Below are 71,595 nucleotides of genomic sequence, written 5' to 3'. Positions count from 1 at the left end.
GTAAACATACTTCATTGTTGTATTGTCTCGATCTCGTATCCATATATGATCACACGAAGTGTGAACCGATTAGTTGTATTGTCCCGAATCGGTCCATAGACAACCACTTTCGGAGAAAGGACTTATAGGTAGGAAAAGTTTTAGCTTGAGGTATATTTGGGTACCCTAGCCTTTTCAATTGGTATCAAAGCAGACAAACACACAAAAATCTAACAATCTGTGTTTGGTACGATCCAACCTATAAGAATTGAATCTAATGTCCGATTCAGTTAACATAAGACAAGATATGAGAGTAAGATCTCAAGGAAAACCAATGAAAATTGGTCTCGGAAGTCTTTTCGAAAATCAAAGAAAAAGTCTATGACTAATGATTTGATTACGAATCAGTTTACTGATCAAAAAGGGTTGAGTTTGAAACTCAAGAAACATGGTTTGGACTCATCTCCAATTCATTGTGAGAAATCTTCTGAAAAGAGATTTAATTCACTTGTTAGCCCGAGTTCTGAATTTGCTAAAATGATGGAAAGCTTTTTCAAACATATTGAAAAAAATTCAGAAAAAGGTAAATCCATTGACTGTCTAGATGATGTCCTAAAACTTATTGTTCAAATGAATGTAAGAATATGTGAAGGAAAGCGAGAAACACTTAGTCTTCAAAATAATCTGATAGATTATGAGGAAAAAATTGGCTTGATGCAATGAAGTTCATCAACAGACTACAGAGTGTGAAAATCTTACTCATTCGCTGGAATACTCACAGATAAGGAATAAGGCCTTTATTGAGAAACTTCTTACTGAAACATGTCAAGAGGTATATATGAACAAGCGTTTAAAAAAACATTTCCAACAAGGGATGAAAACCTTAAGAGAACATATAGAACGTCTTGAACAAGAGACATTAGCAAACTTTCGACTGGCAGATCTAGACAAAACGGGTTCAAGTTCAAGGAACATACCATCCTGGGCACAATATGTGATTAAGGATATTGTATCTCGCAATTCCCTTAACAAAAAGGATGGGTTCGGAACCCATGAAGAAGAACATGATTGTGTTCAAAAGGGAGAAAGATCTCTTCCTGAAGTGTATGATGAGGATTATCCTCATCCCGGTGCTTAACCGCATTGAAGTGTGCATCCTTACCTTGCCCAATCCTCGGATGTAAGGAAGCACACATACCCGGGAAACTGGTATCCAACTAATATCTCTTATTCAACATAGAGAGATTACACAATCTACCTTAAGGATTTGTTGTTCATATTTATGTGTAAAAAGGTTGTCTTACAACAACTTGTGTAAAAAGGATAAGCTAGTATCTATTTATACCGATTTTGGATATAATGGGTGTGGCTTAAAGCTACAACTGCAGGTAAGCTGAAGTTGTATTTGTAAATAAATTTTGAAGTTTATCTGAATTGAATTTGAGAATGTTTTTCTAGTTTATTTAAGAATGAATATATTGAAATTGAATTATATTTAAGGGTTTGGTGTTGCACAATGATTGTGCTTTAAATTTCTTTGGTCTGAGCAATGGCTCTGGCCTGTGCAGGAAATTTAGTCTAATAGTGTTAGAGCATTGCTCGGTTGAACCCACCAAGCGTTGGTATGTCAAGTTTGTTTGTCATATTTTAGTGAATAAAAAATCATGTTAAGAGTATCTTGATTATGTACTAGAGTCAACTTCGTATAGGTTAGCTTGAAAGTATTAGGATATGAGACATTACAAGTATTGCGAAGTCTTGAAGATGTGAAGAAGAAAAGAGCTAACAACGACAACAATCATCATTCCACTTGAGGTTAGTGATATTTGACTTGAACTGTTTCATTCCCTAACTATATTTCAAGTCGTGCATATTGAAAACATAACTGCGAAGCATATTTGAACTCTATATAGACATAGTATTAAGGAATACAATACGAGGTTTATTCCTTAACCATTAAACTTTGTAGATAAGACATCGCCATAATCATTTGAATGTTATTGTGATTATGTATGGGTATGAGGTGAGGATTTCATCCTAGGGAACAATGTTTACATGTGTTCTAAGGAAGTAAGTTCATAAACTTGTTTTTGGACCGAAAAGGAAATTGCCAGGTGTTATTGGTTTTTTTATTCATTGCATATATTCTGAACAACCAATATGTGTGATAGAGTATAACCGCTCACAACTTGTTGTGTTTTTGGTAGAACTATTCACAAAGGCCTGACTTATGTATTGGTATAACTTTTATTAGTAAAACCGATCTTAAGTAATCACCTGTGGTATGATCAGATTTTGTATGTCTGACCAATTAGAAGGAAAGGGGAACCGATCCTTGTAAGGGGTGCAGTACATCAAAGGTAACCGATCCTTGTATGGGGTGCAACAAGGTTAATAGCAGAAAGAGGAACCGATCCTATGGACATGCGCAACACGTTTTTAGGCAAAGGGGAACCGATCCTATGGACATGTGCAACACATATAAGTTAGATACCATATATATGTGGGGAACAGATCCTAGTACCTAGTCAACCGAATTTTTGAAAGCTAGTGTGACTATGCACAATACTCACATTGAGGCAGAACTGAAACTTGTTTTGGTAGAACCGTAAACCCATGATTGTGATTGAATGTTGGTTTGATAAATCACATAGTTCTTGTAAGTCATATGAACCAATTCTAAACTTGTTTGGAAGTGTGGCAAATCGGTTTCAAGGTTGTAAGTGTGAAAGAGAACTTACAAAGTTAATATGTCGACAAACTTTGAACACGTACTGTGAATGTTTATTTCTTTAATTGTTCAAAGATATTCCTTAACGGCTAAGGGAAGAGAATCCCAGGATCGAAACATAAGTAAGTTAAGAATATTTTAATTAAGTTTATTAATTTCATTTTGTAGGGAAATTACAGAATTAGTAATGTGCATTTACTAATTAGATTTTCCGAGAGATTTCGATCGTTATTTTTGGACAGAGCATTTCCAGGAATTATGAAAACTGAATCTGTGCTTTTATGAATATCTTGAGAATATTTTCGGTTTTTTAAATTCCTTGGTGTCCAAACTTCCTTGTCTATAAATACTCGAAGTTTGCCTTTCTATCAAACTAATCCTTCGTAACAACAGATTTACTCTTTTGTTGTTGTTACTGGTGTAGCCGCCTATTCGGAGAGGAGAGTAACCTAATTAGGAGAAATCTCTTACGGCCGCTCAGTTTAAAGTCTTTGTTGGGATTGAGAAGCTCTAGCGTGTACCGTTGGTGGGAAACTAGATAATTGCGATTTATCTTTTGTTTTCGATTGATTTGATTGACTAACGGTGGTTGAAATCTGATTGCACCTAGTTTGTTTATTCTTGAGAATCTTATCTTCTGATATAAGATTCACTCAAACTAGTTCAGAGTTTCGACAGGGATCTTTAGATTGTTGTTACTTCTAAAGATGATCTTGTGATAATCCATTGTTAACAAACTCCGTTCTGTGCTTGGTTGATCACAAGAGATTCTTGTGATTGTGTACAGGTTTTTATTGAAGATTTGAAGACAAAGAAGATATTGAAGATCTGACTTGGGTTTTATAATCTTTGATGTGCACAATAATTGTTTCGGTAAAAGATGATCAATTAATAATCAGTTTATCCTTGTGGTAGATTGGATTGATTAATTGAGTAGATCGGCATCAACACGATTCTTCGTATTAAAGGTGTTGTTGGCTTAATCTTAATCGATTACATTTAGGTGATTGAATATAAGATAGATCTAAGGACCTGACAATATGTTGAGATAAACGGAAGAGCCTTTGTCCGACTCATATCACTTGGTTAAATAGAGTTGATATCAAATAGATTTGTTGTTCCTTTAGTGTTTGGAATATGAACCAAAGGAATTTTTCCAAGTACATGACTTATTTATAAGTTGGAGGCGTGGGAATACAGAAGGAACTAGGTGAACTATAGGGTTAGTTACTTGGTTTCAACTATACAAAGTTAGTGTAATTTTGTGTAGCGGCTTAATCCTGAGAGTATTCAATTCTGGACTAGGTCCCGGGGTTTTTCTGCATTTGCGGTTTCCTCGTTAACAAAATCTTGTTGTGTCATTTAATTTTATATTACGCATTATAATTGTTTTATTATAATTAAAGTAAATTACACAAACGTTAATTCCTATTTACTTGATAAGCAATCTTATTGTGTTTGGTTAAATCTGAACCTTTGTATCAAGTAAACATACTTCATTGTTGTATTGTCTCGATCTCGTATCCATATATGATCACACGAAGTGTGAACCGATTAGTTGTATTGTCCCGAATCGGTCCATAGACAACCACTTTCGGAGAAAGGACTTATAGGTAGGAAAAGTTTTAGCTTGAGGTATATTTGGGTACCCTAGCCTTTTCAATTGGTATCAAAGCAGACAAACACACAAAAATCTAACAATCTGTGTTTGGTACGATCCAACCTATAAGAATTGAATCTAATGTCCGATTCAGTTAACATAAGACAAGATATGAGAGTAAGATCTCAAGGAAAACCAATGAAAATTGGTCTCGGAAGTCTTTTCGAAAATCAAAGAAAAAGTCTATGACTAATGATTTGATTACGAATCAGGTTACTGATCAAAAAGGGTTGAGTTTGAAACTCAAGAAACATGGTTTGGACTCATCTCCAATTCATTGTGAGAAATCTTCTGAAAAGAGATTTAATTCACTTGTTAGCCCGAGTTCTGAATTTGCTAAAATGATGGAAAGCTTTTTCAAACATATTGAAAAAAATTCAGAAAAAGGTAAATCCATTGACTGTCTAGATGATGTCCTAAAACTTATTGTTCAAATGAATGTAAGAATATGTGAAGGAAAGCGAGAAACACTTAGTCTTCAAAATAATCTGATAGATTATGAGGAAAAAATTGGCTTGATGCAATGAAGTTCATCAACAGACTACAGAGTGTGAAAATCTTACTCATTCGCTGGAATACTCACAGATAAGGAATAAGGCCTTTATTGAGAAACTTCTTACTGAAACATGTCAAGAGGTATATATGAACAAGCGTTTAAAAAAACATTTCCAACAAGGGATGAAAACCTTAAGAGAACATATAGAACGTCTTGAACAAGAGACATTAGCAAACTTTCGACTGGCAGATCTAGACAAAACGGGTTCAAGTTCAAGGAACATACCATCCTGGGCACAATATGTGATTAAGGATATTGTATCTCGCAATTCCCTTAACAAAAAGGATGGGTTCGGAACCCATGAAGAAGAACATGATTGTGTTCAAAAGGGAGAAAGATCTCTTCCTGAAGTGTATGATGAGGATTATCCTCATCCCGGTGCTTAACCGCATTGAAGTGTGCATCCTTACCTTGCCCAATCCTCGGATGTAAGGAAGCACACATACCCGGGAAACTGGTATCCAACTAATATCTCTTATTCAACATAGAGAGATTACACAATCTACCTTAAGGATTTGTTGTTCATATTTATGTGTAAAAAGGTTGTCTTACAACAACTTGTGTAAAAGGATAAGCTAGTATCTATTATACCGATTTTGGATATAATGGGTGTGGCTTAAAGCTACAACTGCAGGTAAGCTGAAGTTGTATTTGTAAATAAATTTTGAAGTTTATCTGAATTGAATTTGAGAATGTTTTTCTAGTTTATTTAAGAATGAATATATTGAAATTGAATTATATTTAAGGGTTTGGTGTTGCACAATGATTGTGCTTTAAATTTCTTTGGTCTGAGCAATGGCTCTGGCCTGTGCAGGAAATTTAGTCTAATAGTGTTAGAGCATTGCTCGGTTGAACCCACCAAGCGTTGGTATGTCAAGTTTGGTTGTCATATTTTAGTGAATCAAAACATGTTAAGAGTCGCTTGATTATGTACTAGAGTCAACTTCGTATAGGTTAGCTTGAAAGTATTAGGATATGAGACATTACAAGTATTGCGAAGTCTTGAAGATGTGAAGAAGAAGGAGCTACAACGACAACAATCATCCTTCCACTTGAGGTTAGTGATATTTGACTTGAACTGTTTCATTCCCTAACGTATCTTTCAAGTCGTGCATATTGAAAACATAACTGCGAAGCATATTGAACTCTAGATAGACATAGTATTAAGGAATACAATACGAGGTTTATTCTTAACCATTAAACTTTGTAGATAAGACATCGCCATAATCATTTGAATGCTATTGTGATTATGTATGGGTATGAGGTGAGGATTTCATCCTAGGGAACAATGTTTACATGTGTTCTAAGGAAGTAAGTTCATAAACTTGTTTTGGACCGAAAAGGAAATTTCCAGGTGTTATTGGTTTTTTATTCATTGCATATATTATGAACAACCAATAGTGTGATAGAGTATAACCGCTCACAACTTGTTGTGTTCTTGGTAGAACTATTCACAAAGGCCTGACTTATGTATTGGTATAACTTTTATTAGTAAAACCGATCTTAAGTAATCACCTGTGGTATGATCGGATTTTGTATGTCTGACCAATTAAAGGAAAGGGGAACCGATCCTTGTAAGGGTGCAGTACATCAAAGGGAACCGATCCTTGTATGGGGTGCAACAAGGTTTATAGCAGAAAGGAACCGATCCTATGGACATGTGCAACACGTTTTTAGGCAAAGGGGAACCGATCCTATGGACATGTGCAACACATATAAGTTAGATACCATATATATGTGGGGAACCGATCCTAGTACCTAGTCAACCGAATTTTTGGAAAGCTAGTGTGACTATGCACAATACTCACATGGAGGTAGAACCGAAACTTGTTTTGGTAGAACCGTAAACCCATGATTGTGATTGAATGTTGGTTTGATCAATCACATAGTTCTTGAAAGTCAGATGAACCAATTCTAAACTTGTTTGGAAGTGTGGCAAATCGGTTTCAAGGTTGTAAGTGTGAAAGAGAACTTACAAAGTTAAGATGTCGACAAACTTTGAACACGTGCTGTGAATGTTTATTTCTTTAATTGTTCAAAGATATTCCTTAACGGCTAAGGGAAGAGAATCCCAGGATCGAAACATAAGTAAGTTAAAAATCTTTTAATTAAGGTTATTAATTTCATTTTGTAGGGAAATTACAGAATTAGTAATGTGCATTTACTAATTAGATTTTCCGAGAGATTTCGATCGTTATTTTTGGACAGAGCATTTCCTGGAATTATGAAACCGAATCTGTGCTTTTATGAATATCTTGAGAATATTTTCGGTTTTGGAAATTTCTTGGTGTACAAAATTCCTTGTCTAAAAAAATTCGAAGTTTGCCTTTCTAGCAAACTAATCCGTCGTAACAACAAATTTACTCTTTTGTTGTTGTTACTGGTGTAGCCGCCTATTCGGAGAGGAGAGTAACCTAATTAGGAGAAATATCTTATGGCCGCTCAGTTTAAAGTCTTCTTTGGAATTGAGAAGCTCTAGTGTGTACCGTTGGTGGGAAATTAGATAATTGCGGTTTACCTTTTGTTTTCGATTGATTTGATTGACTAACGGTGGTTGAAATCTGATTGCACCTAGTTTGTTTATTCTTGGGAACTTCTATTATGATATAAGATTCACTCAAACTAGTTCAGAGTTCGACAGGGTTCTTTAGACTGTTGTTAATTCTAAAGACGATCTTGTGATAATCCATTGTTAACAGACTTCGTTCCGTGCGTGATTGATCACAAGAAATTCAAGTGATTGTGTGCAAGTTTTTATTGAAGATTTAAGAAGATTTGAAGACAAAGAAGATATTGAAGATCTGACTTGGGTTTTATAATCTTTGGTGTGCACAATACTTGTTTCGGTAAAAGAGGATCCAATTAATAATCGGTTTATCCTTGTGGTAGATTGGATTGATTAATTGAGTAGATCGGCATCAACACGATTCTTCGGATTAAAGGTGTTGTTGGCTTAATCTTAATCGATTACCTTTGGGTGATTGAATATAAGATAGATCTAAGGACCTGACGAAGGATTTTGAGATAAACGGAAGAGCCTTTGTCCGACTCATATCACTTGGTTGAATAGAGTTGATACCAAGATTTGTTGTTCCTTTACTGTTTGGAATACGAACCAAAGGAATTGTTCCAAGTACGTGACTTATTTATAAGTTGGAGGCGTGGGAATACAGAAGGAACTAGGTGAACTATAGGGTTAGTTACTTGGTCTCAACTATACGAAGTTAGTGTAATTTTGTGTAGCGGCTTAATCCTGAGAGTATTCAATTCTGGACTAGGTCCCGGGGTTTTTCTGCATTTGCGGTTTCCTCGTTAACAAAATCTTGTGTGTCATTTACTTTTATATTCCGCATTATAATTGTTTTATTATAATTAAAGTAAATTACACAAACGTTAATTCCTATTTACTTGATAAGCAATCCTATTGTGTTTGGTTAAGTCCGAACCTTTGTATCAAGTAAACATACTTCGTTGTTGTATTGTCTCGATCTCGTATCCATAGACGATCACACGAAGTGTGAACCGATTAGTTGTATTGTCTCGACTCGTCCATAGACAATCACTTTCGGAGAAAGGACTTATAGGTAGGAAAAGTTTTAGCTTGAGGTATATTTGGGTACCCTCGCCTTTTCAATTGGTATCAGAGCAACAAACACGAAAAATCTAACAATCTGTGTTTGGTGCGATCCAACCTATAAGAATGAATCTAATGATGATTCAGTTAACGTAAGACAAGATAATGAGAGTAAGATCTCAAGGAAAACCAATGGAAATTGGTCTCGAAAGTCTTTTCGAAAATCAAAGAAAAAGTCTATGACTAATATTTGATTACGAATCAGGTTGATCAAAAAGGGTGAGTTCGAAACTCAAGAAACATGGTTTGGACTCATCTCCAATTCATTGTGAGAAATCTTCTGAAAAGAGATTCAATTCACTTGTTAGCCCGAGTTCTGAATTTGCTAAAATGATGGAAAGCTTTTTCAAACATATTGAAAAAATTTCAGAAAAGGGTAAATCCATTGACAGTCTAGATGATGTCCTAGAACTTATTGTTCAAATGAATGTAAGAATATGTGAAGGAAAGCGAGAAACACTTAGTCTTCAAAATAATCTGATAGATTATGAGGAACAAAATTGGCTTTATGCAATGAAGTTCATCAACAGACTATAGAGTGTGAAAATCTTACTCATTCGCTGGAACACTCACAGATAAGGAATAAGGTCCTTATTGAGAAACTTCTTACTGAAACATGTCAAGAGGTATATCTGAACAAGCGTTTAGAAAAAACATTTCCAACAAGGGATGAAAACCTTAAGAGGACATATAGAACGTCTTGAACAAGAGACGTTAGCAAACTGTCGACTGGCAGATCTAGACAAAACGGGTTCAAGTTCAAGGAACATACCATCCTGGGCACAATGTGATTAAGGATATTGTATCTCGCAATTCCCTTAACAAAAAGGATGGGTTCAGAACCCACGAAGAAGAACATGATTGTGTTCAAAAGGGAGAAAGATCTCCTCCTGAAGTGTATGATGAGGATTATCCTCATCCCAGTGCTTAACCGCATTGAAGTGTGCATCCTTACCTTGCCCAATCCTCGGATGTAAGGAAGCACACATACCCGGGAAACTGGTATCCAACTAATATCTCTTATTCAACATAGAGAGATTACACAATCTACCTTAAGGATTTGTTGTTCATATTTATGTGTAAAAAGGTTGTCTTACAACAACTTGTGTAAAAAGGATAAGCTAGTATCTATTTATACCGATTTTGGATATAATCTCTTTGAAAAAATATTGTGTTCCTGTAACACATTAGATGCGAAAATATTTTTTCAAATCTTGTCAGAACTATTTATTTAAGGTTGATATCTATGTTTGGAATGTGTTAAAGGTATTCCTTGTGTTAGTACTCAAAGTTTCATAGAACTTATACAAAAGGATGTACTCTCAAACCAGATCTCAAACACATCTTATGAAAGCCTTGATTGGAATGACTTCTAATGAAAATTTACATCTTGATAATGCCTTCAACAAATCTGGTTGTGAAACATCGATAATGAAAAACATGATATGACTCATCTTCTTGTCCAAAACAGTTTGGATGCTAAGGTTGATATTATCAATCTTCGACAAGTCCTCCTCAGTACAATCAAAACTCATCATAGACATGCAGCATTACTAAAAACTGTTATCCGTAACCAAAGGAAGCTGATTAAACTTGGAATCGGTAATAGGGAGTATGCTAGGAATATTAATCGAAAGGTTAATGCTTTAGCCTGTGAATATAACCAAGGTACTATGTGCAGAATCCGAGATATCATTCGAGATGTTATTGATGAAGATCTTGAAAAATTTGAAGAAATTGAGGATGACCTTTAAAAAATTCCTGTCAGAAGGTCACTAGAGATTAAGTGATTTTCTATAATACTTAATCTAGTATAATAAACATCAAATTTTGATTTCTTTCATTGATTGTATTGGTCTATTATGAATAAAATTATTTGATTAGTAATTTTTCTTGTGATAGTTTTCGGTTTACATAGCATGTGCTTAATTGCTTTTATCTTATTGCTATGTATGTTTATGGGATGTTTGATTTCGGTTTTACTACCTTAATATTCGATCTCATATATTGTGAACCCTTATGGTTTGGGTGACTTTTTGATTTAGCGGGATTAAGTTCTAGCCCTAGTAGGTAGGATTTATCAAAGGATCATGAGGGGTTCTGATAGAAACAATATGTGAAAAAGTCACAATATGTTGAATTGGTTTTGATTTAGCATAAAGGCATATGTATTTCGACGGTTTTCAACTTTTGCTTGCAATTGTTAAAACTGGTTTTCAACTTTTCTCTGGTAAAGGTTGAGGTGTGTTTTTATTTTTTTGTTTATGCATAAGGATGACAACGTGGTGATATTTCGATATCAATTCTCCCTGGACGAAGATGCTATCATATAGGAGAAGTGGATGCGAAATTTGAGGTAAAAATCTTGTTAGTTAATTGTTTTCCTATTCAAGAAAAGCCCGAGTTTATATTATATATATTTGTTGTTTTTTCTTAACAAAATTTCGGTTCAATTGATGTTTATTCCATGATGTGTGTGGATGTGTGTTTCAATTGGTTCCGGTTAAGAAAAACTATTGTTATCTTGCTTTATTGTGTGGTATCAATTGTTTAGGCTTATAAAATTTCGGTACAATTGATGTGTGTGTTTGTGATTCAAATGGTTCCGGTTAAGAAAAACCATTGTTATCTTGCTTTTGTATGGTATCAATTGTTTAGGCTTACAAAATTACGGTGCAATTGTGGTGCTTTTAATGTCTATGTTGTTTCAATTGCTTCCGGTTGAGGTGAATAATTATGCAAGTTGATTTATTTTGGTTTTTATGAATTATATATGGCTTAACGAAATAATTTGTGTACGAGATGAGTTGTTTAGTACAATTCGATTCCGGATAAGAAACTAAGTTAATTCTGATCTTAGTTTGTCTTATCAAAGTGAGGTTTCAGTTATTCAAGTCTAATCGAATGCCTAAACAAGGAATGCTATTTAACTAACCTAGTACTTGAATTGTTTAAAATTGAAAGATCTAAGTTTATGGATAATTAGAACCTGATGAGAAAAATGGAGTTTATCTTTATTTTGGTCTTATCAATTAAGCGGTTGTTTTTGAACAATCGGTTTAGCAAAGGGACTAATGTGCTTAGTTTTTTTTGGTTTGCTAAACTAAATTGAAAAAAATTATTTCGAACAATTTTTTCCTTGGTAACATATCAAAATAAGACTACTTGTAGTTTCGGTTTTGATATTGGTTATCAGAACGTGATATGTGGAACCCTCGTGCCTAATTCTACAGGTTTGCAAGTCTATTATGAGATTTGTAAGGTTCTTTTCATGTTGTCCTTTATTTTTTCGTTTCTTTGTCATTTTTGTGACAAAAAGGGGGAGAAATGTATGGAGTAAACATGTGATGCTGGCATTGATATTATATTGATTGGCATCGCTAGGGAAAAGAACATTGGTACTTGAATGTTTTATCTAACGAAAGAGTGAAAGTACATAATAAGGGGGAGTAACATGTTATATATATTGGTATAACAAAGACGTGTGTATTGAATATCTACCTATCTTCCTTAGGGGGAGTATTATCTTTGTTATTATAATGTTAACAACGACATTTTCAAGGATTGAATGTAAGCAGTTTTAATGTGCTGTTGAATCGGGAATCAAGCGGATTGTAATGAATTCTTGTAATTTGTTTATCTATAGGATGTAAGAGTTTTGTCACTAAAATTTACAAAGGGGGATATTTTTAGAGCATTGCTCGGTTAAACCCACCAAGCGTTGGTATGTCAAGTTTGGTTGTCATATTTTAGTGAATCAAAACTCATGTTAAGAGTCGCTTGATTATGTACTAGAGTCAACTTCGTATAGGTTAGATTGAAATTATTAGGATATGAGACATTACAAGTATTGCAAAGTCTTGAAGATGTGAAAACGCAAGGAGCTACAAAAACAACAATCATCCTTCCACTTGAGGTTAGTGATATTTGACTTGAACTGTTTCATTCCCTAACGTATCTTTCAAGTCGTGCATATTCAAAAAAAAAAAACTGCAAAGTATATTTGAACTCTAGATAGACATAGTATTAAGGAATACAATACGAGGTTTATTGCTTAACCATTAAACTTTGTAGATAAGACATCGCCATAATCATTTGAATGCTATTGTGATTATGTATGGGTATGAGGTGAGGATTTCATCCTAGGGAACAATGTTTACATGTGTTCTAAGGAAGCAAGTTCATAAACTTGTTTGTGAACCGAAAAGGAAATTGCCATGTGTTATTTGTTTTGTTATTCATTGCATATATTATGAACAACCAATATGTGTGATAGATTATAACCGCTCACAACTTGTTGTGTTATTGGTAGAACTATTCACAAAGGCCTGACTTATGTATTGGTATAACTTTTATTAGTAAAACCTATCTTAAGTAATCACCTGTGGTATGATCGAATTTTGTATGTCTGAACAATTAAAAGGAAAGGGGAACCGACCCTTGTAAGGGGTGCAGTACATCAAAGGGAACCGATCCTTGTATGAGGTGCATCAAGGTTTATGACATAAAGGGGAACCGATCCTATGGACATGTGGAACACATATAAATTAGATACCATATATATGTGGGGAACCGATCCTAGTACCTAGTCAACCGAATTTTTGGAAAGCTAGTGTGACTATGCACAGTACCCACATGGAGGTATAACCGAAACATGTTTTGGTAGAAACGTAAACCCATGATTGTGATTGAATGTTGGTTTGATCAATCACATAGTTCTTGAAAGTCAGATGAACCAATTCTAAACTTGTTTGGAAGTGTGGAAAATCTGTTTCAAGGTTGTAAGTGTGAAAAAGAACTTACAAAGTTAAGATGTCGACAAACTTTGAACACGTGCTGTGAATGTTTATTTCTTTAATTGTTCAAAGATATTCCTCAACGGCTAAGGGAAGATAATCCCAGGATCGAAACATAAGTAAGTTAATAATATTTTAATTAAGGTTATTAATTTCATTTTTTAAGGAAATTACAGAATAAGTAATGTGAATTTACTAATTAGATTTTCCGAGAGATTTCGATCGTTATTTTTGGACAGAGCATTTCCAGGAATTATGAAAACCGAATATGTGCTTTTATGAATATCTTCAGAATATTTTCGGTTTTGGAAATTCCTTGGTGTCCAAACTACCTTGTCTATAAATACTCGAAGTTTGCCTTTCTAGCAAACTAATCCTTCGTAACAACAAATTTACTCTTTTGTTGTTGTTACTGGTGTAGCCGCCTATTCGGAGAGGAGAGTAACCTAATTACGCGAAATCTCTTACGGCCGCTCAGTTTAAAGTCTTCTTTGGGATTGAGAAGCTCTAGCGCGTATCGTTGGTGGGAAACTAGATAATTGCGGTTTATCTTTTGTTTTCGATTGATTTTATTGACTAACGGTGGTTGAAATCTGATTGCACCTAGTTTGTTTATTCTTGAGAATCTTCTCTTATGATATAAGATTCACTCAAACTAGTTCAGAGTTTCGACAAGGATCTTTAGAGTAGTTAGTTCTAAAGACGATCTTGTGATAATCCATTGTTAATAGACTTCGTTCTTTGCGTGATTGATCACAAGAGATTCAAGTGATTGTGTGCAGGTTTTTATTGAAGATTTAAGAAGATTTGAATACAAAGAAGATATTGAAGATCTGACTTGGGTTTTATAATCTTTGGTGTGCACAATACTTGTTTCGGTAAAAGAGGATCCAATTAATAATCAGTTTATCCTTGTACTAGATTGGATTGATTAAATGAGTAGATCGGCATCAACACGATTCTTTGGATTAAAGGTGTTGTTGTCTTAATCTTAATCGATTACCTTTGGGTGATTGAACATAAGATAGATCTAAGGACCAGACGAAGGAGTTTATGTTGAGATAAACGGAAGAGCCTTTGTCCGACTCATATGACTTAGTTGAATAGAGTTGATACCAAACAGATTTGTTGTTCCTTTACTGTTTGGAATACGAACCAAAGGAATTGTTCCAAGTACGTGACTTATTTATAAGTTGGAGGAATGGGAATACAGAAGGAACTAGGTGAACTATAGAGTTAGTTACTTGGTCTCAACTATATGAAGTTAGTGTAATTTTGTGTAGCGGCTTAATCCCGAGAGTATTCAATTCTGGACTAGGTCCCGGGGTTTTTCTGCATTTGCGGTTTCCTCGTTAAAAAAATCTTGCTATGTCATTTACTTTTATTTTCCGCATTATAATTGTTTTATTATAATTAAAGTAAATTATACAAACGTTAATTCCTATTTACTTGATAAGCAATCCTATTGTGTTTGGTTAAGTCCGAACCTTTGTATCAAGTAAACATACTTCGTTGTTGTATTGTCTCGATCTCGTATCCATAGACGATCACACGAAGTGTGAACCGATTATTTGTATTGTCTCGACTCAGTCCATAGAAAATCATTTTCGGAGAAAGGACTTATAGGTAGGAAAAGTTTTAGCTTGAGGTATATTTAGGTACCCTCGCCTTTTCAAATAGTCATCCCAGTCAGTTGTCTGACTGACTCTGTTCTTAGATGACTTAGATATCTGACTAAGTTAAATCGGTGTAGACTCACCGAGTTTCCTGTCTAGACCCGAGTTGACCTTGACCGATTCCTATTTGACTCAGTGGACCATTGACTTAGTTGACCTTTGACTGTGGACTTGACCTTCACCCTTTGGTTGAGGTTGATAGTTAGGTTATCTATGACCGTTAGTTTGACTGTTAGAGACCGTTAGTCGACCATAGTGGACCAGACCTTGTGTAATGGGCTTGTTTAGTGGACTTGGACTTAGGTATAGTTTTCGTATTTTGATAAATTGGACCCTTATGTTCCGAATTAGCCTTTGATTCCTTCTATAAAGTTGTAGATATTCTTTAGACATATTTAATGGACTGTATAACCAACCTAATTGAATTAGTAAACCTTTATATGTGCTAAAGATAGATAATGAAAAGATGTAGAACCATAAATGGCCTTAGAATCATTAGATAGACTTGTATGAACCTTGTGTGAGCCATTTTGGCTAGATTCTTAGACTTCTCGTGTGATTAACAGTTAGTCTGTATTAACAACGATCGATTCAAAGGATGAACCAGTGGGATCTCGAGGTAGGCGTGGCTTGTCATCAAAAGAGTTGGGAATTTATGTTTAACTCTTTTGTGATTATTGTTATTTTCTTTTACCAAAGTCTATGTTTACAAATTCATGCATTGTCTGATTGTATATTCCTTGCATTGTTTAGTTTAAAATTCTGAAAGTACTGTTGATTTCTTTTAATCTTTCCATTGCTTGGAAAGGAATTGTAATGTTTTGTTTGTATTTATGAATTGTTTGCGAAATAAGAATTTCCATTTGATTGCTTGGAAAATGAGAATTTCCATCTATGGTATATAGGATACTGCTCCTTCATTTATACCTACTTACTTTCGTGGTGGAGGCTGGATCACCATATTATTATCTAGGTGGAGACTGAATCACCATATTATTATCTAGGTGGAGGCTGAATCACCATATTATACATTGTTTGGAAGGAGTCAGTTCCAAATACATGATTGATTACTTTTGTGATTTGGTTATGTTTCAGTGTTAGAGAAAACATGAATTGTTTTCAAATCATTTCAATGATTACTTGAAAGTTAAATGTTATTCCTACTGGGCACCCCTTTTAGGGATGATGTGATCACCCCTTCCCACTTTCAGTTTGAGAGACAAATCAGAGTTGCGCAGCGAAAGCTTCGAGGAGTTGAGTCCGTTAGTTGGTTAACTTCGGCTATATTTATTATGTTGAATATTATATTTGTAAACCAAATTACTACTATATATGTATCATTTGAGAAAAGTTCTTGTATATGTATATTTCTGAGCGGGGGTAGTTTTGTAGCAGATTTTTTATAGCAAATGATTTAGATTTTTAGTGCCTCTTTATTTAGTTAATCTCTTGGATTAGTCAGCTGCTAGCTTTGGGGGCGCTACAGTATGGTTTCAAACTTCAAATACAAAATACTTAAAGTTATATATTGTAGGAATGTAAACTATTACTACTTCAACTCGAGAACCAATTGGAAAGCAACCACAAGCCTTATACATCAGTGAGTCAGTTAATCAATTGGTAGATAAATGTGCCAATTCGCAGGATAACAGGAAAACAAATAACTAACCTAAAACTGGAATGTACCTTTCCTTCTTTATGTTAACCAAGTAGGTTTTAAGAAGAATGAATCTTTCTTCTTGCCGTTACACAAACAAATACAAAATAGTTCTGATATTGCTTGATACAGAAATAAGATGGTAAATTTTTATCCCGCAGTAGTCTATTGCAGAAAGAATGGACGTGTCCCTATCAAAAACCTTGGATTTTTTTTTTCTTTTTGTTTTTTCGACATGACAAGTAAACCTTAGAGTTCGCCATGGCCGAAGCCCGAAATTGGTATAAACGTAAAGGGTTGGTTAGGGTCTTAGGTACGGGGCAAAGTTATGTTGGTTCGTGGGATTAGTTATGGACGAGCAGAGCTAGGGTTAGCCTAGACTTAGATACGGAGGGGGACATTCCGAATCTATGCCGTCCAATATCACAAACGATCTCCACCGCTCTTTGACCTAGATACATATACACCAACTTTTCTTAGAACATTGATTTATATTATTCTCTTAATTTCACTTAATTTATTCTCTCAAATTCACTTAATCTATTTTAATTTCACTTAATTTATTTTCTCAAATTCACTTAATCTATTCTCTCCATCATGAATCCGGTTTTTGATTCTCCTAAAGAGGAATGGAGATGGATTTATACGAGAAAGACCAAGAAAAATACATAGATATTTTGGGACAATTGAATGAAGACTCGAAATACCCTTATATGTAAAAGAAAAATAATATGAGGTCGGATCTATAATTAGAACACGAAGATTTGAATTTCTTTCCGGATTTCAATTTCTCGGTAAACTCAATTTGGTGCTCCAACGATTCTTTGATCTTTCTCTTCTCGGTCTATTTATTCGGCATCCATTATTATGTTTTGATCTTTGATGTAGGGGTTTGCTCACTATAATCTTCTCTTACTTAAGAATGAATGAGAATTAAAGTTTTCTAGCTAAAAATAAAATAAAAACAACACCAGGAGACAAAAGAAAAAAGAAAGAAAAAACATATCCACGGCACACTCGAAAAGCTAAAAATAAAAGAATACCAGGAGATTAAAAAGAAATAATTAGTGCTGGCTATGGGGTTCGAACCCATGCGCACTTGAGTGCAGAAGATCTTAAGTCTTCCCCCTTAACCACTCGGGCAAACCAGCTGTTTGTTCCGTTCGGACCTGTTTGTAAAATAGTATAACTGCACAGTTCCCACGCCAATTTCTCGAATCTTCTGTCCATCCCCTTTTTATACCTTTTTCCTAGACCAATTCCCAACTTTCTCAATCTCTCTCTGCCTAAATTTTTCATCCTAAAAGAATAAAAACCCTAATTCTGATTTTTCATTGTAGGATTAGATTAGATGGCGGGACATCTAGCTGATATATATGGTACAGAAAAAGACAGAGTAAATTGTCCTTTTTATTTCAAAATCGGTGCTTGTAGACATGGGGATCGTTGTTCTAGGCATCATACCAGACCTTCTATTAGCCCTACGATTCTTCTCGCAAATATGTATCAAAGACCTGATATGATCACTCCTGGTGCTAGTATTGATCCTTCTGCTCAAGATCCTCGTCATATTCAACAACACTTTGATGTAAGATTATCTTTTATTTTTTTTATTTTTTTTTGGGTTTTTTTGTTTTAATTTAACTTATGGATTTGTGAATTTCTGAATGTCGGTTTTATTTGAAATTGAAGGATTTCTATGAAGATTTGTTTGATGAGCTGAGCAAGTATGGAGAGATTGAAAGTCTTAATATCTGTGACAATGTGGCTGATCATATGGTGGGGAATGTTTATGTTCAATTTAGAGAGGAAGAACATGCTGCTAATGCACTTAAGAATTTGACTGGAAGGTTTTATGCAGGTACCGCTTTTTTGAGCTTTGATTTAATTTGTTTCAGCATGCTTTGGTAGAATTATTTCGTATATATATTTTTTGTCTGTATTGATTGGTAGAAGGTTTTAATGTTTCCAGGGCGTCCTATTATTGTTGATTTCTCTCCTGTGACGGATTTTCGTGAAGCTACCTGTAGGCAATACGATGAGAATACGTGTAATCGAGGTGGATATTGCAACTTTATGCATTTGAAGAAGATTAGCAGGTCCGTCTTGTTTTAGTTTTTATTGCATTTAATGTTTTTTAGTGGAACTTGATATGTTTGAACATGATTCATTGGTGAACTCATTGTAGAGCTAGATTGTGTAGTTTTTGTGCTTTTGTGGCTCCTTGGCTTGGGTGTTTGTTTTGCAATTGATGTATTTTATTTGCTCAATGCCAGGGAATTGAAGCGGCAATTATTTGGTAGGTATCACCGTTCAAGGCATAGCCGCAGTAGAAGCAGAAGCCGCAGTCCTTACAAGCATCGAAGTTATGAAGAGCGTTCACATGGTGGGCGTGGTCATGATAGAAGGTCCAATGATCGCGGTAACAGAAGCCCTGGAAGGAGAAGGGGGCGAAGTAGGAGTCCTGACAGGAAGAGGAATAGGAGCCCTGTTAGGGATAGGGAAGGTAGTGCAGAGAGGAGGGCCAAAATTGAGCAGTGGAATAGGGAAAAGGACCAAGTAGTATCTGCTAATGAGAATACTACTACTGGTGTCACTCACAGTGACAGGAATGGGGACGATGCACAGAATGGAGAGCAATTCTATGAGCAGCAACAACCACGGCGAGGAGGACATGGATCATATGAATATGATCACTAATCTGGTAGGTGTCAGTCACTTTGTTTGTTGGTCTTGTTAGAATGATGCCTCTCAGTCTGTTCTATAGGAAATAGAGGGTTTGGATTACACTAGACGTACACATTGAGTAAATTCAGTTTAATACCATTTTCCACTGTGCAGGTGGTGTGCAGGTTTTCAGTTCTAGGATGGGGAATGTGAATATTGTTTCTTGTTTATACATCGTTATTTCATTTATTTTGTTGCTGGTTTGGTTTTCAAAGACAGGTTTTTCATTCAGCCTCAATGTTTTGCTGAAAGTTTCTTTTTTTTGGTTGTTGTACACCAATTCCTTCGCTTTGTTGCCGGCTTAAACTTCTCCTCCTTATTTTTCCCGCCAATGCTTCTTGCATTTATGCTAAATTTTGATCATACAATAGCTTTTCTGGTCATGGATTCTTAGGTTTTTTAATGATCCGGTCAAAATTCTGAAAACGAGCCTGGAAGGTTCTAGTTTACTGAAATCATAACGGCAGTGTCTCTTCACATGTTTGATGGTTTTGTTATTTTTAATTTGACCTCATGTGGTGCACATCCATGACAAAATGTCTGAGTATCTATTTTCAGAGATGTTGATCTTACTTATTTTCATGAGTTGTTGCAGGTTCAGCTTCTGAGGAACAACCTTACCTTTTATGTTAACTCACGGTGAGCTTTGATTACAGTTTTTGGCTCGACGTCAGTGATGCGAGTCCACAAGATTTTAATGTTTCACGGTGCGAAAGTTGAAGTTATCTTGGCAGGTTAAGTTTTCTATATGGAGGAAGGACATAATTTTTTTGGTCATTGGTGGAACGAGCGGAGAGGATTTGCTCGATGTTTGCTCATTCTGTTTAGTTTGAGGAAGATCTCTGGTCTTAATTCAGAAAAGAACTTTGTTTTTTGTACTTGACCATGTAGAAGTAGTTGATACTCTTCATTTTCTACTTGGTCGGCTCAGCGTAAGTTTTAGTAGATTTAAACTCTCTCTTTTCTAGAATCCTTTTAATTGAAGAAATCTAAGCAATGAAAACCTGAGTTTCTTTTTATGTCTGATTCTCTGTATGTTTTTTTTTTGGTCATTCATTGCTTAACTTACCGCATTCATTGCTTGATCTGGTACCACAGTGAAGCTAGTAAGCTAGTAATACTGAATGTTGGCTGTTGCCGCTGATCATTCTAGTGAGGCCCCATAGGTTATACTACTAGGATATTCTGGTACCGAAACCGGTAAGCTTAGTCAGCTAAACTGGGCGCATCATCTTTGTGTTACCCAATCTACAAGGAAAACGAAAGATACCTAAAATGTTGAAGGAAATAGTTCAGCGACCTCCAAGGATTGTAATAGATATAGATACATTGTTATTAGAGATCTTCCGGGAAGAACTTGAATCAGACGAAACATGTCTTCCCGTAAATGCAGGAAGAGTCGCAATTTCGCTAGTAAGCATAGAGAGTATGCAGGAAGAATTCCTCTACACACAACAAACCCACATGAATGCATCCTAATATTTCAACCTCAAAAGATGGTTCGGACAACACCAATGTTGGGTCGACTAGCGAAAGTGCATTGTTCTCGTTCCACAGCTGCCATGCCTGAAATAATATCTCCGAGAAATCGTTTACTTGATCAGGAAAGGAAAACACAATGTTGGAGGAAGCAGAACAGACGACTGGAGATATGAATTGAACACTTGCATGTCCTAAAAGCCTCAATGATAGTTCCTGATCGCAGAGACTAGAGTTCTTTTTTCCACTCACAGTCTCTAGCAACAACACTCCAAAGCTGAAAACATCGGATTTTTCCGAAAATCTTCCCTCTATCACGTACTCAGGGGACATGTATCCACTAAATTCAGGTATTTAACATAGGTTTTAGAGCATGGAAACGTATAGAAAACGCTCATAAATGATCACAAACTTATGTTAGGCAAGAGTATAACTTACAATGTTCCAGCAACCTTTCGAGTATTTGCTTGCAGTCGTTCATTGCCTCCGAATATCCGTGCCATGCCAAAGTCTGAAATCTTAGGATTCAATTCCTCGTCCAACAGAATGTTGCTAGCTTTGAGATCTCTATGGATGACTCTTAGTCTAGAATCCCTGTGAAGGTAAAGAATCCCTTTACCTATCCCTAGGATTATTTCGAACCGCCTTTTCCAATCAAACACTCCTTGCATTTTAGGATCTGATCCACATAGCCATAGATTAACAAGTCAGTATTCATTTCTGGAAATTGAGAAATTTAAGGCAATTTGCATCAAAGTGATAGTTAGTGAACCAAACCGAAGAGAAATGCATCCAGGCTTTTGTTGGGCATGTATTCATAAATCAACATCTTCTCTTCTCCATAGGTGCAGCAGCCGAGCAGTCTGACGAGATTTCGATGCTGCAGTTTAGAGATCACCAAGACTTCGTTTTTAAATTCCTGCAAGGCTTGTTCAGAGTTCTTAGACAGCCTTTTCACAGCTATTTCTTGCTCCTCCAGTCCTTGACGCAACGTTCCCTGACAAAGATAACAGCATGTATGTCTTACAGGCTAAATCACACGACTTGGTAGTAAATTTTCAAAGGTTGTGCAACATATCAGCTATACCTTATACACTGGTCCAAAACCGCCATGCCCAAGCATATTAGCTTCACTAAAATTGTTTGTTGCAATAGCTAGTGTTTTTAAATCGATAAGTTTGAGTTCAGTGTTTTCTCCAATTAGCATCTCTGAATCTGAAGGTTCTCTTCCATAACTGTACTAGACAAATGATCTTCTCGTGTTTTTCTTCTTCTTTTTTCTGTATCTCCGCTTCTTTTCCCATTCCACACTCCTTCTCATGCCTCTCTTCATTTTCCCTGGTATTAGTTATGCGCACACAGAAATTTGCAATCAATTTCAAAAGTATGTGGTATTAATAAATGAAACCACTCTGATCACGGATCCATCTCAAACATGAACGAATTCGGTCTCCCATGAAAATCCAACAAAAGTATGAGCTGACACCGGTTAAAAACATTCCTATAAGAACTGCAGCTATGATAATTATCTCCACATCCAATTCCTTATCTGCAGTCAATTGTCTTTATGTTATAATTTCTCTTGTACTGAAAGTCTAGTATAGAAAACAAAAAAAACTTACGTACCAAGTTCTGAATTGGCAACACGAATATGAAGATTGAAACCGGACAGGCCGAGCGTTGGCCCGGGAATTGCCAAGACTAAAGAAGCCTAATCTGAAAATTCCATTTTTTGAGGAAACTATAGTTTGAGGGTCAGTTATGTAATAGTCGAACTACACTCGCAAGGCGCAAACCAGATGAAAATATAAGGAAGCATGATCATGTTTACTAGTGTTGCATAGAAATGATTGTTACCAGAGATAATATGATGATTATCATGAGAAGAGCCGGCAATGTTGAGAAACTATTTTTTTAATGCTTTAAAAATACTTTTTGACTAGAATTTTTTGGAGTTGCGAGTGGATTTCTGTACTCGTGACCTTGACTTGGAATTCAGTGAAATTTTTCTGATGAAAAAAAATCATTCCCCTACATGGGGACACGGACATGCGGCATGCCCTACAACTATAAGCAACACTATCCTTGTCATTCTGAGATAAAAGCTACAGAATTCATGGTACTAATTACAACAACAAATAATCGCAAGGAAATAACTTCAGCGTCCTCCAAGGATTGTGATGGAAATATCGTTATTAGATATCTTCCGGGAAGAACTTGAATCTGACGAAAAACGTCTTTCCGTAAATGCAGGGTTCTTTGGAGCAGGGAGAGTTGCAATTTCGCTAGTAAGCATAGAAAGTGTTGTGGCCATAGTTGGCCTATCTACTGCAAATTCCTCTACACACAACAAACCCACATGAATGCATCTCAATATTTCAACCTCAAAAGATGTTTCTGACAACACCAATGTTGGATCAACCAAGGCAAGTGCATTGTTCTCGTTCCACAGCTGCCATGCCTGAAACAATATCTCGTCCGCTACTTGATCAGGAAAAAAAAAACTTGCAATATTGTTACAGAAAGCAGAAGAAACCACTGAAGATATGAATGCAGCACTTACATGTGCTAAAAGCCTCAATGATAGTTCCTGATTGCAGAGGCTAGAGTTTTTCTTTCCGCTCACAATCTCTAGTAGCAACACTCCAAAACTGAAAACATCGGACTTTTCCGAAAGCCTTCCCTCTATTACGTACTCAGGAGACATGTATCCACTGGATTTAAGCATTTGAGACAGGTTAAGAGCATGAAACTGAATAGAAATGTTGATACTTAAATGATGAGAACTAGCCTGGCCAAAAAAACTTAACTTCAAATGAATAACTTACAACGTTCCGGCAACCTTTCTTGTATTTGCTTGGAGTAGTTCACTGCTTCCGAATATCCGTGCCATGCCAAAGTCTGAAATTTTAGGGTTCAATTCTTCGTCCAACAAAATGTTGCTAGCTTTCAGATCTCTATGTATGACTCTTAGTCTAGAATCTCTATGAAGATAAAGAATCCCTCTACCTATCCCTAGGATTATTTCGAACCGCCTTTTCCAATCAAACAACCCACGCATTTTAGGATCTGGCGCACATAGCCGACAGAACAAGTCAGTATTCATCTATGGAAATTGAGAAATTTAAGGGAACATGCATCTAAGTGACAATGTTTAAGTTAATGAACCAAACCGAAGAGAAATGCATCCAGGCTTTTGTTGGGCATGTATTCATAAATCAACATCTTCTCTTCTCCATAAGTACAGCAGCCAAGAAGTCTGACAAGGTTTCTATGCTGTAGTTTGGAGATCACCGAGACTTCGTTTTTAAATTCTTGCGAGCCTTGTTCAGAGTTCATAGAAAGTCTTTTAACAGCTATCTCTTGTTCCTCCTGTCCATCACGCAACATTCCCTGAAGAAAACCATATCTTGCATTTCTTACAGGCTAATATACATCACGACTCATGATAATCAAAAGTTGTGCAACATATTACCTACCTTATACACTGAACCAAAACCACCCTGCCCAAGCTTATTGGCCTCACTAAAATTGTTTGTTGCAACAGCTAGTGTTTTAAAATCGATTACTCTGACCTCCGTGTTTTCTTCAATTAGCATTTCTGAATCTGAATGTTCTCTTCCATAACTATAATCCTCATCTGAATGGACAAATGATCTTTCAATGCGTTTCTTCTTCCTTGTTCTGTATCTCCTCTTTCTTTCCCATTCTACGCTCTTTCGCATGCCTCTCTTCATTTTTCCTGGTGAGAATTTTGCAATCAAATTTTTTCAAATAAATTGAAGCGTACGTTTCATGCAGAAAAACGACATCAAGAGAAGTTAGTCGTGCAGCAAAGTAAACCAGTATACCTATCAAATAGAGGAAATATAAATATATGAAACCACTTTGATCACCAATCCATCTCAAACAAGAACGAACTTGTTTTCTCGTGAAAATCCAACAAAAATATGAGCTGACACTGGTTAAAACTATTCCTATAACAACTGAAGTTCTGAGAATTATCTTCACGTCCCATTCCTTATCTGCAGTCAATAAGGAAAGTATAATGCAGATGAGGTTTACGTTTCTCATATCTAGTTCAGAAAAGGAGGAAAGGCATGCAGGACTTACCAAGTTCAGAATTGGCAACACGAATGTGAAGATTGAAACCCAACTGCTCAGAGGTTTCACGTGCGTCAATCAAATCTCTTGTCCACCACATACATCCAAAATTCGGATCGTAATTGCTATACGAGTACGCAATGCATGAACAGTCGTGCAAACATTTATCATGACACTGCACGTAGCTTATGCCTTGCGACAAATGATAATAATCTGGCACATTCCACATATCCACTTCCAAAAACCCATCTGCTTCTTTTACCTTACTTCTTTCACTGCTGAACATCTCACACTGCAAAGCTTTTCTCCTCGAGCATCCACCTGACCAGTTCCCATCTTTCCATTCATTTGTAAATTTGGGTTCGAACCCTCTCATGCAACTACAGGTTTTTGAGTATTGCTTATATATTCCGAATGGCCCGCATTTGTTATAAATGTCAGAGGACCAGCTGATAAGCCATTGTTTCTTCTCCTCGTGCCATTGTTTTCCTGTTAGTTTCCCATCAGATTCTAAAACTATCCTCGACAAAGCAGATTTGTCCTCGTACAGTATCGATAAGAAAACAGTACCTTTCGAGTAATCTTTCTCTAGTTTGAAGTCTGAATCAGGATGATCCATGCCTATAAACTCCTCCACCCACGGGCCACTTCGCCATTTCTTCTGAGCACCGTACTTTAAAATGAGTTGCGGTATGACGTACGGGTCTAACTCTAACGTAAAGTCTCCTGTGGAAGGATCAGAATTATTCTTCCATGAAGTAATAGTTTGTTTCTTACCTGTTCTAAGATTCACACCAAATTGCATCTTCGGCAACAACGTATTGGTAGGGTGATCAAAACTCTGCCAAATATACCTTCCTTCATTGTGGTTATAATTTGGCGATGATTCTCGTAGAACGAGATTCCCGGTATCCAGCAGCTCGGCAACTAACTGATGAGAGACAAGAACAGTAGTAACATTTGAGGTCCAGCATAGCTTCCCTTGCCCATCAAGAACCACAATATTTCCGTCACTGGCGATCCTCAAAACTCCAGAAGAATCATTTAATGGGTGATCTCTATTTGCAACCCATACTATGGTTGGCCCTGGAATATTATTGTACCAAACTCCAACATAGCGATTACGAGAATCGCCAAGACTAAAGAAGCCTAATCTGAAAATTCCATCTTTTGAGGAAACTATAGTTTCAGGGTCAGTTACGAATTGTGTTGCTGTAATAGTTGTGCCTAATACTGCACTGCCAATGCTCAAACTAGCTACAAAAAAGAAGGTCAAAACATAAGATTGTAGCCTCATTTTTTTTTTCTGGTGTTTGCTTGATTGCTTCCTGTTTTTGTGTGCATAAAAATGATTGTAACCAGAAAGGAGAAGAGAAGATAGGATTGGATTGGATTGGATTGGATTAGAAAGATGGAAATTTTCCAACCACCTTTTTAATGCTCTGGAAAATACACTTTTGACTTCAAATCTGTCAGATGAGTTGCGTGTGGAACTTAGTACTGGTTAGCTTTACAGACTTGGACTGTTACTGATCATTTTTGTCTTTTTTTTGTCTTTTTTTACATAACCTGGTTAAGAATGGTGTACAGGTACCGGATGCCGGATACGCTATTCTCAGCAGGAAAAAATGTTACCTTTCCCTACAAGTATGGTGCAAGTGTACGTCGGTGTCGATACGGATTGGCTCAACCTAGTAAAAAATCAAAGTCAATGTTGTCTGTACACCTCCTTAGAAATCTGTTCAATACTTCAATGGATTAATTGGTGACTAGCAGGTTCCTTCAAAGTTGGACAAAAACACAAAATTGGACCCTAGTCCTTGGGAGTGCCCCAAATCTTAAATATCAAGTGACTGAGTATTTTTACATCCTCACATGAAGTTAGGTTCCTGCAAAGTTCCAATTGTTAAGGATTGTAATGAAGTAAAGTAAAAATTGGAACAAGATTTAGAAGCGGTTCTGCAACAATGTTTGGATTTGTAGTAATGGAGATAATATATGCTAAGAGGCTTATAGCTAGTTTGCCTTGGTTTTAGCACAAAGGTCTTGGCAGGAAGCAACACTCTGCAAAGGGCATTTGGATTTTGTCTTGAGTTTAAGCAACACTCTGTAAAGGATAAACCATCTTGCGCAACATAACCAAAAATATCTTTTATAGAATATCGAAAACAAGATCAAAAATACAAAAAATAAAATATTTGATTAACCCCCTATTCCTGACATAATTTCGGGGTTGAATTGAAAAAAACTTATAACAAGATCTTAAAATCTAGTCTCTGCAGTTAAAGCCTCCATAAGAGAATGCAATCATCAACAGGGTTGCTTCATGCATCACCACGAGGCATCAGATTTGGTATATACGACGACGTCGGCATTGGCTGGACAAATGGCTGTGGCATGAAATATGTAACTGGTCCTTGATGATTTCCAAACACCATCTGATTGCCTCCTCCGGGTTGAACTGCCATCATTGGAATTTGATTGCCTCCTCCTGGTTGAATTGCCATCATCGGGTATTGCATTACCATTGGTACCATCCCAGAACCATTCTCTAGATTCATTGGTCTCTGACCAGCAAAATTCTGATTAAAGGGTTGAAGAATGTACACTGGTTGCATCTGCTGCATACTAGTGTTCCCTCCCCAAGATGTAGCAGCAGCAGCAGCCCCATGATCAGTAGATCTACTTGTCATGCAGCTAAGATTTTCTTCTGCCAACTGAATTTTCTCATCTATTGTTTCAATCTTGGCATCTACAGAGTCAATAAGTTGTTGGATTTGATCAGCACTTAAGTTATTGAACCGATCATCCCATTCTAGTCCGTCAGCATTGCTATTATCTCCCGCTAATTCACTCGAATTATCATAATCAATTTTGTTCTTTCCACCATCGCCAGATACATTATTAAGATCAATGTGTTTTCTAGTGCGTTCTTGTTTCGGCAGACTGAGATATCGCCTAAGGATTCTAATTAAATCGCCTAAACTCTGCGGCTTCGGGTATGTATCAACACCTTGTTTTGGTCCGCCGTAGACAAGCATACAAGCATCAACACCAACCAATATAGAGAATTCCTCAATTTTCTTCTGTAACCCTTTAATTCTCGTGGCATATGACTTAGCAGGAGCCATCTTCCTTTTCTGTTTCCAATAGGCAATAGCCTATCTTAATTCAAAGAAAATAATGATTTGTGTGAGCTGAAACAAAAAATAGGTCTCATATTTATAGGCTTTGTGATACGGGGAGAGGTTTCACAAGAAAAGGAAACCAAAAGGAGTTTCTATTCTTAATCTTAATAGAGGTCTAGAAGTAGTAGGATTTCTATGGAGTTTCTATCTTTACCTACTGGCCATAATTTGGAAACTAAAAAGGTCATGATCCCTAATTAAGAAGATTCTGACCAGTCAGACACCAATAGCACCACAGAGGCTTAAGGCGCACACCATAGGCATAATCATATCCCATGTGCACCATCTTGTTGAAGAAAAGGAATTCAGGTTCAATTACCAAACTTGGGAATCATTGGGTAATTCTACCAAGTGGCTAAAGGACTCTACTCATAAAAATCAGGCAAGTAAATTTGATAATAAAGCGTTCAAAATATCAAAAAGAACAAGACAAATTTGAAGAGAATAAACTAAATTTGATAATAAAACACCAAACCACAAATATTTGAGAGGAATCCAAACCCATTACATCCAGAAATTAAGAAGTCAATGCAATACTCATACTAAAACTTAGGTCTAATAATAATAATGCTACTACTATATTTCTTTCGGAATCCAAATCTCCAACAGAGTAGAAACTCCCCTGTACTTGTCCACCTCTCAAATCACAACTACAAAACTTTAGCATTTGTGTCACTTTGAATCACTTGCCGTGTTTAGCCTTTGAGTGTGCCTGGAGAGCAGAGTCAGTACCGAATGCCCTGCATAGAAAACAGCATAACCAAATCAGTATGAGAATAAAAGCAAAAACAAATGACCAATTAGCGGACAGCTAAATAAAAATTTAAATTCGAAGACAGTAGCTTACTTGCTACAAGAATTGCATGAAACTGACCCAGTAGATTTTAGAGATTTGTTTGACTTGTTGCCTCCACTTGCAGGGGTCTTTCCTCCCTTGGGGTAAGGAGTACCTTGATGAACAGCGCCACCTTTCTTGCCATCAGCACCTGAAACAAGATCAACAGCTCCAGAAATTAGAACAAATTAAAAAATGGCAGCAACATAACAATCCAAAGAAGTAAGCCAAATGATAGAAGATTTTTACCAGACTTCTGAGGAGTCTCTAGTTTAGCCTTTTTGTCACCAGGGGTGGACTTCTTGTTAGCACCTTCAGCAGGTCTCTTCTTTCCCTATAAGAAAGACATCAAGTTTTAGTTGATCAGCAGCGGCAAATGCAGAGAGCGGCAAATACAGAGAACTCCGACTCAAGCTAATCATATGAAAGTATTGAAAAATTACCTTAGGAGTAGGAGTTGGCTCTTCTTCTTCATCCGAGCTCTCGCCATCATCACTATCACTCCCCTCCATATCCTACACAACCATGCAAACAACACTCAATACACCAGCTCTGGGCAATACATATAACAAAAAGAAGTGTCTCATAAACTAGCAATTGACATAATAGAACCTATAACAAGTCTCCCAAGATGACAAATACAGGAATCCAAAGAAGATGATACACAATGTAAATCAATAATATATAAGAAGATAACTAGGCTGCTGAGAGTAAAATACCTCATCTTCATCAGAATCGGAACCATCAGAATCAGATTCGTCAGAATCATCCTCATCATCAGCCTTGGGGTCAACAACCTTCACCTTCTTAGGTGCAGAAGCATCAGGTTTGGCAGCCTTTCCATTCTCCTTAATGTCAACAGGGAAATCCTCAACAGGCATATCATCCTCATCAGAATCTGTAAGAAAACCACCTTCATCATCAGAATCTCCAAGGACAGACATATATCCAGTGAAGTAGATGCTTCCATTCTTTGAGCTGTGGGATAGCTCAAATTCCTTCTCGAACACCAAATCATGAGATATCTGAGGGAACTTATCAGCACTAAGGTGTGCAATCACATGCTTTTGGTTATCAATCTTTGCATACACAACCACTGTTTCCTCCTTTCCCTTCTTCACTTCACCGATACATGACTAAGACATTAAAGAAAATAGTTAGAAACTTCCTTGCAGCATATCAAAATCATAAAAGAAACAAAAATCAATAAACTACAGCCTGGTCAACAATAATCTAACCTGTGAAAGATGCAAGACTTTTTCTTCTACAGGAGCAACCTTGTAGCTCTGTCCAGGCTTGACTTCAACACCTGACCACCACCAATATATCAGTAAGATATAGTAACAACAAAATAGGGACAAAAATTACTCTCAAATTCTCTAAAGCAACCAAAATCAAAGGGGGGTTTTCACATACTCTAAGACCAGACATCAAATTTAAATGGGAAAGTGACAAACACTTGCAAAATCCAAGAGACTAAAGGATGCAATCACTAAATCGAAGGCACAAATCATCATATACAGCTATTATACATCATTAGCTTCAAATGAAAACTACACATCCTATTATCTGAAGCAAAATACATACTTATCAAACAAAAAACCTAAAAACAAACATAGCAACCACAGCAGCAGATACATCCACATGATTGCAGAACATAGATGAATCAAACAGAAAATACTGTTTCAAATCAAGAACAAATAACATAAACAGAAACCAAAAATCCATCCCAACTCGTTCAATCAGACAGTCAAAACTGAACCTCCAAACCCTAAAATCACAAAAGTACACAAATCCCTAAAATCATACCTAAAACTTCATGATAATCAAATAATAAAGCTCAAACATCTCATATTAAACAACAAATAGAAAAAACAGCCACTAAAAACCTAAAAACACTATAACGCCAGTCAGGGTTTCAAAAACACGAACAAATCAAGCATCAAACACACTACGGAGATCATCAAAGAACAAGCAAATAGAAATACTAAAGAGATTAGAAGAGATTATTACCCCAAAACTCCATGGATTCAGAAAGGTAAGGTGGCGATTAGGGTTTTGGAGAGGTTTATTGGGGGAGGAGGTAGAGCGTTGTTCACGAGAGAAATGAAAGAGGGGATATATGCTTAGGGTTTAGTGGGATTTTATAAGTAAATTTCCGAAATGACCTGACTGATATTGTATAACCAGGAGTATTATGGTTCGGTAGCCTACGCCACCACACAGCTGTGTTATTGGATTTTTGTTTAGTTCGTTTTATTTATGGGCCCTGACTACAAAGCCCTCTTACCAAGTCTATGGATTGTATTAAACATTGTTATTGGGTTGTCGTGCTAGCCTACCAGCTAGTAGGTTGAGCAAAAAGTCTGGAATCGCGGATTTCATCGCATTTATTCGTAAAATTACGGGTGAAATTCAATCAGCAAAATCCATAGGCCACACGCGATTGGATTTTCCAAATTCGAACTTTTAACGGTTTGGTTGCGGTTGGACTTTAAAGTCCGCATATTCACCTGCACCGTAAGACAGTAAGGAAAATTAATAAAAATATTAAGGATAATATTGGAAAAATGCCTTGCACACGTGTATGGGTTCGGGGTGTTGGATTTTCCAACTCTTAATGAGTTAGGTGATGATACTTGTGTTTTTTTGAGAAGGTTGGTCAAGATGCTAATTACAAAATAGGAGGGTCTCTTTTTCATAGAATAGGTATTATTATTTAAAAGAGCGTCGGTGCCCATATTATTGCTAGGCTACCAACGCCCTCTGCTGATAATGTGGAAGGATCTTATTTCTTCTTCTTAATAAAATATTGGAAATATCATTTATATATATAAACTTCTTATCTTTCTCAAGTACCAAGGAATTTAGGTACCCAAAGTGAACTAATAGCACTTGATTTGAACACCAATGAGATTGAAGGATTATTACCAGCTTTCATGGCATTGATGCCGAAACTATTAGCATTACCAGTTGAGACTTGAGAATAATAAGTTTGCAGGGATGATAACATCACAGTATGCAATTAAAACAGTTGTTTCAGATGAAGGTAGTTCACCATTTGTTAGGTTATATTACTTGGTGGGAATTACTTGTTTGGTCCAATTCCAAGTCCTTTAATGGCTCTTCAACCTGGCACTGTAATTGTTAGTTTAGTTAATAATTGTTTGTTTTAATGTCTAACAAGTTTTTTCTTTTGTCAAGGTGGTATTCAGAAATCTTTAACTTACAGTAACAATGGACATGTAATTCCATAATGATTATTGTTAATGAAATATGATTATTACAATCCCGATTGAAATGGATTTCTTGATTTCTCTTTTGTTCTTACAGTTTTGTTTATTTTGATTAATGGAAATAAAATGTTTAAATGTGTTAGAGCACTGCTCGGTCGAACTCGCAAGCGTTGTTATCTCAAGCTTGTTTGTCAAGTTTGGTGATCAAAACTATAACTCTTGATTTCTAGTCTACTTATAGCGATGTCTCGGACTAGGATAGAATGTGTAGTTGAGCTTTAGACTTCACGGCGTTCATCTATTGAAGACGAAAAACTACTAAGGAGAGCTTGTGGAACTTCATCAACAAAAGGTATGTGGAGACTGAAACTCATCCATCACTCGGAAAGTCTATATCTACTATATTTCCGTCTTGAGACAAAAGTCGTATTACTATATAGTATTCGATTTATACACATTTGAAATTTCGAGCTGAGTTTAACTCGCTTACATATTTCTCGAAATATGTGTTGGTAAGATTTCGCTTTAACCAAGTCATCTTATATGAGAATACAAGAAATTGAACAATTCTAGAACTAGTTTCATTTGAGTCATTTGAACTAGTTATGGTTAAGATGAATAAGGTTGATATGAAAGTAATTCATATGGCTAACTTTGGTTAACTATTGTTGAACCAACAAGGTGTACACGTTTAGGTATAGTTACTCATATCTAAATGAAGGTACATTTCATTTGTGTGTAACAAGGTAAGTTCGATCTAACGGTTGAAAGATATTAACTTGAGTCTAATAAGGTTTTCATCTAATGGTGAATATTGAATGCTTTGTGACCAAGGTAATATTGATTGCAAATCCTGATTTAAAAATTATATAAGGGAAAACTCTAGCAACTGGGAACCTAATCCCCACACCTCTTTTGTGATACTAGTTGCGACTAGAGTCAATTCTCCTTTAACCATAGGTTTTTTTCTAAAACTTGTAGGTTAACTAGGGGTGCACATTGACCCGGCCAAACCGCCTAAACTGTCCGACCCGACCTAAAAAGAACCGAACTTGACCGAATCCAAAGTACTTTACGACCATGTACGTAAAGTGTTTTCTAAACCCGAGATATCCACGGTACTACTCGGTGTGTATAGATACCGACCGACCTCACTCAAAACCGCCCGATCTAAAACATCAATGGCCACGTATAAATATTTCTCCTAGATACTCTCCTCAAACTCTAGCCACAAACCTTCTTTTTTATTCTTTTCTTCCTATTTTCCTCTCGAGCAAAACTAGGGCTACGGAGAGGCGACTCCACTATCTTCTGATCTTCAAACTTCTTTCATTTTCTTTATTAACTACAACCCTCACCTACATACATCACCACCATCATCTCCAAATGTTTCTGATTTTTGTTGATAATCAAATGGAATTTACGGCAATGTAAAAGTTTGTTAATTATTGTTTCTATAAGTAGGGTTTGGTCTCGATTTGTTGATCGATTCTCATTAATTAAGGTAATTCTACTGATGGGATTTAATTTGGTTTCGATTTTTTGATTGGTGTTTTAATTGATTGGAGTACTCTTATTAATGGAGATTAGTTTGCTTTGGATTTTTTTTTATTGTTTTAATTAACTGAGGTATTGTTACAAGCGGGTTTTCGTCTGATTTCATTTTATTTATTTTTTTGATTTTGTCTATTGTTTATCACTTAAGGGTGGATTTTAGTTTCATTTTTTGAGGAAGGTGTTGATTTTACTCCGTATGCATATGAGATCATGTAATGATCGGTAAACCAGGAACCGATCCAAACCGATCCGATCTTGAATCGTGCGGTTTACAACCGACCCAAACTAAAATCAATAGTAATTGCGGCAGATGAAAAATTAACCGACCTATATGGGTCTCTGATCGGTAGTGCTGAAAAACGATCTGAACAGACCCTTGTGCACACCTAAGGTTAATGACTTGAAGACTTCATTAGGATTGTGAAGACAGTCCCAACTATTTTCTCTGTAGTTGCGTGTCCTGATATTGCCATGTTCTATCGTATTGAGTACTATCTTCTCTAAGATTTGCTCGAGATTGATCTCCGATAGGCAAGATAAAAAGAAGTCACAAACATCTTCCTCTCATCGTTTGTGATTCCACAATATCTTGTTTCGCATTCGTACGATTAAGATTATTGTGAGGTGATTGATAGTACTAGGTTTTTCTTCGAGAATATAAGTCTGGTTTACCAATTGGTTCCTGTGCACCTTGATTTATCAAAAGACGGAACAAAACTTTATAGGTATTTCTGTGGGAGACAAATTTATCTATCTCAATAGACTTTTCTGCGTGAGACATATTTGTTTATCAAGTTTTCGATTTTGGGTCGTATTAACTCTTAGTTGTGGGTGAGATCAACTAAGGGAATCAAGTGCGTAGAATCTTGTTGGGGCTCAATTACATTCCAGTATGAAGTTCATTGGTAGTAGGCTAGTGTCTGTAGTGGCTTAATACGGTGTGATTTTCAAAGATGGACTAGGTCCCGGGGTTTTTCTGCATTTGCGGTTTCCTCGTTAACAAAATTTCAAGTGTTTGTGTTATTTCTTTTCCGCATTATATTTGTTTATATAATAGAAATATCACAGGTTGTGCGTTAAGATCAACCAGTTATTGAATCCTTCCTTTGGGTTGTTGATTGAATTGATTGACACTTGGATATTGGTTTATGATACCGTCCAAGTTATTTCTCTTATTCAATCGGGCTCGCAAATTCCTATTTGTTTAATTGCAGATTGAATTGAGATATAACTCTTTGATATATACTTTTTTAAAGATTGAGTCTAGCTGTCTAGTTGATTCTCTTGAAAGTATATTGGAGTTAGTCTATTCAGATTGCTGAATGAAATATTGGGTTTGGTTGTTAGACCCCGCTTTTTCAGAATGGATAATCCGAGAAAGGACAATAATTTTAGTACCTAAATCCGCGGTTAATCCGCATCCGGTACGTATCACCCGCTGATTCGCAGATGTCAAATCCGATGGTTATTGGGCCGGACACGGTTGGATTTCCCAAATCCGCAACTTTGACGGATTGGATGAAGGTGACCCATAATCTGCATCCGTCCGTCCGTTGCACACCCCTACCAACAAGTCTCATGAGGAACCCAGCAAGGAAGTAAAAAGTTTTTTAACGCGCGTAAAAAGTTTTAACAATTAGAGTGGATGTTGAAAAACACTTGACCCTCTTAGACTCTTAAGAAGTTTTATCAACTAAAGTTGATGTTAAACAACACTTGACACTCTAAGATGCTTGGAGGTTATGTTGTACCTTTTATTGTGTAACAGTTTACTCCTTAGATGGTTGTTAAGTATGATAAGGAGAATTACTGAAATCTTAGTGGTGCTGGTACATTGACTAATCAAGTTAACCCGTTTATCACAAAAGCTTCTTTGCTTCATAACATCTAGAAAAAATGATCAGTCTAATATATCAAAGGCTTTAGACATATTTAACTTCGAAGCTAGAAAATCTCTACCCTTTGACTTCAATTTCATAGTATGAAGGTTACCCTTATATGAATTATTTCTTGAGCAAGATGGATATTATCTTAATTCTTTATTCTCTGGATATATACGGCATGTAATGGAGAAATTTATCTTATGCATAATTTTATTCATCCTAGTAGACATTATCTTTGAGATTACCTTGTACTTTGAATTGCACAAAGCAATGGCCCTCTGACTGAAAACTTACAGTAATATCTATAGAACTTTCCATAATTTGGGTACTTCCAGAATTAAACTCTTTTGAAAATTTTAGAGTAGCATAATCATAAGAAAGGGTTTCCCATATCTAAAAATCAACCCACTCAATCTAACTTATAAACTAGAGGTATCAAACTTTTCATGTTCTAGCATAATTTTGTATCTAAAGTCTTTGTAACACCGCTGTTTAGGGTACCTGCACTTATCTGATTGACATGAAATCTTGGTCGGGTCTTTATGTGATGAAAAAAATACCAAAAAAATCATTATTGGTGTGTTTGGTTGTAGGATTCATAATTTCAAGAGATATATAATTCCATTGGATTACAATTTCTAGGAATCACATAATTTTTATGTGTGTTTGGTATCTAAGTGAAATTTCCTATAATTTTAAGCATTATTTTATTTCAAATCTCATGTACTGTTTGGAGACTGTTTAAAGGGACAATTTGTGGCTTTTAGGGTTAAAATAAAGTGGGTCCGTAAATCCCGCATAAGTTTCCCAGCAAATCTTGGGGAGGGGGTATAAATCCCGGGGAAACGTGAACCCAAGATATTTGGGCAACCAAACGTACCAAGATCCATTAGACATGAAGATTCTTTATCTTCATATTTGTTCATTTTGGCTATGGAATGGACTATTCTTATTCAGCAATGCATAAGTACTACATCTATATCAGTTCTTCTCAATGGTTCACCTTGCTCAGAATTCAAACTCACAAGAGGCATTAGACAGGAAGATCATTTATCTCCTTATCTTTTCATTTTGGCTATGAAATGGTTTTCTAGAACTCTGACAACAACTCATCTCTCTAAGAAAGTTTCAGGGATCAAAGCAGCTAGAGGTGATCCTCCTATAAATCATTTGCTTTTTGTACATGGTTGTCTTATCTTTACTCATGGAAATTTAACCAGTGTGGACAATCTTATTCAGATTAGTGAAGACTTCAGCTCACAATCTGGTCAAGTCATTAACTTTGACAAATCATCCATCTTACTCAGTAATAACTTGGATCCTTCTATGAGTGACACTCTTAGTCATAAACATGGAGTAAAGAATATGGACGGCAAAGAGAAGTACCTAGGATCCCCTCTTCTTATTGGAAAATCCAAAGTCAAATCTTTTGAAGACATCAATATTTCTTTTGAAAGAAGATTAGACAATTGGCAAGGAGAAAAAATGTTGCAAGCTGGTAGATTAATTACAAAGGATCTATAAACAGACATAATATTGGTTTGACAACACTACATTTCCAAAACTATTTCTGTTGTCAAATGTGGTGCATCAAATATACACTCAATTCATTCATGGTATGTCAAATAATCAATTGTAAAATAATTATCATAAGTAGAAACTTAAGAACTACCTAACCTGAAATAATGATAATCTCCTCATCATTGAATAAGAGCGTAACATGGATCCAAGTCAAAAACACTGAAGAACCTGTGAAAACAATATTAAAGAAAATGATTTCCATTTAAAGCAACAATATATGTACACAAAATGGATTTTACACCCATTATAAATGCATAACAAGCATATTACTTTCAGTATAACATGTATGTACAGTTAACCAAAAACCAAGAAAGAAGAAGTAAAATGATATTATTATTCGATTTACTGTCAACAATTCACGCATACAGTTACACTTAATTCCATATTAAAATTATAAAAAACTATAAAAAAAAACTACATTTATCCACAAGTTATGATATAAGAACTAACCAAATCGATAATGAAATTCTGCATAATCATGCTCAGTACATCAAATATGCACTCAACTTATATAGTTACCACTTTCTCAATACATTGAAATTGCAATGAACAATTGTATAAACTCTTTAAGAACTATTTATTCAATGACTAAGTCATATGAGAGATTTTCACCTCTCCAGAGATTATTTTGGACTTCGAGCTTGCATTTCCACCATTACTTTGCGTCATCTCTATTTTGATCCCAAATTCCTTCACATCAGTAAGTTCTCTCCTTAATCCTTCTTGAGTACACCATGTGCATATGCATTTACGCCTGCACCAATGGATTCATAATGCACAAAACAATATACAGTAGCTGGTTTGACTGATCACACGACTAGATGCTAGCTAAAGAAAAGATAAAACTAATATATAAAAAGTAAAGATAGCAAATGAGTGCATAAAGAATAAACTCTTTAAGAATTATTTTTCAGATGACACATTATGATCTATCTAATCAAATTGAAAATGTCAACTGCTCCATAACCAACTGTTGATGGTAGATTTTCGACAAAGGATAAAATCGTAAAATCATGATTTTGCATATTTCTGACACGGCATCAGACACGTATATGTGAAATTCATATTGTAGGATTCAGACGTGAAAGCTCATGTCACAATCTCTGACTGAGTGTACAACCTCTCAGAGCATGCATGAATATGTGATCATTAAAGCCTCTCAACTGAGCTTTCAAAACTTCGCATATTTCATCGATACTTCTGTATAAAATAGATATTGATTGGACGTCTCCTAGACATATTGCATGCTAGTATAGAGAGTTAACGTCTTCAAGATGTCTGAGTGTTCCCTGACTATACAGAATTAATATTCAGAATGAGTATGATGTTTCCACCATCTCATACCTCAATTCTCGGATAAACATAACGCTCTTATGCATATTGCATTTTTAGTATAAAGCCATTCATAGATTATTTCTAGCGCAATATATATTCATCAATCAAATTCCTAGAAAATAATCTATTTTATATATTACTATGTTCCATGGCATTTCTCAACTGAATCCCATGTATTATTAATAGATATTCACTTTTCGCGCATTTGGGCCAGCACCGAGTAAGCTCCGAGAAAAATGGTGTGAGTGTATTTAACGATAATGCCCGAACGAGCACCCATATATGCATAAGTAAACAGCTAAATATGCATAAACGAGCAATTAAATATGGACGAACGAGGAAATATGAGGAACTAAGGAATAATAATAATAATAAAATAGGGTCGGGCCACCGTCCGGCAGGCCATGCCACGGCCGTGACTAGCCCCACACTTCCCTATTTCCTTATTCTATTATTATTTACCTCATCTCTTAAAACTCTCTCATTTGAGCAAAACTCCTAGTTTCGATATTTTTCCAAATATTGCTCAACTTTCCCAAAACCCCGACTACTAGATTTTCTTTTATTAATAATATTAAAATAATATTATTTTATATTTCACAACATTAGACGCACACACGAGGAAGTATGGAGACCTGTGAGAAATAGGAGAATAAAATAATAATAATAAAAATAAAAAACTTAAGAGGCACACGAGAAAGGGCCCACCGGCTGGCCAGCCATGCCTGTACCGTGGCTGGTCCCACGCCTCTCCATCTTCTCTTTTTTACCTTATTTTATTATTTTTCCTTGTCTCTTGAAAACTTCCTTGTTTGAGCAAACTTCCTCGCATGAGCAAAACTTTTAGTTTTCCATATCTTTTCACACAAGGTGAAAAATAAATAAAATAAAAATAAAGAAGACGTCACGGGATCGGGCCTACTGGCCAGCCGGCCATGCCACGACCGTGGCCGGTCTCATGCCTCTCTCATTCCTTATTCTATTATTACTTCTCCCATCTTCTGGAAACTCGCTCGTTTGAGAATACCTTTTGTTTTCATATTTTTCTCAAGCGTTCAAAAAACCAAAAAGTCAAATGGTCCACGACCGTCTGGGCTTCTCACGGTAAATATTAAAATATATTATCTTAATTATAAAGACCCTCAAGCTCGTCAACGCTATTAGACCGGTCGAGAGACGTCTTAGCTGTTAATAACTCAATTAATTAGAGATCAACCTTAATTATTAGAAATTAATATAACAGTAGTTTAGATACGAATATAGTAACATTTGATAAATCTCGAAAAGTTACGCGGAATGGATTACTCGAACTTGTCATTCGGATACCGGACGAAAAAGATATCATAGGATGAGTATGAAGGGAGGATTAATTATTTTTTAGACAAACCGAATTATCAACCCTTATCCAGAGCGTTAGGTGCCTTATTAATTTGGTCGGCCTTATCTTCACCTCACCGAGAAGATTCATTCTTCTTTCTTATTCTTTTTCATTCCTTCTATCTTCTATTTCTTCTCTTCCCATGTTCTTGCTCTTCTGCGAGTTATTGAGAGATCAAGTGGAGGCTTTGTGATCGGTAGGAGGTGGAGAAGATCATGGAGTAGTTTATGGTGGTGTTGTTGTGAATCATGAAAAAGAAGTAAATGAGAAATTATTAGGGTTTCCGTAATTGAATTCGAGAATTCGATTAAGGGTGAATAAGGAGAAGTTAGAAGATGGGTTTGTTCTTAATTGAAGTTGTAGAGTTGTTTGAGGATTGAATAAGGAGTTAGGGTTTCTGTATGTTGAAGATGGACGGATTGAATTAAACAAGATGAGATTAAAGTATGGGTATTAAACAATCTGTTGTGAAGAGGAAGACTATGGGTTTAATTTTGAAGAAGAGTAGTTATTTGACGAATTGAGAAATTAGGGTTTTATTGAGGCAGTAAAGAAATCAGATGAGATAAAAGATGGGTTTGGATGATTGAGAGGATTATAGTGGAGTTGCAGGTGAAATCTTAATCTCAGATGATGTAATTGGTGCAGGTGCTTGATTTCAGGTCTAGACAAAAAATTCTAGGGTTTCAATTGAAGTGGTTGGTTAAGTATCAACTCAGAGAGTGCTAGGTTTTGGGTAAGCCTCTATATTGTCTCAATTTTAGTATTTTGATTTGAATGTTTATAAATTATTGAGATTATGTGATTATATATGAGTTGGATTTGAGCTATGTGATGTTGGTGAAGGTGTAATGGAGCCGAGGTTGAGATAACTATATAATGAAACTGGTTGATATAGAGTTTATGCTACAAGTAATTGTGGTTGATGGGTTGAAGTGGTAGCAAGTGAGTAGTTACAATGAATAATTTTGTTGTTGAGTGTTGTTAGAGCATCGCTCGGTGGAACTCACATGAGTTGTTATCTCAAGCATGTTTGTCAATGTTAGTGATTGAAACTATAAGTCTTGATTTTTCGTCTACTATAGCTAAGTCTCGGACTAGGATAAAAAGTGTAGTTGAGCTCAAGAACTCCATGTCAATTCATCATACAAGACGAAGAACTACTCAAGGAACCGGTGGAACTTCATCAACAAAAGGTATATGGAGACTTGAACTTATCTATACTCAAAAGTCTATCTACTCTATCTCCTACTCTTTGAGACAAAAGTCTTTTTTCTATATAGACTTTGATTATACACATTTGGTATTTCGAACCGAGTATACCTCGCCTATATATATCTCGAAATATGTGTTGGTAAGCTTTCGCTTCAACCGAGTTTATCTTTACCTAGTGACGAAAGTCATGTTATGTTTCAATCACTTTGAAAATTTCTTTGACGAGAAATGGTGCAACAACTATATAACGTCCTCTAAGAATGTTTCAATGATTGAAATGAAAGTTTAGATTACACAACCAATGATGGACATAAGCATTGTTGTGGAAACACATTTATGTATAAGTCCTATTCCTTGAACCAAAGTTTGCGAACTTTGTTGATCAAGAGAACCGGAAGAATGGCGTGAGCCAAGTCCGCGAACTGCCGAAGTTCTCAAACCCGAGAATTTCTGCTGGAGTTGACAAACTATTTGCGTGAAGCTAAGTCTACGAACTCAGTTCGCGAACCCAGTCCGTGAACCGGCGAAGTTCTCATACCCAAGAATTTCTGCTGGAGTTTGTAAACTCTGCCCAGTAACTTAAGTCCGCGAACCTAGTCTGCGAACTTGAGAAGGTTATATGTCTGAAGATGATTTCTGAACTTAAACTTAAAAAGAATAAGGAAGTAGTTTGCAAACCATGGGTATAAAAGTTCATGAACCGATTCAAGTGAATCAAATCATCTTTGCTTCAATTGTGTCATGTGTAGTACATAAGATTTCCTTGCAACTGAACAACTCTCTAACTAGTTCATCTTGAAGTAATTTGAACTAGTTATGGTGAAGAATAACATGGTTGATATGAAATACTCTTATGGCTAACCTTTTGGTTAAATATTGTTGAACCAACAAGTGCATACGTTTGGGTACGGTTAACAAACCTAGAGACGTGCAATGTCAAGTGTGTGTAACAAGCTAAGTTTTCGATCTAACGGTTGAGAAATATTAGCTTGAATCTAAATTAGGTTTTCATCTAACGGTGGATATTGATTTCTTTGTTACCAAGGTAACTTAATTGCAAACCCTGATTTGAAAGACTATTTAAAGGAGACATCTAGTATTGTGCAAAACTAATCCCCACATCTTACGTGTGATACTAGTTTTCGTGCTAGATTCGTTTCTCCTTTAACCTTTGGTTTTATTCTTCTAAAACCAGGTTAACGAATTAAAGACTTCATTGGGATTGTGAAGCCATACAGATACTACTTTTATCGTAGTTGTGTGATCAGATCTTGCATCTTCTATCGTACGAGTACAATCAGATTAATTAGCTTGAGATTGATATCTCTGATAGGCAAGATATAAAAAGTTGTCACAAATATCTTCGTCTCATCGTTTGTGATTCCGCAACATCTTGTTTCGCTACCACACGATTAATATTGTTGTGAGGTGATTGATAACTTTAGGCTGTTCTTCGGGAATATAAGACCGGATTATCAATTGGTTCATGTTCACCTTGATTATTATCAAAATACGGAACAAAACCTTTAGGGTTTATCTGTGGGAGACAGATTGATCCTTTGATAGACTTGTATGTGTGAGACAGATTTGTTTATTGTCAAAGCCTGCAATTTTGGGTCGTATCAACTCTTAGTTGTGGGTGAGATCATCTAAGGTAATCAAGTGCCAAGTATCCTACTGGGATCAGAGGTTTAGGGAGTACAACTATACCTTAGATCGGTGGGAGACTGATTGGGGTTCAACTACAGTCCAGTCCGAAGTTAACTTGGAGTAGGATAGTGTCTGTAGCGGCTTAATACAATGTGTGTTCAATCTGACTAGGTCCCGGAGTTTTTCTGCATTTGCGGTTTCCATGTTAACAAAATTTCTGGTGTCTGTGTTATTTCAATTTCCGCATTATATTGTTTTATCTTTATAATTGAAATAATACAGGTTGTGTGTTAGATCATCAATTAGAGTAATCCCACCTTGGGTTGTTGATTATCATTGATTGATCCTTGGATGTTGGTCTTTGGTAGCATCTAAGTTATTCCTTGCATTTGATTAGAACTCGCAGTTCCTGCTTGAGTAAATCAAATAAAGAGAGAGATACAAACTAATTGATATACATTGAATTGATTGAGTCTTGTTGATTCTCTTAAAAGTATATTTGAGTTTGTCCATATAGATTGCTAAGCGAAATATTGGGTGGTGTTGTTAGACCCCCGCATTTTCAATTGGTATCAGAGCAGGCAAACATGTTCAAGGCCTTACAAGTCTGTGTTTGTAGCGATCCGACTCTATGGATAGAGGTGTTATCTCTATTAACGTACCACCAGTCTTCGATGGCTCTAATTACTTATGGTGGAAAATTGCTATGCGAGATTTTCTTCAAGCGCGTGATTTTCAATCATGGGTATATGTTGTTAATGGATATGATGCTCCCGTTGTGGCAGTTGGAGATGTAAACGTTCCCAAGAATATTGGTGAATATAATTCTGCCGAGATACTTGCTGCAAAGCAAAATTCCGACGGTTTGAATGCCATCATACATGCCATTACCCCAAATCTTCAACAGCATATGTCAAATTGCACTAGGTCTAAAGATGTGTTGGATATCTTAGAAACTGTATTTGAAGGTAACTCCAGTGAAAAGGAAGCTAGGCTTCAAAACCTTAATTCCGATTGGGATAACCTTCGTATGGAAGATGAAGATACATTTGATGAGTTCAATCATAGAGTGTCTGAAATTGTTAATGTATATTTTGCATTGGGTAAGACTATTCCTGAAAAGGACATTGTGATGAAAATTCTCAGATCACTGCCATCTAGATACGAGTCTAAGAAGCATGCCATCGTTGAGAGAAATAACCTTGATAATCTTTCCGGAAATACATTGGTTGGAAATCTAAAGATCTTTGATCATGAGAATACATCCAAAATCGGAAAGGATGTTGCCTTTAAAGCACAAAAGAACACTAAGTTACTTGATAAAAGTAAAAGTGTATGTGTCTCTAAGGATGATCAGTCTGAGGGTGATTTTTCGGATGAAGATCTTGACAAATCAGTCTCCTTGATCACAATACAGTTTAGGGATCTTCTATTCAAGAGAAGTAAACGGTTTTCAAGAGACAAACCTAGGTCATCAGATAAACCTCACAATCGCGTCCCTCCTAAAAACAGGGATGCTGACGAGGATATGCCACAGTGCTTTAAGTGTAAAGGTTTTGGTCATTTTGCAAACGAGTGTCCAAATCGTTGAAAATACAATGGGAACAAAGGTCTTGCTGTAACACTTGATGAGATGTCTGAGATCTATGATTCTGATGAAGATAGGAAATCAAGTGTTGGTCTTCTATGTGAAAACATTGATTTTGATAATTGTAGCAATACATATATCAACCTTGATGGTTTCGGTGAAGAAGAGAATCCAATCAAGCTGGAAGAATCAATTGACCCATCCTTTGGAAACTTTGTTTGTAATGTTTCAGGATCTACTATGTGTCTGGCTGCTTTCATACCGCAGATGCCTGAATACTATCCAAGTTTGACGTGCTCGTGTTGTTCTCAGAAGGGTCATGAACTATCAAGATGTTACAAGTACAAACATCAAGTGAGGCAAGCCAACAAACTTCAACGAAAAGCAAATCGATTGGCAAGGAAGCTTAAACTTGCTCAGAAGACTGCTGAGGTATGTAGGATTTTATCTTAGTCTAAGAAGTTGGTTTCCAAAGACAACATAAGACCATTAGAGAAGAAGGTATGGTCAAATCGCTTTGATAGACATAAGTCATAGGATTCCTCTCAAGAGGAAAATGGTGGACAAATTGTTGTTTACCACAGCACAAATTAATTGCCTCATATGCCTCTCAAAGTTTCTAACGACTTAAAGACTTCATTGGGATTGTGAAGCCAGGCCGATACTATTTTTATCATAGTTGTGTGATCTGATCTTGCATTTTCTATCATACGAGTACAATCAGATTGATTGGCTTGAGATTGATATCTCCGATAGGCAAGATATAAAAAGTAGTCAAAAACATATTCGTCTCATCGTTTGTGATTATGCAACATCTTGTTTCGCTACCATACGATTGAGATTGTTGTGAGGTGATTCATAACTCTAGGATGTTCTTCGGGAATATAAGACCGGATTATCAATTGGTTCTTGTTCACCTTGATCATTATCAAAAGACAAAACAAAACCTTTAGGATTTATCTGTGGGAGACAGATTGATCCTTTGATAGACTTATCTGTGTGAGACATATTTTTTTATTGTCAAAGCCTGCGATTTTGGGTCGTAAAAACTCTTAGTTGTGGGTGAGATCAGCTAAGGAAATCAAGTGCGCAGTATCCTGGTGGGATCAGAGGCGTAGGGAGTACAACTGTACCTTGGATTGGTGGGAGACTGATTGGGGTTCAACTACAGTCCAGTTCGAAGTTAGCTTGGAGTAGGCTAGTGTCTGTAGCGGCTTAATACAATGTGTGTCCAATCTGGACTAGGTCCCGGGGTTTTTCTGCATTTGCGGTTTCCTCGTTAACAAAATTTCTGGTGTCTGTGTTATTTCTATTTCCTCATTATATTGTTTATCTTTATAATTGAAATAATACAGGTTGTGCGTTATAGATCATCAATTAGAATATCCAACCTTTGGTTGTTGATTTAAATTGATTGATCCTTGGATATTGGTCTTTGGTACAATCCAATTTATCTCTCTAGTATTTGATATTGACTCGCAGATTTCTGTTTGCTTGAGTATTGATCAAATCGAGAGATTGAGATTCTAAATCGTTGATATACTTTTAATATATTGAGTCTTGTTGATTCTCTTACAAGTTTATTCGAGTTTGTCCATACAGATTGCTAAGAGAAATATTGGGTGGTGTTGTTAGACCCCCGCTTTTTCAATTGGTATCAGGGCAGGCAAACACATTCAAGACCTCACAAGTGTTTGTAGCGATCTGACTATATGGACCATAAAGTCTCAATTGACGCTTCACCAGGATTAAAAAACAATCGTAGGAAAAATTCTGATAAACTGGTTACTCTTCAAAAAAGGGTTGGATGAACATCCGGATCAACTCTGGTCTTGTTGCAGAAATTGCAATTCTTAAGGATTTGATGTCTGGAAATAGTCCCTTGATGAATCTGAGTAACTCCAGTTGTTCCACTCTAAAGAACAGTCGTAAATCAGATAGTAAACAACGACCGGTTGTTGTGAAAACTGATATGTTTGGGAACCACTCAGACAAACTTCAAAGTATTGACCCGTGCTGGTGTTGTGATTCTTCCGATCACCTTCAACAAGTTTGTATGTCGTTTCAAAAGAGTCTGAATGTTGCAAGTGATCTTGTAAGAAAGCTAAACAATTGTTTGATACTCTAAAAAGACATACAAAACTATCAGGAAACTCTAAACAGAAAAGTACTGAGAGTATGGGTGCCTTTGATTTAAGATCTACGTCACCTTTTCAATGGTTTATTGACAGTGGATGTAGTAGACATATGATAAGAGATCTCACATGGTTTATTTCGTCTATCGACTATGAAGGAGGTCCTGTAACATTCGGAGATGGGAGTTGTTTCTACATAAGCAAAAAGGGAACGATCAAACTGCCCAGTGTTCCAGAAATCCACGATGTCGTATACGTAAAAGGTATGACTGCTAATCTTCTTTCTATTAGTCAAATTTGTGACAAAGGCCATCGAGTTGTCTTCAATGCAAATGGATGTGACATTGTAGAAAAAACGGGAAAGTAATTTTTCAAGGAACTCGTGGTAAAAACAATTGTTATCTACTCGATACTCAGTTTAGCAACCGTTGCAATTTGACTAAGGTGGAATCTACACATCTTTGGCATGAGTGTTTTGGTCACATCAACTATCGTCTTCTAACTAAGATCATTAACAAAGAACTTGTTAGAGGCATTCCCAAAATCAATGCAAATATTGAAGGTGTATGTGGTGCCTGTCAAAAGGGTAAACAAACGAAAGTTCACCGCAAATCATCTCGAGATATTCTCACTAAAGTTCCACTTGATTTAATTCATATGGATCTCTTCGGACCAACTCAACAACCCACTGTTGCTGGTAAGAAGTATGCTTTAGTTATGGTAGATGATTACACCAGGTTTACTTGGGTTGCATTCTTATCTCATAAGAATGAAATTCTTGGTGAATTCAAGATTATTGTTAAAAGGATCCAGAACGAACAAGGTCGCAAGCTAAAGAAAATTAGAAGCGATCGTGGAACTGAATTCAAAGACACCAAAGTATTTGAATTATGTGACGAACTGGGGATCATTCAACAATACTCACCACCTATTACTCCTCAAGCTAATGGAGTGGCTGAAAGAAAAAATAGGAACATTCAGGAAATGTCCAGGGTAATGCTTCATAACAAAAACTTACCATTAAGATTTTGGGGAGAAGCTGTTTTTACAACATGTTATTTGATCAACCGTGTGTATTTACGGTCTAAAATCCTTAACACTCCTTATGAGTTGTGGTATGGAAGAAAACCCAACTTACACTATCTCAGGGTGTTTGAAAGTAAGTGCTACATTCTGAAGGATCGAGAACAGAAAGGGAAATTCGATACCAAAAGTGATGAAGGTATCTTTCTTGGCTATGCTTCTAATGGTCGTGGTTTTCGAGTATTTAATCTCAGAACCCAAGTCATGATGGAATCTGCTAATGTTATCATCGACGACATTAGTAACTTTCGTCATGATAATCCTCCTGCTGAACTGCCTCCAACCGAGACAATTGAGAAAGTCAAAGAAATTCCAGAATCAGTTGAAGTTATTCCAACTGTCACTGATCCTGACATTTCTAGTGACGAGGAGAAGAGCTATGATCAAGCTATTCCTAACGAACAAGAACGTGTCCCTCCACGACATCTCTGGGTTCAAAGGAATCATGATCCCAATAATATTATTGGAGGAAGATATTATACAACTAAAACAAGAGGACAACTTCAAAATATGTGCAATTTTGGTTGTTATCTTTCGCAAGTAGAACCAAGAAATATTGATGAAGCTCTGAACGATCCCTTTTGGGTGAATGCAATGCATGAAGAGTTAAATCAATTTCAAAGACAAGATGTGTGGGAATTTGTACTGTGTCCCTCCAATGTAAATATTGTTGGTACCAAATGGATATTCAAGAATAAGTCAGATGAATTTGGCACAATTGTTAGAAACAAAGCTAGACTTGTCGCTCAAGGATATTCACAGATTGAAGGGATTGACTTTGACGAAACCTTTTGATGAGTGCTAAATAATGTATATATTTATCCCTTTTTGTTGGCATTTAACTCATCTTTTGTGCAGTAATTCTACATTTTATCCCATATTCTGTATTTTCATTGTTTTCAAGAATAAATATTTTTCTTACTTAATTTTGCATTTTTAGGTAATAAATAAAGTTTGGATGAATAGCAGAGCGGAAAAGAGCAGAAAAGTAGTGAAAAGCCGGGAGGAATTACACAAGGAAGCCGCGAAGAATGTTGTGCACAAGACCAAAAGGGTAGAAATGGGCTCAAGAAGGAAGAATTGTTCTTAAAGAAGATATGGGCTTGGCATACCCAAGGCCCAAAACCCTTACCCAAACCCATTTTCTATATCCAAACCCGCCTCCATTCTCAGCCGTTAGATCGGATCCATCTCATCATCCAATGGTCTCTTCTTCATCGTTCATCAAAATCTGAAGTCCCTGCAAAACACCATAGTACCTAAATTCCAAGCCTTCGGATTAGATCACATTTAGATCCTACGGTCGCTTCTTTGCCTGTGCATCAAACCTCGATACTTCCGCTTAACACTACAACACCTAACTCCATCTGGTGTCGTCAATTTTGTTGTATCTCATAATCCAACGGTCGCCACATACCTCTCCATCGTAGCCGTTCGATTCAATCTATATGGGATCATCCAACGCTCTTTACTTGCTGTTCATCAAAACTCGCTACACCCGCTCAACACCCTAGCAACCGAACCCTATTACCCCAAAACAAACGGACCCTTCTTCTCCATCGGGTTATTCCTCTCTTCTTCCCAAACAACAGAGAGCTGCTCTGCAACTCCATCACCTCCACCAGCTACACCTTCTTCTCGAACCACACCACCACCACAACCATCCGACAACACCATGATCTCCAGTAGCGCCACCCGACAACAGCAGCATCCTATCCCCCTAAGCCTAGCTGTTGTATCTAACCCACACGCATCTCACTGACCTAGATGTGGGTTTGATGCAACACCTCGATTTAGGGCATCAGAAGAATGGAGAGGAGCATAGGGAACAATTGCAGAGCATGGGTCATCGTCGAATTGGGTAAATTTTATTTTGGGAACCCTAATTTTTGGGATTTGGGGGAAACCCTAATTTTAATGTTTGGGTATAAATTGAGGGTTGGGTATCACTGTTAGAGGTGTTCTTGGACTAGACAAGTTACCAATTAGGTTTAATTTCAATTTTTGGTTTAATTCCAATTTCAATTTCAACTGTTAAAATTTTAGGGTTCTTAATTTAATTCAATTTCAATTTTTTTTTTGCTTTGCTGTTAGTTCAATTTACCTTATGTTAATTTCATGTTCATTGCATTTCATTTCAATTCCAATTTCATGCTCAATGTCTGTTAATTTTAGTGTTTGATGTCTGTTAGTATAATGCAAGTTTTAGTTTTAGTGCTTGATGTCTGTTTAGTCTTTCAGTGTGGATTTAATGTCTGTTTAGTTTTAATGTCTGTTAGTATAATGCAAGTGACTGTTAGTTTTAGGTTTACAATGTTCAAATGACATGTTTTGTTCACTGTTACTGGTAGAAGTTTAGTTTAGAATCCATGGAAGTTGAGCTCATTGAGAAATGGGGGGAATTTAGTGTCCAATGTTGCTTGTGATTGACTGTGCTGCTAAAAGACAGTCAATTCTAGGAGCAAAACAGTGGACAAGCTTCTTCTCCTCCCATTCCATTTGTATGTCTAGGATCTTGCCATTTTATTTTTGTATCTTGTTCTTTCTTTACTCTTTTCCTTAGGCTAACTGCCTTTGTGCCATCATTTCCCACTGCCTTTGGCCATTGGTCATTGTTGTTGCTCTAATTTTCCACTGTTTTCTTCCCCTTGGCTTGCTGCCTTTTCCTTGCTGCTGCTGCTGCTGCTTTCTTTCCCCTGCTGTGCAGTACTGCTACTGCTGCTGGTGCTCCTAGGCCTGCTACCCGGTGCTGCCAGTTCTCCCTTGCTGCTGCCTCCTGCAGCTGTTGCTGCCACTCCACTTCTCTTGCAGCTGTCTGCCACCACTGCTGCTGCTGTTTCCTGTTACAAGGCCCAGTGCTATTCAAAAACCTAAAGCCCAATTCACAGTCACTGTTAGCCCAAGGCCCAGTGCAATTCCAAAGGTTAAAAGCCCAGGTTCATAGCTAAAAAGCCTAGCTCTAGTTCACGGCTCAAATCATTCAAAGGCCCAAGGCCTAAAACCATTTCATCATTACAAACAAACCCACTAAGCCCAAAGCACAATTAGAAGCCCAATAGCAATTTTAGAGCCCAAAATAGCTAGAAAACTCCAAACACACCCAGTCTCTGTGGATCGACCCGTACTTGCACGAGCTACAACTGACGACCGTGCACTTGCGGTATTACTGTAGGCCCGTTTTATTACGCTTAATTTTCACACTCCTCCGGGTCCACCAAGTTTTTGGCGCCGCTGCCGGGGACTTGGGTCTGTGTTTTTTATTAGCTATTTTTGCATTTCACTGCATAGCATTTGCATCTGCATCTGCTTCACTTCATTTGCTGTTGGACCTGCTGTTCTGAACCTGTTTTTCCTCTGCTGGGACGCCACCAAGGAAAAGAGCCAAAACCCAACTGGGTTTTTGCAACAGTATCAGAGCAGCTGGGCTGTGCTTAAAAGGTAACCCATTTAAGAGAACCCGAATTGTGGGCTTCCAATTTTTTTTAATTGTGGGCTTGTAATATTAAAGCCAATTTTTGGGCTTCTCTTATTTTCTGTTGGGTTTGTAATAATTTATTTGTGGGCTTGTTTGTTTAATTTGTGGGCTTGTATTTAATTTTTGTGAGCTTGTTTAATTTGGACTTGTATTTTGTATTCTGGGTTTTTAAACCCAGCTGAGCTTGTAACCGATCACGCTAGTTGAACTCGTTAGTGGGCCGAGTACCCAAATTCTAGGCCGAGATTTTGGACTCAGTTCCACCAAAAGTTTTCAACCAAGCGGAGCCAAAGCAAACACAAAACCAACAGTGGGCTTGCTCCCATTCAAAAACCAAATTTTATTTTCTTTTTTTAAAAAAAAAAAAAAAAAAATCCCAAAAAAACCAAATTTTACTTGCCCATTTTACAACCAAATTTTTTCCTCTTTATCCCATTAAAACCAAACTTGCTCCCAAAAAAAAAAAAAAAAAAAAACCAAAAAAACCAAAAAAACCAAAAAAACCAAAAAAATGTCTCCCACCAAAACCAAATTTTTCCCCAAAATCCAAACCCATTAAAAACCAAATTTTGGGCTTTGTAACATAGTTACTTAGCTTTTGAGCCAATCATGTCTAGATTTTGGCCTGCTTCGGGGAGTGGAAACAAAACACTTAGAGAACTTGCTTACGGGCCAAATTCACATTGTGATCCTCCCCCATTCCATGATGTCAATAGTTATAGGAATTATAATGGACATTTTCAAAGTCCCGAGCCGCAATACATGAACCCTAATGACTATTCATACATGCATCATTCATCGCAACGTGAAAATGAACATTTTGCTAGTGCCTCACTCACACAATCATCACTGATCGATCAAATAGAAGCTCGAATCACAGCTTTAGAAATGCAATCACATGAGGAATCTGTCACATCTAATTTTCTTAGGCAACCTGAAATCTATGCATGTCCCGCATGTGGTAGTTTAGACCACCCTGTTGAGAATTGTCATATTTTGCATAATTTTAGGCAATGTAGAGAAAATCCAAGGTATGAAATGCCCATAAATTATGAGAATGGTAGTCATTGGGACCATAATCAATCCTTTAAGGGTTGCGATCAATATTTTGTAAACCCTAATGACCATGCACACATGTACCAATTACCACAATTTTGTACCCCCATGAATTTAGACTCCACCACAGAAGCTTTCAGACTCAGTGAGCAAAAATTCGATAGATCTACATCACGAATTCATGCATATTTAGATCAGATTTTGCTTCACCTACAAAAGGAGGAAATTCATGAGGAAATGTATGTTGTCCCTAATGAAGTGTCTAGTCCCATTCATGTAAATAATGTTGAATATGAACCTAATTTAGAGGAACATGAATCGACTAATGACACAACCACTGTTAATGAGGACCAATATGCATGCTACCATGATGATGATTATGATGATTATGATGATATGTTAGAAGAACATGAAAATATTGTGGAACCTGTTGGTTCAATAACATATGGCTTCTCGCCCTCGACCTTCATGAATGTTGTTTTTTCTAATACTCATTGTAATTCATATGATTTTGATATTGACATGGGATTCGTACAATTATTCTGTGAAGATGAGCATGACATAGGAATGGTTGAATCTTCTGTAGACACTAATATGCATGAAAATATATTTGATGTGTCTGATTCTCTACCTAGGTCACATTGTGATATTTCTCCTGATTTGCCGATGCATGAGAACGAATCTGTTGATGATGTTGATGACTCTGATTGTGATCTTGCCAATTTGTTTGATGATTGTGAGCATGTTGTGACACTTGTAGAAGACTTAGGAGATGTTGATGTGATTAGTAATGATGTGCCTATCTTCCTACATGAGTCACAATCTGATGGCCTTCCACCCAACCTAGATTTGGTTTGTACCCATATTGTCAAACCGACTTTTCTGAGAGTCCCTAATCTAGGTTTGGAACTGTGTGCTTCCCAAGTCCTCTTGGACTATTTTGCTTCTAAGTATAATACATTTGAGGAACCACAGTTGGAATTAGCATGTGTACCCGTCCCTAGCGAAGTTCATTTCGAGCTAGACCTTGTGCATGATGAACCCCCGAAACTGCACGATTTTGTTTTCAAAATTATATCTTCTGTAAAATCCAGGTTTAGGGGTAGCTCATTTTGTTTCACAGCTTCACTTGCATGCCTATCATATTATTATTGTGTGAAGCTGTTGAAACCTCTACACTTTGTCTTTTGGGTTGATCCTCAACTCTTTAGATTGTTAGTGTATGGTGAATTTTTGTATATAATCCAGTAGATAAAATTTCTTAAAAACCCTTTTGTTCCTTTTGTATATATTTTGCTAATCCAATATGATCTCGTCTGACATATGTTGGATTCTTGCCTTGAATAACGGAGTTCTAATATTGCTTTTGCCGAAATCGGGTATTCTCTTTCCTTTTTCTCTACTCAACATGATCCTCTTCATATGTTGTATTATAATTTTGTTCATATTTTGAAACATTGAGGACAATGTTTAGTTTAGGTTTGGGGGTATAGAGTAGATACCACGATAATATGCCATAACTGAAAACAAAACTCCATCTTTTTGAAAAAATTGAAAAATTCCAAAAAAATTAAAAAATGAAAAATCATAAAAATGGAGCTCATTTACCTTGAAATGTTGACTCTTGTGCAAATATGTAATTATTAGGAGTCTTAGTCTAGATATTTAGGCACCCTGATTCTAGCACAATTCACATAGTGATAAGAAATTTGCACGCGCACGATCTACCAATACATGTATGGCCTCGATCTTCAAGGTGTTTGATAGGAAGTTACGATTGCCAATCACTTTAGAATACTGAACGAAACTTGACTAGCTTGTTCTTTGGTTGGTTGGGATAGAAGGTGGAGGTTACATTAAGAAAGACAACCATCGAATTTAACTGGGTGCATCAAAAAGGGCTACCTCTTGCAAAGTGTCATGTAATTTTTTGTTTCCTTTTGTATATGTATCAAAAGTTGTTTCTTTTCAAAAACAAAAAAAAAACGATGTATATATTCAAAAAAAAAAAAAAAATATATCAGAAAAAAAATAAAATATATCAAGTATTTATCAATTCCATTCTCTCTTGTTCCAAAAATAAAAGAGAATAGTCAATGTAAATAAGAGTCATGTAAATAGTCGTTTTGTTGTTTCATTGTAATAAGCAAGGAGGGTGTATGCCATTGATGTACAACGCGAGTAATTGTGAAATACCTCCAACTCATTCACAATTCTCGTAAAGTCCGGACAGCTAGCTAGATTTCGACCTTGGTTCTTAGCCTGAGAAACTATCTCTTGGTGATTAGTAGTCATAACATCCGATCTTTCTTTACACATGTGTAGATACACTTTACACTCTTATCATGTCTTTATTTGTTATCAGTGCTAGGATTGTGCCTTGATAGCTAGATTGACATCTCCATTTTGCTGTGAGCTTAACTGACTTGCACATGTCACATTTGATGGAATCTGAGCTTGTATTTTGACCTAGAACTTTGTAGGTACGTTCTAAGCAAACCTTCACGAGACTTCAACTCGTCCACTAGGGACACTTAGTGGTTTAAAAGGCTTAGTGCATACGCTAAATGCATTCGAGAGACCAGCGACAGTGGTATAGTTAGGATTTCCTTAGTTTTGTTTTACTTGAGGACAAGTAAAATTCAGGTTTGGGGGTATTTGATGAGTGCCAAATAATGTATATATTTATCCCTTTTTGTTGGCATTTAACTCATCTTTTGTGCAGTAATTCTACATTTTATCCCATATTCTGTATTTTCATTGTTTTCAAGAATAAATATTTTTCTTACTTAATTTTGCATTTTTAGGTAATAAATAAAGTTTGGATGAATAGCAGAGCGGAAAAGAGCAGAAAAGTAGTGAAAAGCCGGGAGGAATTACACAAGGAAGCCGCGAAGAATGTTGTGCACAAGACCAAAAGGGTAGAAATGGGCTCAAGAAGGAAGAATTGTTCTTAAAGAAGACATGGGCTTGGCATACCCAAGGCCCAAAACCCTTACCCAAACCCGCCTACATTCTCAGCCGTTAGATCGGATCCATCTCATCATCCAATGGTCGCTTCTTCATCGTTCATCAAAATCTGAAGTCCCTGCAAAACACCATAGTACCTAAATTCCAAGCCTTCGGATTAGATCACATTTAGATCCTACGGTCGCTTCTTTGCCTGCGCATCAAACCTCGATACTTCCGCTTAACACTACAACACCTAACTCCATCTGGTGTCGTCAATTTTGTTGTATCTCATAATCCAACGGTCGCCACATACCTCTCCATCGTAGCCGTTCGATTCAATCTATATGGGATCATCCAACGCTCTTTACTTGCTGTTCATCAAAACTCGCTACACCTGCTCAACACCCTAGCAACCGAACCCTATTACCCCAAAACAAACGGACCCTTCTTCTCCATCGGGTTATTCCTCTCTTCTTCCCAAACAACAGAGAGCTGCTCTGCAACTCCATCACCTCCACCAGCTACACCTTCTTCTCGAACCACACCACCACCACAACCATCCGACAACACCATGATCTCCAGTAGCGCCACCCGACAACAGCAGCATCCTATCCCCCTAAGCCTAGCTGTTGTATCTAACCCACACGCATCTCACTGACCTAGATGTGGGTTTGATGCAACACCTCGATTTAGGGCATCAGAAGAATGGAGAGGAGCATAGGGAACAATTGCAGAGCATGGGTCAGCGTCGAATTGGGTAAATTTTATTTTGGGAACCCTAATTTTTGGGATTTGGGGGAAACCCTAATTTTAATGTTTGGGTATAAATTGAGGGTTGGGTATCACTGTTAGAGGTGTTCTTGGACTAGACAAGTTACCAATTAGGTTTAATTTCAATTTTTGGTTTAATTCCAATTTCAATTTCAACTGTTAAAATTTTAGGGTTCTTAATTTAATTCAATTTCAATTTTTTTTTTGCTTTGCTGTTAGTTCAATTTACCTTATGTTAATTTCATGTTCATTGCATTTCATTTCAATTCCAATTTCATGCTCAATGTATGTTAATTTTAGTGTTTGATGTCTGTTAGTATAATGCAAGTTTTAGTTTTAGTGCTTGATGTCTGTTTAGTCTTTCAGTGTGGATTTAATGTCTGTTTAGTTTTAATGTATGTTAGTATAATGCAAGTGACTGTTAGTTTTAGGTTTACAATGTTCAAATGACATGTTTTGTTCACTGTTAGTGGTAGAAGTTTAGTTTAGAATCCATGGAAGTTGAGCTCATTGAGAAATGGGGGGAATTTAGTGTCCAATGTTGCTTGTGATTGACTGTGCTGTTAAAAGACAGTCAATTCTAGGAGCAAAACAGTGGACAAGCTTCTTCTCCTCCCATTCCATTTGTATGTCTAGGATCTTGCCATTTTATTTTTGTATCTTGTTCTTTCTTTACTCTTTGCCTTAGGCTAACTGCCTTTGTGCCATCATTTCCCACTGCCTTTGGCCATTGGTCATTGTTGTTGCTCTAATTTTCCACTGTTTTCTTCCCCTTGGCTTGCTGCCTTTTCCTTGCTGCTGCTGCTGCTTTCTTTCCCCTGCTGTGCAGTACTGCTACTGCTGCTGGTGCTCCTAGGCCTGCTACCTGGTGCTGCCAGTTCTCCCTTGCTGCTGCCTCCTGCATCTGAGTTTCTGCAGCTGTTGCTGCCACTCCACTTCTCTTGCAGCTGTCTGCCACCACTGCTGCTGTTGTTTCCTGTTACAAGGCCCAGTGCTATTCAAAAACCTAAAGCCCAATTCACAGTCACTGTTAGCCCAAGGCCCAGTGCAATTCCAAAGGTTAAAAGCCCAGGTTCATAGCTAAAAAGCCTAGCTCTAGTTCACGGCCCAAATCATTCAAAGGCCCAAGGCCTAAAACCATTTCATCATTACAAACAAACCCACTAAGACCAAAGCACAATTAGAAGCCCAATAGCAATTTTAGAGCCCAAAATAGCTAGAAAACTCCAAACACACCCAGTCTCTGTGGATCGAACCGTACTTGCACGAGCTACAACTGACGACCGTGCACTTGCGGTATTACTGTAGGCCCATTTTATTACGCTTAATTTTCACACTCCTCCGGGTCCACCACCTTTGCTCCTTTGGCATGCCTTGAGTCCATTCGACTTCTGTTAGCTCATGCTTGTTTTCTTAAGGTTAAGCTATTTTAAATGGATATAAAATTCGCGTTCCTTAACGGAATATTAAAGGAGGAAGTCTATGCCGCTCAACCTAAGGGGTTTGAAAACCTGATTTCCCGGATCATGTGCTAAAACTCAAAAACGCATTATATGGGTTGAAGCAAGCACCTAGAGCCTGGTTTGAAAAACTTACCACTTCTCTTATTAGAAAAGGTTTTTCAAGAGGCATAGCTGATAAAAGTCTATGTAGATGACATCATCCATGGATCAACTTCTGAAAAATTTGTAAAGGACTTCCAAGTCTCTCTTGATAAAGAATTTGAAATGAGCAATGTTGGTGAATTAAAATTCTTCTTAGGATTACAAATCCCAAGAGAAGTATGCATGAGATCCTTGTGACTAGATTTGGTCTGGATAAGTCTTCCCCAAAACTGATGCCTATGCCCACTACTGGTAAACTACATAGAGATGAGAAAGGAGCAAAAATGGATCAAAAGTTGTATCGATCTATTATTGGTAGACTTTTATATCTTACAACTACTAGACCTGACATTTCTTTCAGTATTGGTTGTTGTGCTAGGTTTCAGGCGAATCCAAAGGAATATCATCTTGCAGCTGCAAAAAGGATCATACGACATATTAATCACACTGTCGGGTATGGTCTATCTTACACTTTTGATACTAACACTAATCTTTCTGCTTATTCAGATGTTGATTGGGAAGGATGTGTAGAAGACAGAAAAAGTATATCATGGGGTTTCTACTATGTAAGACTGAATCTTGTAGCTTCGCATAGCAAGAAACAAAATTCTCAATCCCTGTCTACATGTGAGGCACGATATATTGTTGTTGGATCATGCTGTACTCAACTCCTATGGATGAAACAAATGCTAGCTGATTATGGATTTGATACTGGAATAATGAAGATCTTTTGTGATAACTCTAGTGTGATTCGAATCACTGAGAATCCCGTTGAGCACTCAAGAACAAAGCACATTGATATAAGGTACTGGTAGGTTGGGAAACCTACAATAATAATACTGCAAGTGCACAATGTCTAACTAGTAAACAATGGCAAGTAAAGGTCGAACCCTCAAGGAATTTGAAAATACTTCTACTAACTAGTATCAAGAATAACCAATCAAATTTAATATTTCAGGATTTTACGGAACTAATATAACAAAAATATAAAAGATGTAACCAAGGTTATGAAGGTGTTAATGGTTCGGGAATTTGTTGTAGGTAACTTATTTGTATTCAATCACAAAGGTTTCGAATTAACTCATGTAAAGTAGCAAACCTAGCTAATAATACATGGAAGATATTTCATTATGAATCATCGACAAGAATTATCATTACGATAGTTTGTTCTCACCTTAAAGTAGAATTCCAAAGCATTAAGTATACATGACATAAATAGTCAAGAGATATTTATAAATCGATTATTGCTAAGGTTCAACGAGTCCTTATACTAATCAAACTATGGACTATACGTCGCATATAACATGAAAAATATAGCTAGAAGGTAAAACATTGAAAGAGAATCACAAACATTAACACTAAGCTCAAATTATTGAAATCCATTGTTTAGAACACAAAATAAATCAACCAACAACTTCATCCTTTCACCCTAACATGAATTAGCTACACATAAAAGCCATAAATCAATCTCAATAAAATCTTCTCTAATCAAAATGGAATTGGAGAAATAAACTTGAAACCCTAAGAACGGCTGTGTGACCGCAGCCTCCAGAGAACTCCAAAACGGCCTCCCGTTTTTTTTTTTTTTTTTTTCAGATTTCACTTCTCTATTTATTTCTTTTCTTACTTGCGTCACAAATATAACACCAACCAATGAGAGCGTGCCATATCACCCCATCCAACGCCACCATATCCCAAATTCAATCCACATCCAAACACTTTCCAAAACTGGCCGGAAACAAATTTCTTCGGTTCTTGGCCACCTAGCCACCATCCTTTCTTCAATCCATCGAAAACCATCCATTCTTATTTGCATATCGAATCTCAGTAACTGCACCAATGATCGACACCGGAAACCCATCAGTGTTGTCGGTCTCGGATACTACATGTAGCCCTGTTCTTATCAGCGTCTTCCATTCAGTCCCAAGCTTCTAACAAAACAACTTCCTGAACTTATAGCCTCCGCATACACGTCCACCAACTGCAACAACACCTCCACTGAACCAAGTTCCCTTTCATAACTCTTTTCAGGAAATTCTGCGAGCAACTGAAGTACATGCTCCTTATTAGATGTGTATATAGTCTGCACCGTCAGTCCATGTATAGTCCAAGTCTTCAGGAATATGGTTATTGAACCTGTTGTAAATCCGAGTCCTATGCATCTTTAGTTATTGTAACAAGCCCTGTAAACTCGTTCTATCTGTTAGGTATTTCATTCCTTGTAACTTGTATAAATACTTAATGTAAAACAATCTGTAGTGTGTGTGTGTGAGATTAATAAAATCAATTCCTTAGAATCTTTGATGGTATCATCTTGATCCATCCTAGGACCTATCTCATCTTCCGCTACATCTTTCTCTGTATCCTTTCATCATGGTTGAATCTACTCCTCAAACACCACCAGACAGTCCTAAAGATCAAACTTCTCAACATCAAACTTCGTCTGCAACTCCAATCATTCCAGCCTCAGGAAACTCCAGAATTTCAGATCCATATGTTATCCATCCCAGTGATAACCCTGCCACTGTTTTGTTTTCTCCATTGTTACAGGGTGACAATTATGGATCCTGGGTCCGTGGAATCACCAAGGCCCTCAATGCAAAAGGGAAACTTGGATTCGTAGATGGTACTCTTCCTCCTCCCACTAATGCTCTTGCCTATCAGTGCTGGAAGAGATGCGACGATCTGGTGGGCAGTTGGCTTCTCAACTCATGCCAACCTGATATCCGGGCAAGCTGCCTATATGCTCCTTTTTCTCATGCAATATGGAAGGATCTGCAAGTGAGGTTTTGTATCTCTAATGCACCTATTTTATTTCGATTGAAGTCTTCCATAGCTGCTATACGGCAAGAGTCGATGTCTGTTTCCTTATACTACACAAAGATCAAAACACTGTGGGATCAATATGACTCCCTTGTTGCTGTTATTGAGGTGTGTATTTGTGGTGTTGGGAAACACCTGCTTGAACGCCTAGAGCGTGACAAAGCCATGGAGTTTCTTCAGGGCTTGCATGACCGTTTCTCTAATCTCAGAAGTCAGATCCTGTTGATGGACCCTTTTCCAACTGCTCTGCGCATCTTCAACATGGTGCAGCAAGAAGAGGAACAACAACACATCACTTCCAGCCCTCTTCCCAACATCGAGTCTTCTGGTTTGAACACCAACCGTTACGCTGCATCCTCATCTGGTTCTCGTCCTGCTACCAGCCATAAAAAAAGGCCTCGACCTCACTGTGATTATTGTAATCGTCATGGCCATGTTCGAGATAAATGCTATCGTTTACACGGTTTTCCTAACTCTTCTCTGTCCCAGCCAGTTGCTGCCAATACTACTGCTGCCCATTTGGAATCCCAGCTTACCCATTCACCTGCTGCTCCCATCTTCTCAGCTGATCAGTATTCTCGACTGTTGGCTCTTATCACTCCTCCGTCTGAGGACACTCAAATGGAATCCAGGGTGAACTTCGTTGGTAAGTTATTTCACACTTCTTCTCTTGAACCCTGGTTTGTTGATAGTGGTACCACACATCACGTTTGCAATTCCTTGTCTTACTTCACTTCTTACTCTCCTGTCACATCTTTAATTCAAATGCAACTTCCTGATGGTACTCTATCTACTGTCAAGCACATTGGTGAATTTGTCTTCTCACCAACTTTAACATTGCATAATGTTCATTATATTCCAAATTTCAAATTTAATTTGTTGTCTGTGAGCCAGTTAACTCGCTCCCTGGATTGTGTGGTTATTCTTACACATAACTCTTTTACCTTTAAGGACCGGCTCACGACCAAAGTGATTGGTCAGGGTGAACTTGCCTCTGGTCTTTATCAATTACGGGCTTCTGCATCACACTCTCCAGCCTCTATAGTTTTTTTCAATCATAAGACGTCCTTCGATACATGGCATTGCCGGCTTGGACACCCTAGTTTAGCTCGTTTTCGTTTTCTTTGTAATTCATATGACTATATTAAGTCCAATTTTTCTAGCTTCTGTGATGTATGCCCTAGGGCTAAACAAACTCGTCTTCCTTTTAATAAGAATCGTATTTCTTCTCATCGTTGTTTTGAACTACTTCATTGTGATATATGGGGACCCTTTTCTACTCCTTCTCTGACTGGTGCTAAATATTTTCTCACCATTGTAGATGATTTCTCCAGATGTACTTGGGTATATCTCATGCATACTAAGAGTGAAACATGCAAATTTCTCAAATTTTTTGCTTCTCATGTTATGACTCAGTATTCTACTCAGCTTCATACCATCTCTACAGGTTCTTCCCTACCTATCTTACCAGTCTTACAACGTATTCAATCAGACAATGGTACTGAATTTTTATCACGTGAATTTCAGGCATGGATACATGCAAATGGTATTCACCATCAGCGTAGTTGTACTTATACTCCCCAACAAAATGGGGTGGTTGAAAGGAAACATCTTCATCTATTGACTGTTGCTCGGGCTCTTCGTTTTCAGGCCAATTTGCCCATTACTTACTGGGGTGAATGCATTCTAACAGCAACATATCTCATCAATAAAATGCCAACTCCAATACTATCTAAACGTTCTCCTCATGAGGTCTTATTGGGTACGGAACCTAACTATCGTCATTTACATATTTTTGGTTGCTTATGTTATGCTCGCAATACTAAGATAACACATAAATTTGATTCGCGTGCTATGCCAGGAGTATTCCTTGGTTATCCATATAACCATAAAGGTTATATCATTCTTGATCTGTGCACAAAATCCACCTTTGTGTCTCGTGATGTTATTTTCCATGAGCATATTTTTCCTTTTAAGGATGCACAGATTCCTACTGGTGACATTTTTCAACCTGTTGTTCAGGATGATTTTGTTTATGACGATTCAACTTATTCTTTGGAATTGCAATCGTCTCATCCCTCTGCTGATTCTCCGCTGCAATCCACTGCTGTCTCCTCACCCAATACTCATTCTCTGACACCCTCTTTGCCACGCATGGACACTGCAGTCGATCCACCTACAGTTTCTTCACCTACTGTTGTTGAGACTGACACTATTTTACGTCGTTCTACACGTGAATCTCGTCGTCCTTCCCATCTCAAAGATTATATCTGCTCTGTGAAGCAATGTAAGTCAACTACTCCATATCCTCTTACAAGTTGTATTTCGTTTACTCAATTCACTCCCCAACATCGGGCTTTCATTTTATCTGTTCTCACTAATGATGAACCACGAACCTTTTCCGAAGCCATTAAAATTCCAGATTGGCGCACCGCCATATTTAAGGAACATATGGCTTTGGAGGACAATGACACTTTCACTATTACTGATCTTCCTCCTGGAAAAACTGCCATTGGATGCAAATGGGTTTTTAAAACCAAATATCGACCAGATGGTACGATTGAACGTCGTAAGGCCCGTCTCGTTGCTAAGGGTTATACGCAACAAGAAGGCATCGATTTTCATGACACTTTTGCTCCAGTAGCCAAGCTGGTTACTGTTCGTGTTCTTTTATCAATTGCTGCCATTCATAATTGGTCACTCCATCAACTTGACGTTAACAATGCTTTTTTACAGGGTGATCTCGAAGAAGATATTTATATGACGATCCCTCCAGGTTTTCACAAGAAAGGGGATACTCGTGTTTACAAGCTCAATAAATCTTTATATGGCCTTAAACAAGCTTCTCGTCAATGGTTTTCTAAATTTTCCTCCGCTCTTCTTCGTGCAGGTTTCACCCAATCTCATGCTGATTACTCTCTTTTTAATTTCCATTCTGGTGCAATCTCCATTTATGTTTTGGTTTATGTCGATGACATTGTTATCACTGGTAATAATGATCCTGCTATTCAGGACCTCAAGCACAAACTTGAATCTCAGTTTTCTCTCAAAAACCTTGGTCGCTTGCAATATTTCTTGGGCCTTGAGGTATCACGTTCTCCCAAAGGTATTTTACTTTGTCAACGCAAATATATTCTTGACATTGTGACTGACTGTGGTCTTTTGGGAGCTAAGCCTTCTCCTTCTCCAATGGAGCAACATCTTAAACTACTGCCATCCTCTGGTGATCCTCTATCTGATCCCAGTATTTATCGACGTCTCATAGGTCGTCTCTTGTATCTTCAGGTAACACGTCCTGATATCACATTTTCTGTTAATTATTTAAGTCAATTCATGCAACAACCATGCTCTGGTCATTTGGCTGCTGCACATCGTATTGTTTGTTATCTTAAAGGTACTGTTAGTCATGGTATTTTTTTATCTGCCTCAAGCTCTTTGTCTCTCTCGGGTTACACCGATTCTGATTGGGCAGGCTGCCCTACAACTCGTCGATCAACGACAGATTATTTTACGATGTTAGGGGACAACCCTATTTCTTGGAAGTCCAAGAAGCAACCAACAATATCTCTTTCTTCTGCTGAAGCAGAATATCGTGCTCTTGCACGACTTACTTCTGAACTGCAATGGTTGCATTATCTTTTCACTGATCTTCGTATCACTATTCCAAAACCTATTCCCATTTATTGCGATAATCAAGCTGCCATTCATATTTCTGCTAATCATGTTTTTCACGAACGAACTAAACATATTGAAATAGATTGCTACTTCGTACGTGACAAACTCCTTTCTGGTCTAATCAAACCTACTTATCTACCGTCAGCATTACAATTAGCCGATCTTTTCACAAAGCCGCTGGGAGTGGATCATTTTCTTCGCCTTTCTAGCAAGTTGGGTCTTCGTGCAGATGGTCCTCAGCCTCCAACTTGAGGGGGGGTATTAGATGTGTATATAGTCTGCACCGTCAGTCCATGTATAGTCCAAGTCTTCAGGAATATGGTTATTGAACCTGTTGTAAATCCGAGTCCTATGCATCTTTAGTTATTGTAACAAGCCCTGTAAACTCGTTCTATCTGTTAGGTCTTTCATTCCTTGTAACTTGTATAAATACTTAATGTAGAACAATCTGTAGTGTGTGTATGAGATTAATAAAATCAATTCCTTAGAATCTTTGACTCCTCTTGCAACTCATTTCACCTTACAATGATTTGATATTCATCGAAAGCCCTCTCATCAAATACGACAGCCAACACCCATTTCTTCTTCATCGGATCTTCAGAAATCCACCCTAAAATCACCCAAAAACTCTCTCTGTTGCTTCTTCATTTTCGTCTACGATACGTGTCCTTGATGAGCATCACGTACAGCCTAAAACATCATGTAAACTGCACTCCGGAAACATACATTCCAGCTTCCGTCGGTGTATGACCTTCTTGTTCAAGGCAGCACCACCAGCTCTCGGTTTTCCCGTTCTCTTCATGGTATTCATTCCAGCCAAGTATGACCGGTCAAATCGAGCCATCTACTCCATTTCTAATCACGCAGCAGTTTCATGAAACTTAACCATCACTAACGTTAATTCTGCCATAGAAAAAATTGAAATAAACCCGCAACATCAGTTTCTCCTCTGAATTTCCACCTGAAATCATGATTCACTTTTCCGTTCAACAACCCAACTGGCAGCAGCATCCGCTTATATTTCAGTTGGTTCACCGGCTTGAAAACTCCATAAAACTCCGTCCAAGACTGAATCCGGTCCATCCCCCTTTGCTCTTCAGTACCCTTGCCTTGGTTCGACAGCAGCTACTTAAAACTATTTCTTGGATTTGATGATAACTTCCTTAGTGATCTCTATTCACCAGGATTTTTATTATATAAAACAATAGTATCCCTTTTGGGAATACAAAAGTTATGGCGGAGATAATCTCCTCATTACAATAATTATGACAGGAGATATTCTCCTTAATAAAAATAAGTAAAGCAGTATAATGTATTCTCTAATACACCCCCTTAGTCTGAGCGGGAGAGGAGCAAACGCTAAGACTAGAACGAAAACGAACAAATAACTGTCATGGAAGGCCCTTGGTGAAGATGTCAGCATACTGGTTTTCAGACGGGACGTGCAAGACATGAATATCACCAATACGAACGCGTTCACGAACAAAGTGTATGTCAATCTCCACATGTCTAGTGCGCTGATGTTGAACAGGATCTCCAAACATATATATCGCACTTACATTATCACAATACACGATAGTAGCACGTCGTAAAGGTAGATGGAGCTCTAGAAGAAGGTTGCGAATCCATGTTGTTTCAGCAACAGCGTTTGCTACCCCCCGGTATTCTGCTTCAGCACTGGATCGAGAAACTGTTGCTTGACGTTTTGATGACCAGGAGATGAGGTTGTCTCCAAGAAATACACAAAATCCAGAAGTCGAACGACGTGAATCAGGACAACCCGCCCAATCAGCATCAGAGTATGTTGTTTAGCCAGAGATAGCAGAGACCGAGAGAAATAATCCGTGATCAATTGTGCCCTGAAGATAGCGAATAATCCTCTTAAGGGCCTGCATGTGAAGCTCTCGAGGATCATGCATGAATAAACATACCTGCTGGACTACATAGGATATATCTGGCCGTGTGAAAGTGACTGCAAAGCACCGGCTAGGCTTCTATACAAAGTGGGGTCCGTGAGAGCAGGGACAGAGGTAGCACTGAGCTTGGCATTGGTGTCGACCGGAGTAGACACTGGATTGCATTTTTCATGGACGCACGTGCAATGATGTCCTGAGCATATAACGACTGAGACAAAAATAGCCCTGAGGATGAACGAGTAACAACAATACCCAAAAAATGATGTAACAGGCCAAGGTCAGACATAGCAAATTCCCTTTTCATCAAATCAATGAAGCGGCATAGGAGAGCATCAGTAGAGGCAGTTAAAATAATATCATCAACATATAATAATAGGTATGCCGTCTCGGAACCTGATTGATAAACGAAGAGGGAGGGATCACACACACTAGCACGAAAACCACAATTAGTGATAAACTTGGCAAACCTCTGAAACCACGCCCGTGGAGCCTTCTTAAGACCATAGAGAGACCTACGTAGTCGACATACGTAATCAGGGTGATCAGGATCAACAAACCCCGGAGGCTGATGCATATATACTGTCTCGGTCAAGTCACCATGAAGAAACGCATTCTTGACATCTAGCTGATGTATGGGCCAAGAACGCGAAGTAGCAATAGTAAGAACGGTACGAATAGTAGCTGGTTTGACAAATGGACTAAACGTTTCAAAACAGTCAACCCCAACCTGTTGAGATTTACCATTAGCAACTAGACGAGCCTTGTATGGCTGCAAGGAGCCATCAACATGATATTTGTGACGAAAGAGCCACATGGAACGAATAACATGAGCGTCACGTGGTCGTGGTACCAGTTCCCAAGTATTAGTTTTCAACATAGCACTGTACTCATCTTTCATGGCAGCATTCCAGTTTATGTCTCTAAGAGTATACAAGTGAGAACGAGGGAGAGGAGAGATATGACGAAGGGTTTGGACATGAAGATTAAGGCGATGGAGGAACAGTAGTGATTGGAGGTATGCAAGAAGGTGTAGGGACAGTGGTTGATGTAGGGGAAGAAGTGGTTGGTGGGGATGAGGGGTTAACGTCAGTAGGCTGTACGCAATGATTGGATGGTGCAGAAATGGTTGGAGTGGGATCTGACGCAGTGTCAAAAGAAGAAGAAAAAGAGGTGAGGGGAGCTGCTGACTCAGTGGGGTATGGAGATGGGAGTGGAAACTGACATTGGGGAGTGGGAGTGGGAACTGACGTATTGGGGGAAGAAGAAATGGTGATGGGGCCTGTTGACTTAGTGGGGACGGAAGTGGCAGGAGGGAAGAAAGATGTTTGGATGGGAGGAGTAGATAATATGTTGCGACGATGAGGTGGGATGTAGATGTCAGGTGGAGTAGGCTGAATATGAGATGATTGGTGTACAGTAGGAGCAGTACTAGAGGATGGGTAAGAGAGGTGATTATTGTGGGAGGAGTTAAAAAAAGAAGGAGACACATCGTCGTCATCAGGAGGGTTGTTTTGAGGAGGGGTAGAAAATGGGAAAACACTCACGTCAAATGTCACATGACGAGACAGGATTATTTTGTGTGTGGTGAGATCTAAGCAGCGGTATCCACGGTGGTTAGGAGGAAAACCAAGAAAGATACACCTAGTGGAACGAGGGGCGAGTTTGTGGGGAGTTGTGGAGGAGAGATTTGGATAGAAAAGGCAACTGAATGTACGAAGATGATCATACGTTGGTTGGCGTTGATAAAGAATAGACACATGTGATTGATTATGAAGGACTTTGGTGGGTAGAATATTATGGAGATAGACAGCCATATGAAGAGAATAAACCAAATATTTAGGGGGAACGGAAGCGTGAGACATAAGAGTACGAGTGATGTCGTTGACACGTCGAATCATGCGTTCAACCTTCCCATTTTGGGAGGAAGTTTGGGGGCAAGAGAAACGAAAAACAAGACCATTGTTACGAGCAAAAGTATGGAAGGAAGAATTGTCAAATTCGCGGCCCATGTCGCATTGAAAACATTTAATTTGACGTTCAAATTGAGTTTGAACAAATGAACGAAATTCCAAGAACTTTTCATAAACTTGGGATTTAAACTTTAATGGATAAACCCAAAGATAGTTGGTAAAATCATCCAGTAATATAAGATAATAACGGAAACCGGTCTCTATGTGTAAAGGAGAGGTCCATAAATCACTGTGAATGATACCAAATGGTGCAAAAGTAATGGAATTTGATTCATAAAATGGTCATCTAACATGTTTACTAACTTGACATGAATGACAAAGTTTAGAATGTTGATTCTTATTACAATGAATAAAATTATTTGTACGAAGAACATCTAAAACAGCCTTGCCGGGATGACCAAGGAGGCTATGCCAAATATCTGGCGAAAAGACAGCAAGAGAAATGGGGGAAGACTGGGATGATATTTGTGGTGGCACGACAGATTTGGTGATCGGGTAGAGCTCCCCGGAACTATTACATCTAAGGATAATTTTCCTCGAACTCAGATCTTTCACAGAAAAACCAGAAGGATCAAACTCAACAAACACACGATTATCAGTGGTGAACTTACGAACGGAAACTAAGTTTTTGATAATATCGGGAACAACAAGGGTATTTTTGAGTTGAAGAGTACGAGAGGGAAGGGTTATGAGCTTGGTACCACTGGCAGTAACTGGAATACTATTGCCATTGCCAACTAAGATAGATCGTACATTGCTAGAATTGAAAACGTTGTGTATATTACCTGGATCAGCAGTGAGGTGCGACGTAGCACCGGTATCCATGTAGAAAGCATCATCGGGTTGCTGTAGATGCATAGAACTATATGCCTCAGTAATGTCTGTGAGCTTCAGTTGTTCCCTCGCCATTTATTTTTAATGTTTTAGAGAAAATAGGATCGTAGGGGGGCTGATACCATCTTGGATTTGATGATAACTTCCTTAGTGATCTCTATTCACCAGGATTCTTATTATATAAAACAATAGTATCCCTTTTGGGAATACAAAAGTTATTGCGGAGATAATCTCCCCATTACAATAATTATGACAGGAGATATTCTCCTTAATAAAAATAAGTAAAGCAGTATAATATATTCTCTAATACTATTCTTCTGGTTTGATAAGAAAATGAGATGTGGTGTAGACCTTGACACGTCGCCCCCTTTGACCACTCTGTGAAATGATAAGGTACAACTCCAAAAGTAATTTGTCAGAGTGCTCAACCAAATAAACGAGGATAATTCTCTGTTTCCGTTAGCATCGTTCCTTGGCCGCGAATGCTGTTGATATATGAAAATACCAGGCCAGCTACATTTTGTCATTGTGGTTGCTGATACATGGAAATACCAGGCAAACCCCATTTCATCATTGTGGTTGCTGATACATGGAAATACCAGGCCAACCCCATTTCATCATTGTGGTTGCTGATACATGGAAATACCAGGCCAACCCATTTCATCATTGTGGTTGCTGATATATGGAAATACCGGGCCAACCCGGCTGCTGATACATGGAAATACCAAGCCAACATAATAGTTGTTGTTGATATATAGAAATACCAGGCCACCATATTTGATCATTTTGGTTGCTGATATATGGAAGTACCAGGCCAACCGCATTTTTCCATTTTCGTCGCAAACACCATTAAGTCTCACATTTTGTTGTTTATTCGCTGGATGATCGAATTCACTTGTACTTTCTACAAAAGCACTAAAATAGTATTAGTAACTAAAATATTGTATCCTAGCTAATATATATATGGTTATAAAATGTAGCATTTACATGCTTATCAGGTACCATTTTATTCGCGATCTCTATGAAAATGGTATCATAGGTATGGAATTTATTTCTTAAGAACAACAATTGACTGATATTCTCACCAAACCATTAGACACTGCTGCATTTCAACACTTGCGGAAGTCTATTGGTGTTGTTTTGGTTCATTGAAATGTTTCTATGACTCTTGCACCTATGCTTATCTCTATCTTTTGGGCAATTGAGTTTGAAACTCCAGTAGGTTTACTCCAGTTTAGTTTCTGTAGGAATGTTTTGTCTTGTTAGTGTCATTTGTGTGTTTCAAAAAATCCTTCTTTTCTTCGAAATTAAGGTCGCTCGTTGTTGTTCTTTCGGAATAACATCAAATGGGGGAGAGTTCTTTTGAACTTGCGCTTAATGGTCATATCTTGAGGGGTGTGCGGCTGTGGAATATTAGAGGGGTTATCTTGTATATTTAAACTCCTTGATGAATGCATTTAGCTTCGGCTTTATGATTGCATCTAAATTAGTTGGTATGTATTTTTTCTTTTAGTCATGAAATGTCGCTTTCGGAAATTTCATTATGATTCCGTTCTTGTACCTTTGCCAATTTTATTGACAAAAAGGGGGAGAATTAATATGTAATTCATACTACAAATACATATGGTTTTCAGATCATTATGTAAGGGGAAGTGGTTTCCATGTGAGATGGAGTATTGACTAAGGGGCAGTGATACATATCACCATAGTATTATTGTTGAAGTTGTGATACAATTGAACTTTGAAACTGTGTAATAATACTATGACACTGTATAATAATGATCGAGAACTATGTTTTCTCATTGTTATAGCTACGGATCTTGAACAACAGTGATGCTGAAATTACAACCTTTGGGATCATTGGAGTTCTTGGAAGTGATGAAGATTTCGAGTAATGTTGAAGATTAGGCATGTGGAATAGGAGCTACTAAAGTTTCATTATCTTTTTTGTATTCCATATGTATTGATAGTTTTGTCACTAAATTTGACAAAGGGGGAGACTGTTAGAGCATTGCTCGGTCGAACTCGCATGCGTTGCTATCTCAAGCATATTTGTCAATGTTAGTGATCAAAACTATAAGTCTTGATTTCTGGTCTACTACAGCTAAGTCTCGGACTAGGATAGAAAGTGTATTTGAGTTCAAGAACTCCATGGCGATTCATCATACAAGACGAAGAACTACTCAAGGAACCGGTGGAACTTCATCAACAAAAGGTATGTGAAGACTTGAACTTATCTATCACTCAAAAGTCTATCTACTCTATCTCATACTCTTTGAGGCAAGAAGTCGTATCCTATATATATAGACTTGGATTATACACATTTGATATTTCGATCCGAGTATACCTCGCCTATCTATATCTCGAAATATGTGTTGGTAAGCTTTTCGCTTCGATCAAGTTTATCTTTACCATGTGACTAAAGTCATGATATGTTTCAATCATCTTGAAAATTGCTTTGACGAGAAATGGTGTAACAACTATATAACGTCCTCTAAGAATGTTTCAATGATTGAAATGAGAGTTTAGATTATATAACCAATGGTGAACAAAAACATTGTTGTGGAAACACATTTATTTACAAGTCATATTCCTTGAACTAAAGTTTACGAACTTTGTTGATCAAGAGAAACGGAATGTGGCGTAGCCAAGTCCGCGAACTCAGTCCGCAGTTTTCGTCCGAGAATTTCTGCCGGAGTTTGTGAACTCTTTCCGTGAACTTAAGTCCGCGAACTTGATTAGGTTATATCTAAAGATGTTGATCATGAAGTAATACTTATAAAGACCAAGGAATGCAGTATGCAAACCGTGGCTATAAAGTTCATGAACCGATTCAAGTGAATCACATCATCTTTG

The 71,595-nt window shown here is 37.3% G+C and overlaps 5 protein-coding genes and 1 non-coding gene across 16 annotated transcripts; 1 reads left to right on the top strand and 5 right to left on the bottom strand.

Moving 5' to 3' along the window:
- Window positions 1-17,757: 17,757 nt before the first annotated feature.
- TRNAL-UAA lies at window positions 17,758-17,840 on the bottom strand. Its single transcript has one exon. It is a non-coding gene; the product is annotated as a tRNA-Leu (tRNA).
- A 106-nt stretch (window positions 17,841-17,946) lies between these two features.
- Window positions 17,947-20,439, top strand: LOC113321243 (splicing factor U2af small subunit B-like). 5 transcript variants are annotated; one of them, XM_026569148.1, is made up of 6 exons: window positions 17,948-18,277; window positions 18,382-18,550; window positions 18,662-18,788; window positions 18,966-19,393; window positions 20,012-20,055; window positions 20,151-20,439. In XM_026569148.1, exons 1-4 carry the CDS (start codon window positions 18,041-18,043, stop codon window positions 19,387-19,389), a joined length of 957 nt encoding a protein of 318 aa, XP_026424933.1. In that variant the 5' UTR covers window positions 17,948-18,040; the 3' UTR covers window positions 19,390-19,393; window positions 20,012-20,055; window positions 20,151-20,439. The 5 variants fall into 5 exon arrangements, with proteins under 5 accessions (XP_026424928.1, XP_026424933.1, XP_026424931.1 ...); XM_026569146.1 differs by lacking the exon at window positions 20,012-20,055 and having other exon boundaries at window positions 20,073-20,439; XM_026569145.1 differs by having other exon boundaries at window positions 20,012-20,439.
- A 387-nt stretch (window positions 20,440-20,826) lies between these two features.
- LOC113324048 (G-type lectin S-receptor-like serine/threonine-protein kinase At1g11330) lies at window positions 20,827-22,210 on the bottom strand. Its single transcript, XM_026572387.1, has 4 exons — window positions 21,983-22,210; window positions 21,673-21,892; window positions 21,334-21,574; window positions 20,827-21,235 (listed from the first exon to the last, which is right to left on the bottom strand). The coding sequence occupies exons 1-4, from the start codon at window positions 22,100-22,102 to the stop codon at window positions 20,827-20,829; spliced, it is 990 nt and encodes a 329-aa protein (XP_026428172.1). The 5' UTR covers window positions 22,103-22,210.
- Window positions 22,162-26,329, bottom strand: LOC113321241 (G-type lectin S-receptor-like serine/threonine-protein kinase At1g11330). Of its 6 annotated transcripts, none has more exons than XM_026569139.1 (8): window positions 25,009-26,329; window positions 24,747-24,920; window positions 24,375-24,637; window positions 24,069-24,288; window positions 23,905-23,964; window positions 23,724-23,796; window positions 23,459-23,609; window positions 22,863-23,356 (listed from the first exon to the last, which is right to left on the bottom strand). In XM_026569139.1, the coding sequence occupies exons 1-8, from the start codon at window positions 26,294-26,296 to the stop codon at window positions 23,054-23,056; spliced, it is 2,532 nt and encodes an 843-aa protein (XP_026424924.1). In that variant the 5' UTR covers window positions 26,297-26,329; the 3' UTR covers window positions 22,863-23,053. The 6 variants fall into 6 exon arrangements, with proteins under 6 accessions (XP_026424926.1, XP_026424924.1, XP_026424923.1 ...); XM_026569138.1 differs by having other exon boundaries at window positions 23,724-23,964; window positions 25,009-25,488; window positions 25,570-26,329; XM_026569142.1 differs by having other exon boundaries at window positions 23,724-23,964; window positions 25,009-25,725; window positions 25,854-25,882.
- Window positions 26,330-28,602: 2,273 nt separating this feature from the next.
- Window positions 28,603-31,170, bottom strand: LOC113323071 (histone deacetylase HDT2-like). 2 transcript variants are annotated; one of them, XM_026571317.1, is made up of 7 exons: window positions 31,036-31,170; window positions 30,261-30,331; window positions 29,742-30,158; window positions 29,466-29,537; window positions 29,272-29,356; window positions 29,035-29,173; window positions 28,603-28,927 (listed from the first exon to the last, which is right to left on the bottom strand). In XM_026571317.1, exons 1-7 carry the CDS (start codon window positions 31,046-31,048, stop codon window positions 28,870-28,872), a joined length of 855 nt encoding a protein of 284 aa, XP_026427102.1. In that variant the 5' UTR covers window positions 31,049-31,170; the 3' UTR covers window positions 28,603-28,869. The 2 variants fall into 2 exon arrangements, with proteins under 2 accessions (XP_026427102.1, XP_026427103.1); XM_026571318.1 differs by having other exon boundaries at window positions 29,062-29,173.
- Window positions 31,171-66,918: 35,748 nt separating this feature from the next.
- Window positions 66,919-68,814, bottom strand: LOC113324047 (mucin-7-like). The gene is made up of 2 exons (XM_026572385.1): window positions 68,521-68,814; window positions 66,919-67,326 (listed from the first exon to the last, which is right to left on the bottom strand). The coding sequence occupies exons 1-2, from the start codon at window positions 68,812-68,814 to the stop codon at window positions 66,919-66,921; spliced, it is 702 nt and encodes a 233-aa protein (XP_026428170.1).
- Between the last annotated feature and the right edge of the window lie 2,781 nt (window positions 68,815-71,595).

The sequence above is a fragment of the Papaver somniferum genome, chromosome 11 (genome assembly GCF_003573695.1).
Source record: "Papaver somniferum cultivar HN1 chromosome 11, ASM357369v1, whole genome shotgun sequence".
NCBI lineage: Eukaryota > Viridiplantae > Streptophyta > Magnoliopsida > Ranunculales > Papaveraceae > Papaver > Papaver somniferum.
This window is presented reverse-complemented; position numbering and strand designations above follow the sequence as displayed.

Coding starts and splice junctions, on each gene's coding strand:
- LOC113321243 (XM_026569143.1), top strand. CDS start 18,041: ATGGCGGGACATCTAGCTGATATATATGGTACAGAAAAAGACAGAGTA. Junction 18,551..18,661: donor GACTGGAAGGTTTTATGCAG/GTACCGCTTTTT, acceptor TAATGTTTCCAG/GGCGTCCTATTATTGTTGAT. Junction 18,789..18,965: donor CATTTGAAGAAGATTAGCAG/GTCCGTCTTGTT, acceptor GCTCAATGCCAG/GGAATTGAAGCGGCAATTAT.
- LOC113324048 (XM_026572387.1), bottom strand. CDS start 22,102: ATGCTAATTGGAGAAAACACTGAACTCAAACTTATCGATTTAAAAACA. Junction 21,575..21,672: donor CCTGGATGCATTTCTCTTCG/GTTTGGTTCACT, acceptor TATGTGGATCAG/ATCCTAAAATGCAAGGAGTG. Junction 21,236..21,333: donor CGAAAGGTTGCTGGAACATT/GTAAGTTATACT, acceptor ACCTGAATTTAG/TGGATACATGTCCCCTGAGT.
- LOC113321241 (XM_026569137.1), bottom strand. CDS start 26,296: ATGAGGCTACAATCTTATGTTTTGACCTTCTTTTTTGTAGCTAGTTTG. Junction 24,921..25,008: donor TGTTGCCAATTCTGAACTTG/GTAAGTCCTGCA, acceptor TATTGACTGCAG/ATAAGGAATGGGACGTGAAG. Junction 23,965..24,068: donor CCTGGATGCATTTCTCTTCG/GTTTGGTTCATT, acceptor TATGTGCGCCAG/ATCCTAAAATGCGTGGGTTG.
- LOC113323071 (XM_026571317.1), bottom strand. Junction 29,174..29,271: donor AGAGACTCCTCAGAAGTCTG/GTAAAAATCTTC, acceptor ATCTTGTTTCAG/GTGCTGATGGCAAGAAAGGT. Junction 28,928..29,034: donor TCATGCAATTCTTGTAGCAA/GTAAGCTACTGT, acceptor TTTTCTATGCAG/GGCATTCGGTACTGACTCTG.
- LOC113324047 (XM_026572385.1), bottom strand. CDS start 68,814: ATGGCGAGGGAACAACTGAAGCTCACAGACATTACTGAGGCATATAGT. Junction 67,327..68,520: donor TTATCAAAAACTTAGTTTCC/GTTCGTAAGTTC, acceptor TCTCATATTCAG/CCTACTCCACCTGACATCTA.